The sequence below is a fragment of the Lactuca sativa genome, chromosome 2 (assembly GCF_002870075.4).
Source record: "Lactuca sativa cultivar Salinas chromosome 2, Lsat_Salinas_v11, whole genome shotgun sequence".
NCBI classification, from domain to species: domain Eukaryota; kingdom Viridiplantae; phylum Streptophyta; class Magnoliopsida; order Asterales; family Asteraceae; genus Lactuca; species Lactuca sativa.
In genome coordinates, this window is record NC_056624.2 from 76,244,912 (window position 1) to 76,317,000 (window position 72,089).

At 35.8% G+C, this 72,089-nt stretch overlaps 1 long non-coding RNA gene and 1 pseudogene across 6 annotated transcripts in view; one reads left to right on the plus strand and one right to left on the minus strand.

Annotated features, from left to right (window-relative positions):
* LOC111880104 (uncharacterized) overlaps window positions 1-11,578 on the plus strand; it is a 15,332-nt gene extending 3,754 nt beyond the window's left edge. For 3 of the 6 annotated variants that reach the window (XR_002846355.3, XR_002846357.3, XR_002846354.3), the window contains one exon: window positions 1-36. This exon is cut by the window's left edge and continues 141 nt beyond it. This is a non-coding gene — a long non-coding RNA (uncharacterized LOC111880104). Of the gene's footprint in view, window positions 37-428; window positions 11,328-11,416 lie in introns of those variants that run through there. The other 3 variants (XR_008230195.1, XR_008230196.1, XR_008230197.1) reach the window with 3 other exon arrangements.
* Window positions 11,579-28,687: 17,109 nt separating this feature from the next.
* Window positions 28,688-30,623, minus strand: LOC111880106 (CASP-like protein 2D1; annotated as a pseudogene).
* Window positions 30,624-72,089: the final 41,466 nt, after the last annotated feature.

Sequence of the window (72,089 nt, forward strand, 5' to 3'; positions counted from 1 at the left end):
ATTTAATCTATACAATTGCTTAGTATTTGAATGACATTATAGCATCCTACTTTCGTGACCTGCCAAACATCAACAACAAAAACCGACTCGTGCAACGCACGAGCCTCATTTCTAGTTATTATTGATAAAGTCTAAACCCCCAACCTCTTATGGGTGGTATCAATAACATCTTTGCTTTAACTTTAATTATTATTTTAACTAATTTAATTATTCTTTAGAAGATAATAGGTACATACTATATACGTTTAAAACAAACTGTACCATTTTTTTCTTTTTTAATATTGGAGCGACCTATAATATATATGAATCCCGTACAATAATTTTAGAGGAAAACTTTATCCAATAGTTTAATTTTTTTTTATTCATAAGATAATTATTATGTTTATTTTAAAGGGAAATTTATTTAATACAAAAACTAAAATTTTCAGGTATAGACATGGATTTTGTGGAGGTGAGGATTTTGCAGAGGTGAGCTCTGATGACTCTATGGAATCAACTTAATCTCTGAGGAATCAATATGACTAAAAAAAATAAAATTCTCAAGATCCATTCTGTGGAGATACCCCGAGGAATAAAGTGATTCTATGGAGATACCACCGAGGAATGGATCTTCAGATTTTTCTTTTTTGTCACATTGATTCTTTGGGGTTCATACTCAAATTAAAAGACAATTTTATTTTCCATCTCATATTCATTCCACAAATTGTCAAAAAAAAATGTCATATCATCATAATCTTTTCTTGAGAATAATTAGTTTGGAAATAAGTATAAGCCTCGAAGAATCAATGTGGGAAAAAAAATTGAAGATCAATTCGTCAAAGGTACCACTGCAGAATGACTTCATTCCTTAGAGGTAGCTCCGCGGAATGGATCTTGAGAATTTTTTTTATTCACATCGATTCCTCGGAGATTAAGTTGATTTCACGAAGCCCTAGAAACTCACTTCCGTGGAATCCATGTTTATGCCTGAAAATTTGATTTTTTGTGTATATTTTTTTGAATTCCCCCAAAAGAAAATGACTATTTTTTTAGAACCATCTAATAAATTATTATATAAAAAAGAGAAGTAACTGGGGAAGGACAATCAAGTCACATAAATTAGTGGCAAAACACAGGACCACAAACAACAACGAAAATAAAACAACAAAAAGCTGAAACTGAAATTACAAATTATGAAAATGGCATTGAGACCAGTTTGTCCAAGCTAACTCCTTCATTTTCCCCCTGTTTTTTCACCCAAAGAAAGGTCATAGATTTAACAATATCTATGACTTTATCAGGTGGCAGCCGGATTTTCTTGAAAACTCTATCATTTCTTGCTTTCCAAGTAGACCATAGCATACAGTAACAAATGGCCATAAAAATCATCCTTCTTTTTGGGCACGACCCCCACCTGACAACAAACTCAAGAATGTCATTCACCATATGAAAACTTCCAGCTTGCACCCTACACCATCTCCATATCCCCTCTATGACCATCATTACTAAGAGCACGCCATAAGAGTATGTTCCAGACACTCTTCTATCTCCTCACACATGCGACATGTCATTGTTTCCAAAATTACCCCTCTTTTTGATAGTTCATTTGCGGTTGGAATTCTACCAACTTGCGCCCTCCAAATGAAACAAGAGACCTTCAGTGGTATTTCTTTAAGCCAATGAAAATTAGAATTGATGGTTGGAAGCCTATAATCCCATTTTTTTTTCTCAAAGCACACACTGTCTATGAGCCATCCGGTGTTAAACCACAATTCCAAATTTCACTTGTAGGACTTGTTTGCTTGGAGATCACTTAAGTAACAGGGATGTGGTTTTCATGAGATCATTCTTTATTCTTGCGATATTGTTCCAAACCCCGAGTAAAGTCTTCATCGAGTAACAATCATAGGTTTGGAATGGATGTTGTGCAAAATATATATAACCGTTACCCATAATTGTCCAGGGTTAGTTCTAAGCTTCCACCACCACTTCATAATGAGGGATATGTTAAGAGGCTTTATTGTACCAACACCAAGGCCACCCGAGTCTTTAGAAGTTGTCACCTTCTCCCACAGAATCCAATGAATAACCTTCCGTTCCACTGATCCACCCCAAAGGAATTTGTTTCTCAACCTTTTGAGTGTCTCAATAACGCCCTCTGGAGCCACAAACAAAGATAAATAATAAGTTGGGAGGTTTCCTAAGACTGATTGGATGAGGGTCAGTCTGCCGCCAAAGGATAGATTTTTGGATTTCCACTTTGAAAGTTTTTATGTGAATCTATCAATGATCGGTTTCCAATGTTTCTTCAACTTCATATTGGCACCTACCACAACGCTAAGACAGGTAAAAGGGGAGGGAGGAGGTTTCACATCCAAGAGGTCTCACCCAGTTTGTCACCTCCTGTATGTCAACACCGATTCCAAATACTCTTGATTTACTGAAGTTGACTCTAAGCCCCGATGCAACATGAAAGCAGTGTAAAATACATGATAGATTATTTATATTTTGTTTCGACCACTCCCCCAAGAATAAGGCATCATTTGCGTATAGAAAATGATAGATTATTGGTCCCCCATTTGGCAAATTAATCCCATGAAAGATGCCTAGCTCACATGCTGACTTCATCGCTACACAAAGCCCCTCCTTGGCTATAATGAGCACGAACGGTGAGAGTGGATCCCCTTGTTTGGTGCCTTTGGATATCGAGAATTATTTGGTTGGGCAACCGTTTACAAGTACTGAGGACTTGGAGGAAACAAGACATCCTTTCAACCACCTTCTCATTTTGTTACTGAATCCCATGTTCACTAGATTTGAATCAAGGAAATCCCAGTTTAATGAATCAAAGGCTTTATCGAAATCAACTGTGAAGCGAAGGATCTTCTTTTTATTCTTTTCTGCCCAAGAACATATTTAATTTACATCCAGGGGCCCTTCCAATATATTTCGACCTTCAATATAAGCTAATTGCACCTGGTCAATGCACTTCCCCATGAGATTCTTCAGTCTTAACGAAAGTATTTTCAAGATTATTTTGGACACAACGAATAAGACTGATCGATCTATAATCACTAATCAGAAGGGGATCCTTGACTTTAGGAACTAACGAGATGAAGGAAGAGTTACATGACGAGTCAGTATTCCCACATCTCTTAAAATATTTAACAACCGCTGCAATGTCTCCCAAGAGAACGTCCCAATATTTTTTGATGAATTTAAACATGAAACCGCTAGGTGCCCAGATGCCTTTTCATTACCACACGCCCACACTGCATTCTAAATTTCACACAGGGAAATAGGAGATTCCAGATGTTGCCTTTCATCGCATGAAAATTTCTTGAAGTGATGGATGTTTAGTTTCGGCTTGACACGGTACTTTTCTTTGTATTTTTTAGAAAAAAAAATGAATAAACCTCCTGTTTTATGGCTATTGTATCTGTATACCATTCCCCATTGATCAACAGACCGACTATCATACTCTTACGGTTATTGTTGTATATGTGCCCGTGAAAAAACCTCATGTTTTCGTCCCCATCAATTGCCCACTTGATCCTTGACTTTTGTCTAAGATCAAGAGCTTTGAGTTTTTCTAGCTCAACTATTGATTTATACCCCGAATTCCTAGCCTTCATTAGTAGCAATTTTCCTATTTTAAAAGCCATTTCTTAAATAAATATATTCAAAAGTAACGAATATCAACTTTATAAAAAGAATGTCTGTGAATTCACATGATAACTTCCTCTTATAATTAAACTCTCGAGTTTTGATCTTTTTCACGAGTTAGAATATATTTTTCGCCAAGTTGGATAAATATAAAAATAAATTCTCGATCCCAAAGAAATTCAAAAATTGATAGGAACAATGATAACAAATTTTCACCGATCACCGCCCACTTCACACAAAACATAAAGCTCAACCCAAAGATATACTCCTTCCATCCCAAAATTATTGTCCACATACAAAAAACACACACATATTAAGAAAACATAAATTACAATTAACTTTATACAATAAAATGACAGTTTTGTCATAAGTTTGCATTTAATGTTCCATTAAATAATTAGTTGGTTAAGTAATAACGAGGGGGCATTTTGGTAAAAATGTTATTTATTTTTAGAAGTGGGCTAACATTTTGGGACAAACCAAAAACGAAAGATGGACTATAATTTTGGGACGGAATGAGTAATAGTGTGTGGCGTACGTACATTTCGACTTTTTTTCAATATATAAATATATATATATATATATATATATATATATATATATATATATATATATATATATATATATATATATATAGAGAGAGAGAGAGAGAGAGAGAGAGAGAGAAAGTTAGATTCAAATGTTTCTAGCAACTATTGTGTTCCTAAATACACTAATCACAATTTAGCAAATAATTAAATAATTATTTAAATCAAAAATGGTATTTCTGGTTTTTTGCAATTGCAATTAACGAAACAAAATAAATATATGTGTAACGTGCCAAAATTCAAGGCCAAAAATTTCATTTTTAATTAGGTTATTACATAAAACCAAAGTGTGAATAATCAAAATATAATATTATGAAACCATATTAGAGTATAATCCCAAGGATCTCGTGTGCGGAAAACATAGTGTGATGCGCTGCGACCAAGCCGGCTCCTTTCCTTTGAAACAAAGTACCTGAAACCAAAACTGTAAACCGTAAGCACGATGCTAAGTGAGTTCACCCATCATACCACATACCACATAATACCATCGGTATCTTTCAACCGGTAACTGCCATCGGTATCTTTCAACCGGTATCTGGGGATTATTTCACCCCTACCACTATCACATAATAACATGTCATAAACATAATGGTCATGTACTAACATCATAAACATGTTGATCACATACTAACATAGCATAAACATGCTAATCATATCATAAATAGACATATAAGTATTACATGGGTTTTGTATACCCCTTCGGTATCTTTCAACCGGTAACTGCCATCGGTATCTTTCAACCGGTATCTGCCATCGGTATCTTTCAACAGATATTCATCATCGGTATCTTTCAACCGGTAACCAGAGACTATTTCACCCCTACCACTATCATATAATGGCATGATATAATCATACAGTCAGGCATTACAGGGGTACTGACCTACCCTTCGATCCTAATAACCGAGTCAGGGAAGAACTATTCCCTGCTACTACCATTAACACATATCATGTCACATAAGCATATTACATGAGCATATCTTATAAGCATATCACATAAGCATATCTCATGAGCATATCACATAAGCATATCTCATAAGCATATCACATAAGCATATCAAGATAATTATCACAAAGACAATTATCTACCAACTACCCCTGTTGGTGGGCCGATATTGTGGCCTTAGACTCACCTCTACTGGAAGGTAACTCACCTCGCACTGCTGAAGTCCCGCATACATATCCCCACATTGATGAAGTCCTGCAGACTTCACCCCAGCTGCTGGATGACAGATTCCCGAACTGTCAACATCAAAATAACACCCAATTAATAATTGGGTCCCAACACATAATCATAGATGCTCACTTGGATAATTACTACATTACCCCAAGGTTGGCTTTATACAAGCCCAAGGCCCAATCTAAGGCCCAAAAGTCCAACTATGGCTCAAAGCCCAACATATGGCCCAATTTTCCAATTTGGGCCCAGGCCTATACATGGCCTTACTCTAAGGTCCAACATCATATAATCATTAAGGTCCAAACTATGGCCCATCTATGGCCCAATTTTCCAAATTGGGCCTAACTCCTCAAAGCGCATTAATTATTCTAGTCTAATTGCTTGACTTTAGATGGCCCAATAATAATCCAATCATCAAGGCCCAATAATAAACCCAAGTGAAATTAGGGTTTTCACATAAAATGATGATTAGGGTTAAGTCTTCTTACTTAACCCATTAAGAACTTAATCCATTAAGTCCAATCTTACTTAGATTAATTCCTTGCAAATGATTCTTATTTAATATCTCTAGTTATTAAATAATTCCCATGTGTCCTGATTAATTTCCTAAATTAGGGTTTTGATGGCATTAGGGTTTCCTGATTAGGGTTTCCAACCCAAATACTAGCCGAATAGGCCCATAAATTAAGTCCTTGGATCCATTAGGGTTCATTAAGCCCATTAGACACATGTTTGGGCTTTTACGCCCATTAAGCCTCATTGGGCCCATTAGGGTTTTAGTCCCTTGGCCAAACGTACCCAAACTAGCAATCCCAACACAACTAAGCACACTGCCACCCGACACAGCGGCCGATGGCGGCAGCCACCACCCTAAGGTGGTGGTTCTCAATTTCTTTTATTATACCAAGCTGTAATTTACATTTTACAAAGCCAAATATCCAAATAACACACTGAAAAAATAAACACATACCCACACAACCACCTTTTGGTGGCCGTTGGCGGCAGAAGCGACGGCAGCCACCATGGCTGGCGGCCATGGTGGGTATCCTTTCCATTTTCTGGCTATCAACACCACCCTCAACATACACACATGAGTTGGACACATGAAACACACCCCATATGATCACAAAAGCAACTCTAGCTACCCCCCGGTGGCGGTTAACGATGACAGCACCAAGGAGAGACGGCAACGGCGGAATGGCCATTGAAATGGATGCAGCGGCGGCACGACGACGATGGCTATAAGCTTAGAATGAATCACCGGCAAGGGACGAGAGGTATGGTGGAACCGTGAGCGACAGAAGCGGCGGCAGGAGGTGCTTCGCCCTCGTCTTCATCAGCGGCGGCTATCGGTAGCTTCGTCTCTTCGTCGGAATGAAGGCTGTTCGACGGTTTTAGATGGTCGGAGAACGGACGTAATGAACGATGGTGTCGTCCATTCAACTCCCACATCCCCGTCATCGAACGTCCTTAACCAGTTGGACTCATCCTCGTCGGCCGCAAGCATGATGGAAGTCTGATGGTCACGGTGGTTGCTTGGCTGATCGGAGATAGGATGGTAGTGGCGCCTGTAGGGAGGTATAAGGTTGGGAGGCGGCTGTAACATGTTCTTTAGGGCTAGGGTTCACATTGAATAAATACCCGTCACCCATTCAAACTTCATTCCATAATGTCACAAATAGTCCCTCCCCACAGGATTCTTTTCACAGAAAGTACAGAATTTACTCTTTCCACCCCTGCTCACATAATTCCTTACATATTTAGTCCCATAGTTACCATTCAGCCCCTCCTTTACAAATTATTCTCAAATAAAGTCCATATGTTACCCTTTTAACCCCAACCTTCAAAACTCTTTACAAATTGAGTCCAAAATTTACCATTTAGCTCTTGCTTCTCATAATCTATCCATCTTAAGCCCCAATAATTAGCAAGTGGTCCCTACCTTCATAAATATTTACAAAACCAATCCGGAACTTACACTTTTAACCCTCAATTACTAAATTATGCCAATTTACTCCTTGAAACCAACACCTTTCTATATAATTATTGATTTGGGGTTACTATTCGTTCATCAATTATTTATTTATTTATTAAAAAATAAACGGGTGTTACAATATGTTTGACCTAATATCTCTTCTTTATAACCATCACGACTACTCAATTCTATTCCATGCATGCAACTGTTGACGATGTATCTCGGTCACGATCTGTACTCAAAACCCTAGGCGAGTGCTCTGATCATGAAATTTTGATATCGCTAAGTCGCGGCTGGTGGAGATCGAAGAAAACTTGGTGAATCAACTTGAAGAGGTTGATCTATCCGATAAATCTTCCTGGAGCCTTTGGGAAGCTTCGTATGTTGGTTTCTCTTAAGATATCCTCGAATCAACTTCAGGTTAGTCTAAATAATCTCATCACCATATCATATTATTATCATTTAATTGATTTATGTATTTCAATCATCTACAAAAAGAATTTCAATCCCGAAAACAAGCATCGTAGAAGAGAAACGGAAATTAGGGCTTGATTTTGGATATTCATCTTGTTGTTTATGTTGTTGTTCCAATGATATAAAACTATTACTATCTAATTCTATCACGAAAGACTTCATCTTTACTGGTGTTTTATATTTAATTTGTTCATTTTTCCTTGGAAAACACATCCAGACGCTATGATTAGGTTAGCTTGTCAACTGTGCTCTCATTCTTCTTTACTTTTAAATATCCATCATTTAAGTTGATTTTTTAATTTAGCATCTGACTTAAATAAGATTGATTGTTCTTGATTTTCCATTTGTTCTTTATTTTTCATTTGTTCTTTATACTTCATTGTTCTAAATTTGGCTTGTTTGATGATAATGCCTAACAAATGTTTGTTGAAATGCCTGAAAGAAAATTTAAAGAATTTAACCTGAATTTATTTCATACACTCTCAAATCATGTCCATTGATTAATTCCATCCGTTGCTTTCATTGCTATAATTGGGAATCTTTTATAGGGTTGGGATAATGCTACAATTGCAGGTACTCAATTTGTTTCTCTTGGTTTTAAATCCAAATGAATTTCACTTGTCTTGTCAAACTTATTGGGGTTCAAAAGCATGGAATCCAAGATTTAAAATTTCTATAACATGTTTCCTAATGAATATAGGAGTTGTAGTTTACATAAAGAAGGAGCTAACTCGGGGAATTACCATGATGTATTCAATGAAAACATGAACCTACAAAGTTTGTCTCCAAAGTCAAGCGTATTAATAACAATCACTCCACATCGATTTTCTTTAGATTTGGTTGTTGTGACAACCGTCAAAAATTCCAGTCAAGTCAAAGTCAAATGAAATCAACAAGTCAAATGAAGTCAACAAGTCAAACCGGTCAAATCAATTAACCCTTGTATGCTAGGGTTTACGTTATGTAACTACTTTATAAATCACTATTTTAATGAGAAATCATCATTTGGAAAGTTCGCGTATTTGAATTTCCTTAACCCTAAATTGTGGTAAATAACGTGCCAAAGCGATAAAATAATAGTGCACACTCATCGAGAGTGTGTAGGATCCTTAAACATGGCTTAACGAGGTTTACGGACCTTGCGTTGCGAATCCAAACACTCAAAAAGGTCACAAGTGAAGCCTCTCCCAATCTCTTTCACTCTATCTCTCTCTACTAAAAATTTCTCCCAAATCGCTCTCATAAGTTCCCTTGACTTTTTGTAATAATTCGGGTCATACCGACCCTTAACATGGTCAACAACCGCTTGAAACGGGGTAAAAACGAGTAAAATAGCCGTAAGGACCCGAACCCCACTTTATAGGAGCGAACCCTCTTGGACTGAAAGTACTTAGAACCAAAGGTCCCTATACGGACCGAACTGCTTATGAACCGAAACCATGAGAGCCGAACCCGAAGCTGCTGCAAACCGAACCGAACCTCCCTTTCGAACCGAACCCTCCTCTCTCCTTCGCCCCATTTCGCTCCTGACCACCTTCGCTCCATTTCGCCTAGTTTGCCTTCAGGCCCAGAAGTCTCGCAAGTTGGCCCAAATCACCCGGTTTTCGACCACGACTTCATTTTGGGCCCGTTTTCCATTATTTTTGCGCGACATTTTCACCCAAAATCATATTTTAACATATAAAGCCCCATAATTCATAATTAATCATGTTTTTGGGGTATTATCCTTATCCAAGAAGAGTGGGTGGGATATGATTGGTGGAGTGTCGACCTTGCTTTAGTGTATGACACAAGCAACCACCCCATGCCCACTCCATAACCCACCATTGTCCTTCCACCATACCTAGTCATTCATTTTACTTTTCCCACTTATTTCCTAGCCACACACATGGTCAAGGGCTGGGAAAACTCTCCTCTCTCCTCACACTTCTCTCATTTGTCTCATTTTCCACTAAAGAGCACACTTCAATTTCTCTCACTAAATTTCGAGATTCAAGGCTGATTATCAAGAGGTTCTTCTACTTTTGGTAAGTGTTGTCATTCCTTCATATGATTATTTCACTTCATTCTACTAAAATCATAGATATCTTACACAAACTCTATCATATCCATGTTAGATATTCGAATCTTCAAGGCATCTTCTAAGTGTTCTTGAGTTGAACACTTCTCTTCTTCAACATCCATCTACTAAGAACACACAAGGTGAGTTCATAGCCCTATATTTTCATGTTTTCTTAAGTTTTAAGTGGGGGAATACAAGTACAAACACCAAGAACACAACTAAACTTTTCCAACAGCTTTAATCAAAAAAGTTGAACTCCATTCACGGACTGTTTTGGATAACTTAAACATTTTAGTTTTCAAAACTGTACTAGGTGCAAGTAGTTCAGGTTCATACCTTTAAACTGACTACTTGCACATCTCTATACGATTTCTCTACAATTTATTGTGATTTTTTCAAAACTACCTATCATTTCAAGAACACATCCAGACCAGTCTGAGATTATGGACTTTTTCACACTAGTTGGAGGTCATTAAAAATCATGAGAAAATTTATGAACAAACTAGACTCATTTTCCAACCTCTTAGAATTTACAGATTCTTATTTGGACATTTTATGATTTTTATATAAATTTTCTAAGAACAGAATAGAAATGTTATTACTTGAAAAATGCTATCATTTCATTTACACCTTGTAACTTGTTGAGCAAGCTGTGTATCATTATGTGATTATATGTTATTACCATATATGTCATTTTTTCTTTATACATAGACATACATCAGATAACAAATGGATATTTGCTATATTAAGCATGGTAAATGATAAATTGTTATAAACAAAATTTACATCCATTACATACAAACATTTGGTAAACTATGACAAATATAGTTTATGTACACTACCACTACCCTTTTTTTGATAAACTATAATAGGTATAGTTTATGATTAATTTACATAACAAACTCATTAACAAAGTGTACACTTATACAAAAGGGTTTTTATCACACCACACGTAAATTCATTAATGACTAACTGTGAGACATTTCGCTTCACGTTACTTTTCAATTAATACACTTAAGTCCTGTATTGTAACCAGAATCTCTTGTAGGGAGAGCGTGATAGTTGTGTGTAGATCTATATTGGGTCTGAAAAACCCACACCTTAGCTGCATGCAACAGCTAGACCGGCAGGTCTAGGGTGACAAATGTCATAACATTTCCGACGCCTGAAGAACGTCGTTTGATGCCAACTAGGTCATAGCATGGTTATAATAACTCACATTAAGTATTAACAAGCATAGAATTTAAGGGGATTTCATTGAAATCAAACGACTTTATGTCGATTTAAACTTGCATTGTTTAACTATAAGTATGGCAAATTACTTTTACATTTCGGTCTTTGGATTTAAGACTAGATTTCACACTTTAAGGAAAATATGAGATTTTTCTTGAACAAACACTACTTTTACAAGAAAAGGCTTTTCATCAGTACAATCAAAAGCTTATGAGCTCACCAACCTTTGTGTTGACACTTTTTCAAACAACTTGTATTCTCAGGAAATCAATAAACAGGTAATCAAGTGCTTTTGAGGATGGGACGTTAAGGCGTCAAACATTTCATTTTTGTCAACATTATGTAATTGATTTGGAAACATGTGAACTGATACAATGATGTAACTTTTTCAATTATATTTATGTTGGTTGTGTTTACTTTGATCACTATTGCAATTGTTGTTATGATACTGTAACGACCAAAATTTTCAACAAAATTTAACTTTTCAAAAACAACCCATTTTAATCACGTTATTACAAAAAGGTTTTTCAATACATTTATTATCAGAGTATTCCCAGAACCATAACATAAAACATAAACACGAGGAGCAGTACGATCACGCCTTCGCCTTGCCACGGTCTCCTGAAGAACCTGAAAAACATTAAACCACAACTGTAAGCCTGAAAGCTTAGTGAGATACCCCCAAAATACCAACCACATATACCATACACATATAACATGTCATATAATAACCGATCACAGAACAACCATGCATATCGGGTCTACTGTGTGACTGGTCCGCAGTATCAGGCCTTCAGTCCACCGGGTCCACCCTCCGAGTCTAGTCATGTCCCTCGAGTCTGCAGTGTGGTTAGTCCGCCAGCACTGGGCCTTCAACCCACCTGGTCCTCTCTCTGAGTCTACAATATGACTGGTCCGCCCGCATCGGGCCTTCAGTCGGCCTGGTCCACTCTCCGAGCCTTGACACGTCTGGTCCGCCCTCGTGGGGCCTACAGCCTATCCGGACCGCTCGTTGGGCCTTCGGAACAACCGGTCCACCCTGGGTATCTTGGCCTACAGCACAAAGCAGGACCCGCCTCAACCCAACTCCAGTCGAAACAACCATGTGCACATAAACATATAATCATATATCAGTTCACAGTCAACAAGCCGATCAAACATATCACATAACATATCATCATCCTAACCAGGATACCGACCTAACCGGTCACTAGCATATACCATCCTAGCTACCAGGATGCAAACATATCAAAGCAATAACATAACAACAAATACCCGGATCTCAATCCGATAAAGGGCTGGCCTTGGTGCCTTAGACCCTGTTGATATAGTGAGGATAACTCACCTCGCACTGCCGAAACTCTGAACTGAAGAAGCAGATTCCCGAATCACCGACTCACCGAAAATCTCGAACTAGTCATCATAACAAAATAAACATTAGGCCAAGTACAATACTCTTCCCAGGGTAAATTAACCATTTTTCCCTTAACTCAATCCGGCCCAACACTAGGTAAGCTCCCAAGCCCACCAATGGCCCAAAGTCCAAATCTTATACAAAGCCCAATATTGGCCCAACTTACTAAATTGGTTCCTCCTCACCAAATGGGCCTAGATCCAAGCTCCATAACAATAATTGGGCCCAAAAACTCTATCCATAAATTTCCAGTCATGGCCCATAAACCAACAACCTAAAAACAACCCAAACTCTAAGGCCCAACATGGAAGTCCAATCAGGGGGAGTACGCTGGGCGTACCCTCTCTGGTACGTTGGGCGTACAACATTGATTCGAAAAGGGATCGGGACACTTTCTCTCTACGCGGGGCGTAACCTTGTTGCTCAACAATTTCACATAATGACTTCATGGCTTAAGCTCTTAAGCCCAAACTTTAGATCCCTAGGCCAAATCTGCCTAAGATTCATTAAGTCTCAAACTTTATCACTTGAGACGTCCATAAAGCTCTTAATCCAAGGTCTTAATCCATTAAGACCTATATATCTCGCACATGGAACAACCACAGCCCTTGGGACCTCATTTTTCTCACTCAAGACCTCTCCAAAGGTCTGAAAGGACAGATAATCTCGACCAACACAAAACATGAATCAAGATGAGGACTTTTGGGACAAGAATGATGCCAAAACTTCACAACACATAGATCTATGCAAAATAATTGACAAGCAAGAAGCTTTATACCTCAAATAAGCTCCAAAGGATGATATCTCTCCAGATCTACAAGCTCCAATCGTTCCTCTCCTTCTTTGACAACTTCTCCTTTCTTCTTCTAGCTTTTCTTTTTCCAAAATGAGCTTTCCAAGGCCAAACACACCCAACAATGGAGGGAATACGGATTTCTAGGGTTTCTGGGGGTAAAAGAGTGTCTATGGAGGCTAGGGTATGAACCAACATGTTCCTTATATAGTGGCTGACCCTAATTTTAGGGTTTGGGGTTTCTGAGAGTACGCTGGGCATACCTCTAGTATGCTGGGCATACTCACCTTGCCCCTCCCCCCTCCCGCATTTCTCCCCTCACTACAATGGGCGTACCCAGCCAACTTCAATCATGCATGCCATGCATGGGACCTTTTTCTCTAATTACCCCTAAGGAGTTATGATTGATATTACCTTCGAAACGCCGCAACTCCTCAACTCTAAACCCGCTCTCAATAAACTTTACATTCACACGAGGGTGGCAAGAAGCCCTATGCTTCTATCAACATACACCGGTGCGAAACCTTCTCGGATAACACCCATTTCCCATAAAAGGACCAACATTACCCTTTCTCTTAAATCTCAAGGACTCATCCATAAATACTTTAAGAACGGGGCGTTACAGATACTATACATGAAGTCCTCCACCACCAGACATTTCCGCCATCCTTGGTTTGGGGGTGTGACAGATTGGTATCAGAGCATGGTTTATAGTGAATTAAGTATATCAAACCACATAAGATATACAAACTATAAACACATTTGGGACTAAAAGTCTCTGATTTGAACATTTTTCAAATGGCTATACATTTAAAGAATAAATAGTTTTTCTTGTTTAAAGTATACATACATGCTTACATGCTCGCTTAGTGTCATAACTAGGGAGAACATAAAGTAAAGGAAGAGGAGTTGTACACGATGAGTATGCCTTGGTATGTGTGATCAAGTCTGGGAGAGATATAGCCTTATCAACTATATCTATCTGAGAAGTGACTTGCATATACTGGGGGATGGTCATAGTATGCAACAAATCTAACAACCTAACACCACTCTACAATGAATGCTCTAAAAACCACATCTAAACACCTAAAATACTATATGTGTATTTTATGATGTTATAGCGCAATATTATTGTTGGATCCATTATATGTTTCTTACACCCCTATTCTCGCACAGACGACATTGCAGGATTTCACCTACCAGGAGACTCGTACTTCCCCAATTAGGGAAACGCCGGTTGGATTGAAGAAGAACACGAAGCAATGATCGAAGAAGATCCCGAAGAAGAACCCGAAGAGGACCCTGAGGAGGACCCATAGGAAGAAGAGGAAGAAGAGGAAGAAGAGGAAGGAGATGAAGATGTTGAAGTAGACATGGATGAAGACGAAAGCAAAGAGGAAACAGAGGTCATCAACCCTCCCTACCTAGCCAGAGTTCCCGCAAATCGGTTCAACTATTTCGGACCCATACCCCGCTGCGTAACCACAATTGAGGGGTGGAGTCGCCGTCAGCGACAATGATTACCCTATGGAGACCAACGAGGTTTCTATGACCTCAACCATGGGGGACCAGCTGACAGAGCTCTTCCCATCATGACTCAACAGATAGCAATAATTAAAGATTGCGGTAGGATGACGACAGATCGAATTCGAGAGATAAGTGCCACCATAAGGTCTACCACTGCTCGCACCAGAGACCTAGAGCGGGACTCGTACTATAGAGATCAACTCATTCAGGACCTTCTCGTTGCTTGAGCAGAATCAAGGGAATATCAGGAAAGATACTTGGCTCTTGAAGAGAGAGTGGTTGCAGCCTAACATAGATTGGCAGATCTACAAGGCGCATCGACATCATCCCAAGCTCCACCAGGGAAGGATCGTCATGAGTAGGACTCACTACTACACCTTGTTATAGTGTAGGTTTATGAGTATGCATTGGTGCTACTCTTTTGCATGTAGGTTGACCATGCAATTAAGTGATTACACTACTCAAAGGGCTTTTGTGCTGCCAAAATTTTTTGTCACATTAATGTAATGTAGACCCTCTATGAGGTCAAATTTTCTTGGAACAGTATGTACTAAAACTTTATCAATGAAATTGGCATGCATTTTATTTCATTGGGTGTTTGACATTAGATATCATGACGTGATATTACAAACAATTTGCAACTAATAACTCTAGGATTCTTAAAGTGTACCTCGAAGTTATTTGTAATTGAGAAATGATCGGCCTAGAAATGGTGAGTCTGCCTTAGGACATGTTCCTTGTTTGGTTGTGGACCTGGGGCAGATTCATTAGTATCAACAGTTTATTAACAATTTTAATTACACACAACTGGGGTACATTAAGGGAATCTTAGGAGTGGGTCAGACATGGAACAAAACACGAGATTTCAATAGAATCACCACTATTAAACTCATAAGTTTATTTGTATAGACTCTTATTATGAATTACTTGCAAATGTAATAAGGTTGAGACATAATACAAATGAGTTAGATCAAATAACACTCGACTCATTATTACTATTGAAGTCTTACCGACTTGTCATCTTTAAAACTTATGTTAGAACTATGTTGCCAAAGAAGAAGACCAGACCTTCTGGCAGCACAACACCACCTCATCCACCACCACCTCCTTCGCCGCCGCCACCATAGTGTGATCCAGCGATGTTTCAAGCTGCAGTAATAGCGGCCGTGGCGGCTGCAATGTCGGAAAGTGGTACTAATGGCATTGGTGGTTCCGGATCTGGTGCTACACACTCTAACCATGGCGACAGCACGGGGCGTACTAGGGAATGCTCCTACAAAGATTTCACCAATGGAAAACCTGATTCCTTCAATGGGAGTGGGGGCTTCATCACACTGATGCAATGGTTCGAGAGAACCGAAGCAGTCTTCAAAGTGTGTGCTTGCCCCGAATCAAGCAAGGTTAAGTATGTTGCTTTCACTTTCACCGGAAGGTTGCTCACTTGGTGGAACGGCCGAGCTAAGTCACTCACTCTCGCAGTGGCTAACTCTATAAGCTGGGAAGAGTTGAAAGATTTGTTGATGAAGGAGTACTACCCGAGAGGCGAGGTTCAAAAGCTGGAACAAGAACTCTGGAACCTCAAGATGTCGGGCTCCGACCTTGAAGCCTATACCACCATATTCAATGACCTAGCTCTTCTTTGTCCGGCAATGGTCACCCCAGAAGAGAAAAAAGTGGAGCGATAGCTTTGGGGACTGTCTCCCCAAATCCAAAGTAATGTTCTGGCCTCAAGGCCAACTACTTTTGACAGTGCCAAGGAAGTGGCACAACAACTCATCGACCACCGAGCCAGCCATAAAACTATGACCACCACCCATGATCAGGCAAGAGGGGGGAACAACAAAAGGAAATTTTGGAACAACAAGAAGAAGCAACCGACACAGGACCCCGCCAAGAAGTAACAGACTGTTGCTGTCCATGCTGCCACTACTGCTACCACTCCAGCACCACTGAAGCAATATACTAGAAATCTCCCCAAATGCAACAAGTCTAACTTTCACCACACAGGTGCTTGTCGGGAAATGCACTACAGAAACTGCGACAAGAAACGGCATACTGCTCGTTTTTGTAAGGCGCTAGCTCGACCAATCAACCAAGTTGCCAATACGGGGGCAAGTCGAACCTGCTACGGCTGTGGTAAGGAAGGACACTTCAAGAGAAACTGCCCAAAGGCACGAGCCCCTAATGCTGGTGGTGTGGGGAAAGTCCTAGCTATAGGAGATGGAGAAGCAGTCAGGGATCCCACGGTGGTTACTGGTACGTTTCTCCTCAATAACTCATATGCATGCATACTTTTTGATAGTGGAGCGGAGAGGAGCTTCGTGAGTCACCAATACAAACAATTACTTGAAAAAAACCACCAATCACTAAAAGATACATACATAGTAGAAATGGCAAATGGAAAAGTAGAGCGCACTAGTGATATATACTCAGGGTGTACCCTCACTCTAGACAATCATTCGTTCGAAATCGACCTAATGCCGACCACAATAAAAAGTTTCGACGTAATCATCAGTATGGATTGGTTAAGTTCTAATCGTGCCGACATTCTATGTTACGAAAGGGTTGTTCGCCTTAATCTTCCAAATGGTGAAACCCTTCTCATCTATGGTGATAAACCTAATGCAACCTTACAAATCATCTCTTATGTCAAGGCTCAAAAGTGTCTCTGAAAGGAATACCACGCCTTCTTAGCCCATGTAGTAGATAAGAAACAAGAGGTGAAGGATATCAAGGACATCCCAGAAGTGTGCAACTTTCCCGATGTATTCCCAAAAGATCTGCCTGGTGTACCACTCGCATGACAAGTCGAATTTCGAATCGATTTGGTTCCCGGAGCTACCCCCGTAGCCAAAACTCCGTACCGCCTAGCATCGGCAGAAATGCAAGAGTTGTCCAGTCAACTGAACAAACTGCTAAGCAAAGGGTTCATCAGACCAAGCTTCTCACCTTGGGGAGCACCAGTTTTGTTCGTGAAGAAGAAGGACAGATATTTTCACATGTGTATCGACTATCGGGAGCTAAACAAACTTACTGTCAAGAACCAATATCCCCTACCCCGACTCGACGACCTCTTCGACCAACTCCAGAGAGCAAGCTACTTTTCACAGATCGACCTGAGGTCGAGTTACCATCAATTACGGGTTCAAGAAGAAGATATCCCCAAAACAGCATTCAAAACTCGCTATGGGCACTATGAGTTTGTAGTGATGCCCTTCGAGTTAACAAACGCACCGGAGGTATTTATGGACCTGATGAATCGAGTGTGTCGACCCTACTTAGACAAGTTTGTGATCATGTTAATCGACGACATTTTGGTCTACTCATGAAGCGAGGAAGAACACCGCCAACACCTACACCTAGTTTTGAAAACACTAAGAGCTGAGAAGCTATATGCTAAATTCTCTAAGTGTTAATTCTGGATTAGAGAAGTGGATTTCCTTGGTCATGTGGTCAGCGAGAAAGGCTTACATGTGGATCCCTCCAAAATCAAGGCAATCAAAAACTGGTCAGCACCTACAACGCCATCAGAAATCCGAAAATTCTTAGGGCTTGCTGGCTACTACCGAAGATTTATACAAAACTTCTCCAAGATCGCTAAACCACTCACCACCATGACTCAGAAAGGTGTGATGCTTAAGTAGGATGATAAACAAGAAGTTGCCTTCCAAGCGTTAAAACGAGCCCTATGCAACGCACCGATCTTGTCCCTTCCAGAAGGAACTGAAGATTTCATAGTGTATTGCGACGCTTCAAATCAAGGTCTCGGGTGTGTGCTCATGCAGAGAGGGAAGGTCATCGCTTATGCGTCAAGACAACTTAAGACGCACGAAGTTAATTATACTACACACGACCTTGAATTGGGAGCTGTAGTGTTCGCTCTAAAGATCTGGAGGCACTATCTTTACGGCACAAAATGCACTATCTTCACCGATCACAAAAGTCTTCAGCACATCCTCAATCAGAAAGAGCTCAACATGCGGCAGAGAAGATGGGTAGAGTTGTTGAACAACTACGAGTGCGAAATTCGCTATCACCCTGGAAAGGCCAATGTAGTGGCCAATGCTCTAAGCAGGAAGGAATACTCGAGTCGCCGAGTAAAGTCCTTAACGATGACAATCCATTCACACCTGACCACACAAATCAAGGAAGCACAAATAGAAGCCTTGAAACCAGAAAATGTGGCAGGTGAGGCATTGAGAGGAATGGATAAGAACCTGGAAATCAAGGATGATGGAGTTCGTTATATCGTAAATCGGATCAGGACACCAAAGTTCGGTGGGTTCCGGGATGTCGTCATGAACGAAGCACACAAGACTCAATATTCCATCCATCCCGGTTCGGATAAGATGTATCTAGACCTCAAGAAGTTATATTGGTGGGCGAACATGAAAGCTGAGATTGCTACCTATGTGGGCAAGTGTCTGACTTGCGCCAAGGTCAAAGTACAATACTAGAAACCATCAGGGCTATTATAGCAGTCGTATATACCTGAGTGGAAGTGGAAATGGATAACCATGGACTTCATAACCAAGCTACCTAAGACAACGGGTGGGCTTGATACCATATGGGTAATCGTAGACAGATTGACCAAATCAGCACACTTCCTGCCGATAAAGGAAACCGACAAGACGGAGAAAATGACTAGAATGTACATCAAAGAGATTGTACGACTGCAAGGCGTGCCGGTATCCATTATCTCTTATAGAGATAGTAGATTTACATCACGGTTTTGGCAGTCTTTACAGAAATCTCTGGGGGCTAGGCTAGACATGAGTACGCCAAATCACCCGCAGACCGACGGACAGAGCGAGCGAACCATACAAACACTAGAAGACATGCTAAGAGCCTATGTGATGGACTTTGGTAAAGCATGGGATACCCATTTACCGCTTATCGAATTCTCCTACAATAACAGTTATCACACTAGCATTAAAGTCGCTCCATTCGAAGCTCTTTACGGTCACAAGTGCAGATCACCCCTGTGTTGGGCAAAGTGGGGGATACACAGATAGCTCGGGGGCAAGTCCCTAATAGCACCCTCACTGGTCCTGAAATCAAAAGGGAGACCATCGAAAAGATCGTTCAAATTTGAGAAAGACTAAAAAAATCTCGAGATCGCCAAAGAGTTACGCAGATAAGTGATGCAAACCTTTCGAATTCTAGGTCGGTGATCGGGTACTACTAAAACTTTCCCTTTGGAAAGAAATGATACGTTTCGGTAAGCGTGGGAAACTGAACCCAAGATACATTGGACTATTCTAAATCCTTGCCAGGATTGGCACGGTGGCATACAAACTCCAATTACCACAAGAACTTAAGAAAGTACATCCTACCTTTCACGTATCAAACTTAAAGAGGTGTCTGTCTGACGAGACCCTCGTAAAACCCCTCGACGAAATTGAAGTCAATGAGAGTCTCCACTTTGTGGAAGAACCGGTAGAAATCATGGATCAAGAGATCAAAAGAATGAAACAAAGTCGTATTCCTATCGTGAAGGTCCGTTGGAACGCTAAACGAGGACCCGAGTTCACCTGGGAATGCGAAGATCAGATGAAACAAAAATACCCGCATCTTTTCCCAAACTCTTGAAGTCCCAGTCAAAATTCAAATTTCGGGACGAAATTCCCTCTAACGGGGGGATGATGTGACAACCGTCAAAATTCCAGTCAAGTCAAAGTCAAATGAAGTCAACAATTAAAACCCGGTCAACTCAATTAACCCTTGTATGCTAGGGTTTACGTTATGTAATTACAGTATAAATCACTATTTTAATGAGAAATCATCATTTGGAAAGTTCGCGTATTTGAATTTCCTTAACCCTAAATTGTGGTAAATAACGTGCCAAAGCGATAAAACACTATTGCACACTCATCGGGAGTGTGTAGGATCCTTAAACATGGCTTAACGGGGTTTACAGACCTTGCATTGCGAAGCCGAACACTCAAAAAGGTCACAAGTGAAGCCTCTCCCAATCTATTTCACTCTATCTCTCTCTACTAAAAATCTCTCCCAAATCTCTCTCAAAAGTTCCCTTGACTTTTTGTCATCATTCGGGTCATCCTGAACCTTAACCGCGTCAAAAACCACTTGAAACGGGGTAAAAACAAGTAAAATAGCCTTAAGGACCCGAAACCCACTCTATAGGAGCGAACCCCCTTGGACCGAAAGTACTTAGAACCGAAGGTCCCTATAGGGACCGAATTGCTTATGAACCGAAACCCTGAGAGCCAAGCCCGAAGCTCCTGCGAACCGAACCGAAACTCCCTTTCGGACCGAACCCTCCTCTCGCCTTCGTCCCATTTCGCTCCTGACCACCTTCTCTATCCATTTTGCCTAGTTCGCCTTCGGGCCCAGCAACATCAAGGACCGAACCTCGGCCCAGTACCGAGAAGTCTCGCAAGTTGGCCCAAATCAACCGATTTTCGACTACGACTTCATTTTGGGCCGTTTTCCATTATTTTTTCACAGGATTTTCACCCAAAATCATATTTTAACATATAAAGCCCCATAATTCATAATTAATCACGTTTTGGGGCTATTATCCTTACCCAAGAAGAGTGGGTGGGATATGATTGGTGGAGTGTTGACCTTGCTTTATTGTATGACACAAGCAACCACCCCATGCCCACTCCATAACCCACCCTTGTCCTTCCAACATACCTAGTCATTCATTGTGCTTTTCCACTCATTTCATAGCCACACATATGGTTAAGGGCTGGGAAAACTCTCCTTTCTCTTCACACTTCTCTCATTTCTCTCATTTTCCACCAAAGAACACACTTCAATTTCTCTCTCACTTTCTCTCACTAAATTTCGAGATTCAAGGCTGATTATCAAGAGGTTCTTCTACAGTTGGTAAGGGTTGTCATTCCTTCATATGATTATTTCACTTCATTCTACTAAAATCATAGATATCTTACACAAACTCTATCATATCCATGTTAGATATTCGAATCTTCAAGGCATCTTCTAAGTGTTCTTGAGTCGAACACTTCTCTTCTTCAACATCCATCTACTAACAACACACAAGGTGAGTTCATAGCCCTATCTTTTCATGTTTTCTTAAGTTTTAAGTGGGGGAATACAAGTACAAACACCAAGAACACAACTAAACTTTTCCAACAGCTTTCATCAAAAAAAGTTGAACTCCATTCACAGACTGTTTTGGATAACTTAAACATTTTAGTTTTCAAAACTGTACTAGGTGCAAGTAGTTCAGGTTCATACCTTTAAACTGACTACTTGCACATCTCTATACGATTTCTCTACAATTTATTGTGATTTTTTCAAAACTACCTATCATTTCAAGAACACATCCAGACCAGTCTGAGATTATGGACTTTTTCACACTAGTTGGAGGTCATTAAAAATCATGAGAAAATTTATGAACAAACTAGACTCATTTTCCAACCTCTTAGAATTTACAGATTCTTATTTGGACATTTTATGATTTTTATATAAATTTTCTAAGAACAGAATAGAAATGTTATTACTTGAAAAATGCTATCATTTCATTTACACCTTGTAACTTGTTGAGCAAGCTGTGTATCATTATGTGATTATATGTTATTACCATATATGTCATTTTTTCTTTATACATAGACATACATCAGATAACAAATGGATATTTGCTATATTAAGCATGGTAAATGATAAATTGTTATAAACAAAATTTACATCCATTACATACAAACATTTGGTAAACTATGACAAATATAGTTTATGTACACTACCACTACCCTTTTTTTGATAAACTATAATAGGTATAGTTTATGATTAATTTACATAACAAACTCATTAACAAAGTGTACACTTATACAAAAGGGTTTTTATCACACCACACGTAAATTCATTAATGACTAACTGTGAGACATTTCGCTTCACGTTACTTTTCAATTAATACACTTAAGTCCTGTATTGTAACCAGAATCTCTTGTAGGGAGAGCGTGATAGTTGTGTGTAGATCTATATTGGGTCTGAAAAACCCACACCTTAGCTGCATGCAACAGCTAGACCGGCAGGTCTAGGGTGACAAATGTCATAACATTTCCGACGCCTGAAGAACGTCGTTTGATGCCAACTAGGTCATAGCATGGTTATAATAACTCACATTAAGTATTAACAAGCATAGAATTTAAGGGGATTTCATTGAAATCAAACGACTTTATGTCGATTTAAACTTGCATTGTTTAACTATAAGTATGGCAAATTACTTTTACATTTCGGTCTTTGGATTTAAGACTAGATTTCACACTTTAAGGAAAATATGGGATTTTTCTTGAACAAACACTACTTTTACAAGAAAAGGCTTTTCATCAGTACAATCAAAAGCTTATGAGCTCACCAACCTTTGTGTTGACACTTTTTCAAACAACTTGTATTCTCAGGAAATCAATAAACAGGTAATCAAGTGCTTTTGAGGATGGGACGTTAAGGCGTCAAACATTTCATTTTTGTCAACATTATGTAATTGATTTGGAAACATGTGAACACATATAATGATGTATCTTTTTTAGTTATATTTATGTTGGTTGTGTTTACTTTGATCACTATTGTAATTGTTTTTATGATACTATACATGAAGTCCTCCACCCCCGGACGTTTCCGCCATCCTTGGTTTGGGGGTGTGGCAGTTGTTTTCATTTTATATGTATATTATTGCACTCTATTATTTAGGAATCTTAATATTCCATAACATACAACTGAAAGTGTTGTTCATACAATTTAGGAACCAGAAGGTGTTTTCTAGGTTCAAGAATATACAAATTCTATATGATATACACATTATGTTAGAATTTTACATTGTAATTGTGCTTTTAATTTAATGATTCTTTAAGCATGTTTTATGTTGGATGGTTTTGGTTGTTATTTGTGAATTTTTTTTGTTAAAGATTAAACTCAATGATATGACACATAATTGTTCTTTTTTTAGTATCTTGATTACAACTTCAGTTATATTTGTTGACATATCATCAAAATTTTATAATCTTTCCAATAGAAGTATTGAACAATTTCCTAACCATTATTTATGTTTTATTACAGAATTTTGATAATCGTAGCTACAAGATATATCCAGTTTGTAGATTATGGGATACAAAAGTCCATATTCTCTCTACTGCGATGAAATTCGAGGCATGAAACTTTGATAATTGGCATCGAAAGACAAATGATTCATTCCTTAAGAATATTATGCAACAAGTATATTATTCTGTTAGAATATTCAACAAAGAATGTTATATTCTGGTAGAATAATCTACAAAAGCATGTATTCTATGTATTATGTCCTATTCTATGTATTTTACCAGAATATATAAAGTGATAGTTAAACATGTTTTTAACCATTATTAGTTTTTGTTGTATTTGTGATAGGAATGGATGGAGGAATGCATTGAAGACCTAATAGAAATAACTTGAAGAATGAATAAAGCTTGATCATACTCAAAACTTGTTGAAAACTCTTTTAAAGCTTATATAAACTTCTTTTATATCAAATCATATTCGTCTATCTATTTACGTATAAGTATCCTTTAACAGACTTAGGACTATTGCTAGATACCTTGACACTTGTTCCTTGTTTAGTTGTGGGATTGGGGTAGGATCATTAGTCCGAATGTCGGTTAAATCATAGTTATATTTAATAAATATATATACGAGTTATCTTTATTATATAAATAAAATACACATATTCCAACTTCAAGAAATAAACTTTTGAAGGTAAATAATGTAGTTTATTTGACATATATGAATCTTATTCATATATAAAAGGTTCCTAATAATATTTTCACTAAGCAATAGAGAAAATAATTATTAAGGAATTATACACTGTTGATGTATGACTTCCTTTTTAAAACGTTTAAAATTTAACACAATATACCAAGTCAACTTTATTAACAACTATAATAGTTATAAATTATTTTACATGTTAAAACATAATTGTGAAATATTTGTTGAAGTTTTCAAATATAAAATCGAGATACAAACCAGTAATATCATGTAAAACCTTAGTGATAATAAATGATGAACTAAACCTTACTAGATATGGTTTACTTACTAATCAATAAAAATTATCTTCCTTTATCATTTTCGGTTGGATTATAACTTGAAAATTATCACTTTTACTTTGAATACAAACACCAATTAATAATTAGATAAAAACATCTTGTAAAATTTAGTATGAAAATGTTCCATCCTTATCTTACTTAATGTTTTGTGAACTTGTAACCTATGTTGGAGTAAAGCTTCTAAACCCAAAATCTACTAATTAAACATGTGTGAAATACTCTAAATGTTGCTTATATTATTTATACAAACCTATTAAACATAAGTTCTCTTATTCCTATAAAAATTGAGTTAACAGAAAGCAATATAACCATAATTTATATAACACTAATAAATTAACTTTAAAGTTATGAAAGATACAAACTGTTAAATCAAAATTTCTCCGGTTGAAAAAAATGTAAATATGAAAAATCTGGAAAAAAAAAACAAAATCACGATTTTCAAAGATATGTTTATTTTGTATGTCATTATATTCTATAAAAGTTATAACGTGATGAATTTAGTCTTTTTTATATGAAAATAAGAAAAATCAAAATAAAATGAGCGAACTCAACATTTATATAATGCTTAAAATCTATAATAAAATTATATTTTCATAGTATAACTTTTATAAATGTACAGTAACACGATGAAAAAAATTATTCAAAAACATTTGAGTGTCTCCGAGCGTCTCATGCTTAGGATTTTCCTACCAACTATTCCCGTTGATGGTCTCAGCCAACATATGCCTTTTGTGGAATATCGTATTATTCTTTGATACTGTCTGATGATTCATCTATTCCCGATTGACGATATATGCTCAGTTTACCACAAGACATGTTTGGACACCTTTGGAGAACATGCGGTTCGTTGTAGAGAGTTCATTGGCTTCAAATACCTACATGATGTGGTTAGGGATGTTCTTTTTGATGTTTGTCGGTGTGCTGATATTTTTGTGAAGAAAGAAGCTCCCATGAACTTTTTGACGAACCCCTTGGATGAAACATCAACATTCAGACCAACTGACATTTTGGTCTATAGATGGGTATAAGAGAAGCACACTTGTGTAGAGCTTACTGGGGTCTCTCCTCTCGTTGGTTTAGGGAGTGAGGATTTCACAGCGGGATATGTTGCTTTGAATGCCGTTGAGTGCAAAGTAACAAAACACGAGAATACATGCATTGAAAATTAGCATGTGTTTATACTTTATACCTTTCGTATTTGATACCTTTGGTTATCTCGTGCCAGAGGCAATGGAGCTCCTCAATAGAGTCCAACGGGTCATGCATACTAATTTTATATCTCCTAGATCCACAGATGTTGTTTTCAAAAGAATTAGTTTTGCCATCCAGAAATGGCTAGCAGCTAGAGCTGTTAATGAAACAAGTTTTGACCCTGGTTCGCTCCAAACCCATAAAATTTTTATTGGTTTTGATTTTAATTTTCGATTCGATTACTCGTTTACGACCCATACCTATTTATCCTTTTATTAAATGGGTTAGGTATGGATCATTATCGATTCACTCCATTTATAACCCGCCCCATTATATATATATATATATATATATATATATATATATATATATATATATATATATATATATATATATAGGGTTAGGTTCATGTGAGACGGCCTAATTTTGTGAGACCGTGAGACGCATTTTTTTTTTATTTTTTCTATCTTTTAAAATTTTTTATAAAATTTTTTTTAGTTAATTCAAGTTCCGAAAATAATATTTAAAAAAAGAATTTTTTGATTTTTCCATTTATTTTGCATTTTAAAATTATTTTTAGAATATGTACAGTGTAATATTCTATTTAGAATATTTCACGTATTTTAAAAAAAAAATAGAATTTTTTTTAATTTTTTTTTAGTTAATTCAAGTTCCGAAAATAATATTTAAAAAAAGAATTTTTAGATTTTTCCATTTATTTTTCATTTTAAAATTATTTTTTAGAATATGTCAGTGTAATATTCTATTTAGAATATTTCACGTATTTTTCAAAAAAAAAAAAAACGGGATTTTTTTTATTATTTATTTATTTTATTTTAGTTAATTCAAGTTCCAAAAATAATATTTAAAAAAAGAATTTTTGGATTTTTCCATTTATTTTGCATTTTAAAATTATTTTTAGATTTGATCTCACGGTCTCACAAAATTAGAATGGTCTCAAATGAACCTGAACATATATATATATATATATATATATATATATATATATATATATATATCATGGTTGTAGAAATTGGGATTAATCGGCGATTAATCGTGGATTAATCGCTTGACGTTCTCCAACCGTCGAGTATTAAGGCATTAATCGAAAATTTAGGATTAATCGGGTTTGGCGGGATTAATCGGCATTGGCGGGATTAATCGGTCAACAAAAATAAAAAAAGTCGAAAAAAAAAACTTAAAAAAATGTCAAAAAAAAATTCAAAAAACCAACTTTCTTTTTTTACTCAAAAATTTTCAAACTTTCAAAATTTCAAATATTATACCAAAATGTTTATATTTTCGTATTTCCAAATTTCCAAATTACAATTTTTCTTATTTTTTAATTTTGAAGTACTTGTTTTTCTTAAGATATATTAATATTTAAATAACTTTAATATTTTATTAATAATCTATGGTCCCAGATTAATCTTTGATTAATCTCCGCTTAATCTCCGCTTAATCTCCGCCAAGACCGATATATTAATATTTAAATAACCTTAACATCAGTCAACCGTCGAGCTACCGTCAAGCTAGTTTTACAACCTTCATATATATATATATATATATATATATATATATATATATATATATATATATATATATATATATATATATATATATATATATATATATAACACCAAAGTATGCCATTCTATATCTAAATAAAATTCTTAATATATTGGATTTTGAATTTTAAGTAATGTAAATATTGTTTAAGTAGACATTTATCTTTTTTGATAAATATTATCTTATGGCAGACTCAAAATTATGAAATTGCAATATTATAAAAGGATCGGGTTAATGAGTCGGGTATTCGTTGATTTGATGAATACGGGTATTGATTTGATTAATCAAAACCATGAGGGTTATTGGAGTGGGGCGGGTCAGGTTTTTAAACGTTTTAAAGGGTTTGGATTGAAGGTGATTCGCTCCGAACCCACCGAAATTATAGGACTACTAGCAGCTCAGCTTGTTATCTGTTTGTCTTCCGTTGATATGTATTGACTTTTTATTTTAAAATGAAAAATAAAATTACATTTAAAATATGTTTATGATTTTAGGTAAGGATGAAAATTCGGACCGGGAACCGGTTGAAACGGGAACCAGATAGTACCGTTCAGTTCGGGACCGAGACAATATATTCTTGTGGATTTTTGGAACTAGGAAGTAGTAGAAACTGGAACCGATAGAACCAGCAAAAACCGCAACTGTTGGTTACTGTTTCTCGAGGACGAGTTCCAATATTGAAGACATAGCAAGAACCAGTTGGAACCGGAACTGGCGGTTCGGTTTGGTTCTTAATTTCGGTCAACTTCGGTTTCCAGACCGGGTCCGGCTCAGGCGGGTTCTAGTCGGGTCGGTTACTTTGCTCATCCCTATTTTTAGTGTTTATTTTGGTTATTGAGGATTTTGAAAAACTGGAGCAAACAAATGAATAATTTGTTCGTTTGTTCCCTTAAAAAAAGAAACATAAGTTTAAAATTTCATAAATCTAAATCAAACAAGTATAGAAGCACAAAATATAGAAACATAAAACAAAAAATGGACCAGTTCAAACTCTTCAAAATTAAAATTAAATGTCCATCAACTACTTCAAACAAAGTAGTAAACATATTAGCACTTGCATTCAAAACAAAATTGACTATTTTGTAAAGGCTTTAAAATTTTATATTGTCAATCATAACATCATGAACATGTGAGACACACCACCATACAAATCTAAACTTTTTAATCTTCGGATTATCTTTATAATAATAAGACCAAAATAAGGAAAACCCGGTTGGTCAAAAGTCAAACACCATAGTCCATAGTGACCAGAATAAGGACAACTTTACGGTTGTACTGTACAACCCATTAATGCACAAATCTAGGTCCTTTCATCTTCAACTTCTTTGGAAGAGAGTGGAGGTTCAAATCTTGTAAAAACCCTAAAAGCCGAAATCAAAGAAAGCAGAAAGAAACAAAGCAAAGCAATAAGATGAAGAGCCAAAATGAGATTTAATCTCCCACAAAACCTCCCATACGAAGAACATGCTTCACTCCATGTCACCTTTGGATTGCCATTGTAGGCCAAATACACTATCTCCCCAAAGCTACCACCGCTTGCAACCATCAAATATGCCACCACCTATATCATCATCGTGTCAGAAAAATCTATAAAATATTTAAAATTTTTGCCTATTATTTTACGAAGAATATGAATGTTTCTATTAGGGGTCAAAATGGGTAAAACTTTAAATCAATTAAAACTTGGTTGGTAGACTGTTATCTTCTTCTTCTTTTTCCTTTCTTTTTTCTTTTTTTCTTTTTTCATACCAAAGATTACTTTACCACGTTTTTAATAAAACAGTAAACTAGAATGTTGTAGACACCTAAACGTAAAGTCATAAACAATTAACATGTTTTAAATTAGATAACTTTTTTTTTTTAATTTGGCTGAATATACCTTTTATGAATAAAATATATTGTTCTAGAACTTCTCTTATCCTTCTATTGGTGATATTTTTTTAAGGATTTACTATTAAATGAAATCGTAACCACTTGGACAAAGTCAATTGAATAACTTAAAGTATGAATAAAAGACTAAAACTAGATATAACCTGATCGCAAACAAAAATATCCAAGCTTTGTTCATCAAGTTCTTAACCCATGAAGAAATAACAGCAACCAGAGCATACCCAGCAGAAATTGCACTAATACTAACCAAGAATCTGTCAAAAAACACAAAATCTCATAAAATAAACACAACATTTCAAGAATTATTGATGGGTGTCATTTGAAACATGTCAAAGAGATGGATAATTACTTCAGACCCTTGAGATTACTGAACTCTATATTGCCATACATTTCGTTATTTTGATGATTGGTCAAAGTCAACCACGTAGAACCAAGACTTAGAGGAACCACAATCAACCTTAACGAGGAATCAATAACTTTAAGGGTATTCACATTTTCACCGAGAATCATCATTTTCAAACCAAGAAAACCTCACTCCAAATTTGCAACAAGAAACTGAGAATATAATCAATATTCTGACTTTTCACTTCCAGAAAATGAAATTTAACCAGTACAAAAAACCGCTTTCTTTTGGGATGAAATTGTTTGCAAGAACAACTTGCGAATGAATATAAAAAATGGGAAATTTAGGGTTTTCTTTAGACTAAAGAATCATGATTTGAGTTGGTTAAAAGTGCAAGAAAAAGATTAAGCTTTCTTGTTGTGACCTTTGCGAATACGAACCAAAACGGTTGCAAGAAAGAAGGTCTGTTATATGAATCTGGTTAGAAGAACAATGGATGAATAAGTCTATAGAATTGGGGAATTTGTAAGGTTTCTTTAGTGCCAAAGAATCATGATCTGAAGTCGGTAAAAAGTGCATGAAATCGATAATGGATTCCAAATGGTCGAAAGGCCCTTTCACCGAGCAATCACATCCACTCAACTCCATTTTGGGTGCTCTACTAGCACGAATATGTGTATAAACAATCATTAGATTATAGTGCACACAATCAATCGCATCATATTTGTGATTCCTTAATTTCAATTGTTTTTATATTGTTTTCATTGTATTCCCTTTAAACTAGATATAAGTTACAAAACAAACCCTTATAATTTTTATTCTTTTTAATTTCAACAAGAAATACACATATAAAAATAAATACTAAAAATCTTTAAAAATATATGTTAATAATTTTTTATTTTTGTTGTCACTATAAATACAAATTCATTTTCACTAAAGTTTATCTTTCACTAAAAGTTAATGATACATTTTATTATTTTAACTTACAATTTTAATAACCAGCCAATTTATAATTTTTCCAACTCGCTAAACTGTACATGTTTTTTCGAACTAAATATTAACACAGGGATAGTTCGAATTATAAATTATCACATGGATAGTCTCAATAAAAAATAATAACACTAGAGAGTTCGAACTAAAAATTAACACAATGATAGTTTGAGCGAAAAAAACTAACACATGGATAGTCAGAATAAAAAAACATAATGAAAGTCCAAACAAAAAAATAACACGTAGATAGCAGCAACAAAAAAAAAAGATAAAGTTACTCGGAACGAAAAATATCACACAAAGATAGTTCGAATGGAAAAAGTAACATGAAGATAATTTGACCGGAAAAAAAAACAAGGCAAGAATAGTCAGAACAAAAAAAAATAACACAATTATAGTCGTAACGAAAAAAGAACACAAATATAATCTGAATGATATAACAACATATCAATAGTTCGAACGGAAAAATAACAACAAGGATAGTCGGAACCACAAAAATAGTTTGTACGAAAAAAAACATATGGATAGTCCGCACGAAAAACTAACATGAGATAATCCGACCAAAAAACAACACAAAGATAATCATAACGAAAAAATAACATGAAGATAATTCGACCAAAAGAATAATAAATAAATAGTCCGAATGAAAGAATAATATATATAAGGAGAAATATATCATCTTGTTTTTTTCTGACATTTTCTTATATACTTAAGATATTTATCAAATTAATAAAATTAATAAATTTTTATTATACTTGTAATTATTTAAAGTTGGTAGAATGATGGATATGAAAAAAAAATATAAGAATATTTAATTTCTCATACATAATAATCCGAACGAAAAAATAACATAGTGATAGTTTCGATGAAAAAAATAATACAAAAATAGTTCGAACGAACAAAAAATATATTTTTAATGTTAATATAATAATATATTTATTAAAATTATTAAGACTAAAGAAAATAAAAAAAATAAAAGCTAAAAAGGGATAAAACATTAATAAGGAAAAATAAATTAGAAAAATCAAAATAAATGATGTATAACTTACGTGCATATTTAAAGGGATATAAATCGAAATGTGATATGTTAGTGTAAAACGTTTACACTCCACTTTCATTTAAATAATAAAAAACAATAAAATTTTAGGTAAAAAAATATTAGAGCTCACAGTAAAAAGTTAAATACATCAATTCATTCGGTTCATCCATGCAGATAAATATTTTTTATGCGCATAAAATCACCTTTTTTTTTTTATTGCCACTAAACTCCACCAAAGGTATGAAAAAAAAAAAAAAATTATGGAACTAACACTTAAACGAACATATTATTTTTAGATCATAGGTAATTGGCCCTACTTTAAGCAAGATATCAAACCTATTATTCCTTGGCAAACATGCAATAGTCGATCTTTACCATATGAGAGGGTTTTCCGACACCAAAAGACTTAAAAAGGGACGAGAGAGCTTGAAGAAAAAATTTAGGTTAGTTCTCTTACATTTTTTTAAGGGTTTCTAAGCCTATTATAGTTGCATAAACCCTATGATTTTACTTCTTCTCAAACGGCAACTCTGTCCTACTTTACTTCTCAACCAAACCAGATTAAGCAAAGCAGACGTCCACTATCTATCCATGTTTTTCTTTTTATCCTAGAGCGGTGGTGGGGCCTATTGATTCCGGGGCACCTTATTTATGACAATAATTTCAAAGTTTTAAATAACGTTAAGTGTGACTTGGTGACATCAATTATAAGGCATGAGTTAAAACAACAATTTTTGTATATAATTAGTAATTTGTTAGTTCAAAACAAGTGATCCCTTGGCAATCCGAAATTCTCTAATCCGATCTAACTATTGTTTTGTCCGATGAGATGTAGTTTGAAGGAATCCGAGATTAAGGAACGCCTCAAGTTGTTTTTCGTAACACCCATGTCCCGATGGTATATTTATTTGATTTAATTTTGATTAAGGTTGGCTTTGGATAACCTATGTTGGGCATAGATATCCTCTTACGCTTAGTATAGGTGATTGAACGCATTTAGGGACTTAGTGCTCTATGCGAGGTGCTCTTTTTGTTCCATACTCTTGGTCTTTTTGGGTAAGAACTACTCCACGACTTGTGAGTAGCATTTCTAGATGTTTTGGAATGTATTATGTCATAAAAATGCAATCAAGGCCCATTCCTTCCATCCAGGCATGAGATACGGAACATAAGAATGATTAAATAGTTAGGGATTTGGATTTGGGCTCTCTTTGCAAAGGATTAAACTTGGAGACTTTATAATTTAGAATGTTTATTATGGTCAGATTTGAGCTTTGGGGGAAAGGTCCTAATGTATTAAGAGCTTAATTTGATGATTGACAAAAGATGTTGTACACACGAGTCGTAATATGGGCTACACCCAACATAGCCTTGTTTCACCCAATTTTCAGGTTAAGGCTATATGCCCTGCATAGAGCCAGGCGTACGTCACATGTAGGTCAAAAGAAGGTTGATAATTGACTTTTTGAGCCGTTTCACTTTTGGTCAACTGTTAGGGGTTGAGGACTTCGAAGGGCAAAATGATCTTTTGCCCAAATGAGGATTAGTCTTGGTATTTGGACTTGCTGAGTTGGGATATTTACCTTAATTGTTAATTAGGATAATTTTTCGTCATGATTAGTAGGAGGAGTCTAATACCGATAGTTCGGGTGCGAGGTTTATCGGTCTTTATGAGAGGTGAGTCTTGTCATTGTATTGCATATGTCATATTATGTGTGCAAGTTGTGTGTTACTTGATATTTGTTTTTATGTGCTATGTGGAGTTGCCGATAACTCCCGAGCATGTTGTTGTCCCACCGAGGTTGTTGATAATTTCCATGGTTGCTGATAACCCATTAGGCGTGTTGTTAACCTATTGAGGTTGCTGATAGTCTCCAGGGTTGCTGGTAACCCACCGAGCATCCTATTAGCCCAATGAGCTTAATGATAATCCCTAGGGTTGTTGAAAACCCATAGTTGTTTATTTTATGTTCTATTGTACGTGATATTTTGGGGAAATCACTAAGCCTCATGCTTATAATTTTTTATTAAATGTGTATCAGGTAGTTCAGATGATCATGGGAAAGTGAAGTCTTGATTGTACACATTCGCCTGCAGTTTTCTTGATGACTGTATATTTTGACACTTATGGTTTCTTGATGACTGTATGATCATGGGAAAGTGAAGGTGTTTCAATATATTTTTATACTCTGATATTTTGGGATGATTGTATTTGAAACTTATGTTTTCTTGATGTGGGTTTTATGAACAATATTATTAAAAATGAAAAAAAAATATATTGTTTGAAAAAAGGACATTACAGTCTGGTATCTGAGCCCTGGTTTGAGGGATTTAGATGAACACTCGTAGGGTTCCAGACTCAGAATAAGTATCTGAGAGTTTCAAAAAATACATTTCAAAAGAAACAAAGTTCAAAAGAGAAGGACAGGGTAGCATTGTGTACAATTGGTCGGAGCTTGAGCTATGATTTCGCAAAATATCTCTACTTGTTTTATATGTTGTGTTGAGCTATTATTTTATGGGCTGATAGAACTGCATGCTAGTTGATAGGCTAAGGATCCCTCAAGAAATACGCGATAGGGTTTCCTGATTTGTGATGCCTTTAGCTTAGGAGGCTGATTTTATGGGATTTAACCTATTCTTGTTAATTGCTTCGTGTATGTTTCATAATTGTACATAGTTAGGATTTTATAGCCTTAGATGCCTTCCTTAGCCTTACTTCTCCTTTTTTTGGCTGTGGACTTGAGGTAGAATCATTTAGTCAACTGTTTATCAAGTTTTGAATTTTGTACAATTGGTGTATGCGAAGCAATTAGCGAGAATAGTGGAGATTTTTACGATGCAAAATTGTGGTCGAGGGGTAGCCTAGGATGAGTACCTAAGTGTTTAGTTGTGGTTCGAGAGAACCTATAAGTGTATTCTTGTAAATATACCATAGGAATAATGTTCTTGTAACTTAGGGTCTTGGGAGGACAACCTGAGTCAAATACGGACAGGTGTGGAAGGTATTATTGGGCTCATACTACTAAAAGTACAATATCCATAAACAATTTATGAAGTAGTCTTTGGGCGCTAAGGTACTTCCAAAAGTGTATATAGTGTTTGTGTGCGCTTTAGCCTAGTTTTTATCATTTTCTTGTATATTTCATCATGGAACTTACCCGAGGTTCAGGCTCCAATGACCCAGAGAAGTTGGGTACCAGTAATGATGGAATCCATAGGATCATTACCGTTGAGGTGGCCACGACAATCAGGGAGACTATTCCAGAGATGTTTGGGTCTATCGAGGTTGTTATGATTGATTTGTTTTACGAGCGTTATATTGTCATCACTGAGGCTACTGTTGCCACAATGACAACCATACTTCTTGCTGCCAAACTACATGAGGTTATTCGATTTTGTATTGGGAGTTTAACAACACGAAGCATCCTGAGCTGTATAGGATCAAGGACCCAATTTCCTTCTAAGAGACGGGTCTCTGATGCTGAGGGATGCTTCTAAACTTGTTCATGTACGAAGAAATTCAATGTTCGTTTCGCGTTGAATCTCCTTCGACTGGGAGGTATGGCTTGGTGCAAATTTGTGATGGTAAATTATTCTCCAGTGGAGCAGTCCGCTATGACATGGGATCAATTTACTGAGATGTTTCGCGCTGAGTTTATGCCTTCGGTGGAGATGGATCGGTTGGCCTAGGAGTTCCCATCACTCAGAAAAACGATCGAGATGTTGACCGAGATCACCAACATGTTTCATGAGAGGGCTCTGTTTTTCCGTGAGTACGAATCCTTGGAATAGGCACACATGATCCAGTATTTGATCATCCTGATGAAGGATATTCATGAGTTCATGGTGAACACCCTGTATTGGACATTGGCTGAGTTGCTGACCAATGCAAGGAGCAGGGAGATTGAGCTGGAGACCCAGGTGAGAGAGGTTGAGGTGGAGACATAGAGGAGAGATAGGACGACAATACACCCGCAGCCAGTAACTAAGTGGTTCGAACCTATAGATTTTAGGGATGGAAGTCAGAGGGGCCTCACTTGGATCATGTGCGCAAGGGTAATGAGGGTCCCTGTTAGTCAAGAACGGATTGCTACTTGTTTGGAAAAGTGGGGAACATAACGCGGGATTATCCGAAGGGATTTTGGGTTTTCTTTAACTATAATCAGACGGGCCATATGAAGGTCCAGTGTCCATCACTTGCATTGAGGACGATACAGGCTCTTCCTCATGCGATGCTACGTATTAGCGATGGTTGCCAGGGGAAGGCCGAGGCCCTGGAGGCCCATAGGAGAGCTTTTCACTTGACTGTAGAGGAGGCCAGGGTGGCTCCGAACTTCATGGCTAATATGTGTTTCTTTATATTTCTATTAATTTGTTTTATATATTCATATGATGTTCCTCCTGTAGAATGGTGGAGAATTAGGGATTTCAAGAATTTGGGCAAACAGCTTCTTTGATAGTCGGAAGTTCTTGTCATTTACTAAATCGAATGTAACATTTTGCATTGTCTAGCTGTATGTGGCAGTGGAACCAGCAAGTGAGAGCCAAGACATCGGAACTTCAAAAGAACTGAACATAGCAGTGGACTGAACGTAATGTTCCAGAGCTACAACCAACATTTCGAGTTCCTCCAGATAGACAGAAACATCTCCACAAACTTGATAATTGGTCGACTGTATCTTCATAATCGGTTGTGATGAAACTTCTTCAGTAGTGATAGATTGATTAGCAGCCATGGTTAGGGTTTTTTTTAAGAGCTTGAAGAACAGAAGAAAAATAGGGCACATATCATCTAAGAGTATTTATGAAAGCGTAAAAATTGGAATGAACCCCAAATTTCCCTTATATATGTGTCCCCAATTTCAATCTCAAACGGTTGTATTAATGAACATGCCACGTTAGCCCCTGAAAATCACGCCACTAGTAGTAAAGGAATCCATTTCAGATAAGGTGATGAGTACTTTATCCTAGAAACTCGTACAGGTACCAAACATCACATCAAAAGTCTCTTCATGAGTACCCAGTGGGTAAGGACCAAAACCTTCGGAATGGAGGTTGGGCTCTATCGCTTTTGGGATTGAAAGCGAAGTCATGTGCCAGACTTCCGAAATCTTCAGCCTGAGTTGGTATTACTCAGAACCTCAAGGATTTTATGAGTGCAATGTGTTCCAAAGAAAAAGATAAGAAGCAAGCTAAGAAAATTTTGGTTATGTGATGGCGAAAATATAATTTCGACATTAAAGCAGATAAATCCCTGGCAAAGATTACTTCGTTATTCATCAAGAGAGATGACTAACAGCTTATGTGGTTTCCACATGAAGTACAATCGAATACTTGTAAATAAGTATCGAAGGGCATCTTTTTGTAAGGCTACTAAGGAGGTTATAAAATTTCGTTACATATCAGCACTAAACATAAGTGTGATTAATTGTAACTGAAATTACTTGTTTCACCAGTGTAGTTAGTAACAAGTAGGCTTTGGAAAAATTTATAAAATAACTAAGGTAAAGAAAAAATACTCACACGGAAATCATATTCTTTAAAATAAAATGAACATTGGATCTTGTTGGGAAACCAATGTCGTGGGCTTCGAACATTTGATAAGTGAAAGCAGCAAGAGCCACATATTCAGCTTCAACAGTCGAAATTGCTACACATGTTTGCTTTTTCGATTGCTAGCTTACAAGTTTCCTATCTAAGAGTTGACATCTGCCACTTGTGCTTTTTCTATCAAGACTACAACCTCCCAAATCAACACCAGAAAATGCTTGTATGAAAAAGCCAGTTTTCGAAGGATACCACAATCCTAATGAAATTGTTCCTTTGAGATATCAAAAAATATTTTTCACTGCTGTTAAGTGTGGTTCTCTAGGATTTGATTGATATCTGGCACAATTACAAACAAAAAACATAATATCTGGTCGAATTGTTGTAAGGTAAAGTAACGGACCTATCATGCTTTTGTACAAAGTAAGATCAACAGGAGGTTTATCTAACGAAGAAGTGAGCCTTGTTCCAAACGCCATTGGTACTCGTAACTTTGTGCTATTCGTCATCCCAAAATTTCCAAGCAGATTCTTTGTGTATTTTTCTTGATTAATAAAAATACCTTCTCTGTTTTGACGAATATTCAATCCCAGAAAGTTTTTTATCTTTTCCATCATACTCATCTCAAATTGGCTTTTCATCAGATTTTCAAATTCTCTTGACAAAACAGAGTCAGTGGAGCCAAAAATAATGTCATCGACATAAATTTGAACAACCATAATATGATTCCCTACCTTCTTTTGAAAAAGTGTGGGATCAACCGATCATTGTTTAAATTTCGATTGCTTTAAGAATTGGTAAGAGTTGCATACCAGGCTCTTGGTGCTTGTTTTAACCTATAAACAACTTTATCTAAGACAAACAATGATTACGATATTGAGTATTGATAAAACTTGGTGGTTGTTCAACATATACTGTTTCTTCCAAAACACCATTGAGAAAAGCACACTTCACATCCATTTGATAAACATCAAAATCCTTGTGTGCTGCATAGGCTAAAAATATTCGAATAACCTCGAGTCTTCTGACAGGGGCAATGGTTTCTTCATAGTCAATACCTTCTTGTTGTGAATAACCTTTAACTACAAGCCTAGCCTTATTTTGAATAATATTGCTTTCTTTATCAATTTTATTTTTGAAAATCCATTTTAATCTAATTATAGATACATCATCAGGTTTTGGAACTAAACGCCAAGCTTTATTTCTTTCAAATTCAGCCAACTCAGATTGCATAGAGCAATCCAATCAGGATCTTCCATAGCAATCTTGATTGTTTTTGGTTCAATGTTCAAAATAAAGACATTGAACATGCATAATTCTTGATGAGTATTGAGTACCTCATTTTTAGCACGAAGTTGAGCTCTTGTAAGAATTCCATCTTGAGGATCACCAAGAACTTGTTCCTTTGGATGATTTCTTGTCCATTTTTCCAATGGTGGATATCATAGATCAAAATCCAATGGTGCATCTTCGAACATTTCATAATTCTCTGAACCTGCAACAGAAATGTTACCATTTAAATCATGAAAAGTTTCATTTTGATTATAATTCGACATATGTGGTTCATTATGCTCCCCCTCAACAACAAATTCATTTTCAAGATGCTCCCCCTCAACATTATCATCCATTCTCCTATTCCCCCCCTCGAAAAGATGCTCCCCCTTAACATGAGAATTCAAATCCAAGTGCTCCCCTTCCACTTGTGCATTTGGCATACTTTCACTATTTCCAGGAGAATGGGATTTCGAGTTTAAATAAGCATCATCCTAAGTTAGTGTCGAAAAGTCAGAATGCTTTAATGATTTAGGAAGTCGATTATCCTCAGCATCAACAGCCCTATCTGGAACATGAACTATTAAATCATAATCAAAATCAAATGAATTAAAACTTTTAGATTCATCTTTTGATTCATTAATTATTGTTTTTTTTTCAAAACAATTTTCAATTTTTTTAATGTAAAAATCATCGAAAGTAAGATTAAATGTTTCTTCAATTTTCCGATTTCATTTATTCAACACCCGCTATGCCATCAAATTTTCAGAATACCCAAGAAAATTCCTACATCAGCTTTTGACTGAAATTTCAAAAGATTATCTTTGACATTCATGATATAGCACCTACAACCAAAAAATGGAAGAATTTGACATTAAGTTTTCGGTTATATATTATTTTATAAGGGGTAATGTTGAATCGACAATGAATGAAAGATCGATTTTGCATAAAACATGCAGTTGAAACTACTTCAGGCCAAAGATATTGAGGAAGATTCGCATATGTGAGCATCGTTCTTGATGCTTCGCAAAGTGAACGTTTTATCCTTTCAACTACACCATTCTATTGAGGTGTATATGGTGAAGAAAAATTATTGGAATTCCCTTTATCTGTTAAGAAAGAATCAAGAACATTGTTCTTAAATTCAGAGTCGTTATCACTTTTAATCTTTCGAACCTTCTTCTTCAAACTTGTCTCTATATGTTTGATGAAATCGATCATTTTTTGAGCTACTTCAGATTCTAACATGAGAAAATAAAGCCGAGTAAATCGAGAAAAATCATCAACAATAACCAAAATGTATCGTTTCTTGTTGAGAGTTTCAACAATCGATGGTTCACAAAGGTCAATATGAAGAAGTTCCAACAGTTCAACAATTTCCGAATTGATGAAAAGTGGATGTCCTTGACGATGTTGTTTCCTTTGTTCGCAAGTTGCACACAAAGTATCATTATCAAATTTTAAGACCGGTAAGCCTTGAACAATATCATTTGCCACTAATTTGTTAAGATTTTGAAAGTTCAAATGAGAAAGTCTTCTATGGCAAAGCCAGCTAACATCTGATGAAGCTTTTGACAGTAAGCATACAGAGGGAACACCAATAATTGGTTTTATGTCAAGAGTGAACATATCTCCTTTTCGTTTGGATTTGAGCAAAACTTCGTTTGTATTGACATTTGAAATAATGCTTCCTTCTTCGCTAAGCACGACTTGATTACTAGTGCCCAGAACAAGTTGTGAAACACTAATCAAGTTATGTTGAAGACCTTCTACATAAGCAACGCGATTAATAGTGAATTTCCCATTTGTCACTTTACCACATCCTTTGACTTGACACTTATGATTGTTACCAAAATTCATGACTCCAACATTTTCCAAACTTCGATAGTCACGTAAATTCTCCTTCCTACTAGTCATGTGACGAGAACAATCACTATCGATATACCATTTCTCATCATATTGCTCGTCACACAAAACCTGCAATCAGTGGAAAAATGTAGGTACCCAAGGTTGTTTGGGTCCTTGGTGATTATTTTAAAAAACATAATGAAACGAAGAACCTAAAACCCAATTACAAACTTTATATTTAAGACTATCAATTAACTCAACTTCATTGGGTAAAGTCATACAAACATAATCTTTCGAAGGTTTAGAATTTTCACTAACTTTTGTATTTTTCTTCTCAGTTTGTTTTTCTGTTGCTTTTACTTTCGAAAATGGACACCATGCCTCTACTGAAAATGTCGAGTCTTTCGATGATGAACTGGCATTCGACATTTCGTTCAAATATTTTTCATAGGCATCTTTGATTTGTTATTAAGAAATTTTTTCTAATTGATAAGATTTCCCTTTTCTTCAAGCCAATGATCTATGTTTTTCACATTTGATTTGCCCTTGGTATACGAAACTTTCAAAGCTTGTTTCGCAGGATGATTGGGAAAATTTGGTTTTTGAGGTTTGAGTTTGACATTTCCTTTATTTTCAATCTTTGACTCAAAACGTTTATTTTCAACCTTTGACTCAAAATGTTTATTTTCAACATTTGACTTAAAACGTTTATTTTCAACCTTTGACTCAAAAGATTTCTTTTCAACCTTTGACTCAAAACGTTTTTGTGTATGATTTCGATATTGAAAAAATGGTGAGTTATTCTGAAATCGATTTGATTTCGAAAAATCATCATTGAAATACTTTGTTTTATTTTGTGAAAAAGACTTTGTTTCTTGAATTGTGGTTTTTGAAAAAACTTTTTGTGAAGTAGATTGAGACAAATGATTTTTAGGTAGAGTGAGATTTTTCTTATTAACTGAACTTGATGGAGACATTGTCTTAACGTTTCTACATATTTTCTTTTCAGTCTTTTTCTTTTTCAAATCATTTTGTTTCTTTCGAGACTCAACAATTTGCCAAAAGACTTTCTTTCGTGCGTGTCTCTTTGAAATTCCATTATCTTTCGAAAATTTGTCAATTTGATCTTTAAATTCTTTTGAATTTATTTTAACATTTTGTGACACAACTTCATCTTGAACTTGAACTTCTTTCGAAATTGTTGATTTTTCAACCCATGTTCGTTGTCGTTTTTGTCTTTGAAAAAGTATATGAAATCTTTGTTAGATTATTTTTTACTGTACTTTGATTTGAGAAAAAACCTTCATTTGATGTTTTCTTGTTATCTTCTTCTACCAGTTTATTAAATTCAGGTTTGATGTTATCAACGTTCCCAGCAGTAACAAACACTTGATTTGGCAAAATGACATTATCTGTGCACTTGAAATTTGGATACAAAACCGAATTTGTTTCGAGATAATGAGCACCTTTTTCTTTCATCACTTTGTTGATTTTTTCTGTTTCACCATACACTTGATGAATGGCAACTCTTGGAAATTCTTTTTCCTTCGAAACATCATCAGTATTGGTTGACATTTTCGAAGCGTCATCTTCATCACTTTCCTCATCATCACTACTATTTGTTTGAATATCTCTGACACTCACATGATCGAAATCACAAACTTTTGAAGTTGAGGGATTGTTAGTGTCAATCTTAACCTTTGAATCATTATTGTTTTCTTTGCCTTTATTCAAATATGTGACATTAATGACAGACAACTGAGAACAATCGATTCTTTCCTCTTCCTCTATTTCACTAATTTCGCTAGTATTATCAGAATTATCTTTGATATCAGCAAATTTCGAATTCTCAGTTCTTTTCAAAATATTTATTTGTTCATTCTTGGTTAAGGTGGCATTCACAATGTCAACTAATTCAACATTCAAATTTTCATCTATTTTGACAATTCCATAAGCAAATCTATTGTCAAGGACTATATCAAATTATGTTATTGTCATTTCACAATCATAGGATATGCAATAAATCTTTTCTCTTTCGAAAGTTAAGAATGGTAGTAACTTCCTATGTTTTTCTTTGCTTATGTCAGAGGAATGATGTAAAATAGTTAACTTCACATACAATTTCTTAGCAGGGTTACAATAAATGTTTCTCTGAGCAAGTAACACCCTAACATCATTATTAAAATTATCTCTATCACACAAGAGATTTGTTATTTGTAATTCTAGATATTTTGTCCTCATCTTCTTTGAATCCAACTGCTTTTGTGTCTCTAGTAACCGAGTACTAGATTCTTAGCCTCATTGCTAGCAGATATAACCACATTATAAAAATAAGCAATAGTATCATCAAAGGCAGTTAACTCAAAATCATAAGCATTCACAGGAATATTGAAAGATTGAAGTAAAGAACGTTCCTTTGTGGTTATTGGTGATTTGTCTACACTTTTCGAAACAAAACAACGACCAGACACATTTTCTTCATCTTCCTCTTCAGACTTTGCATACATGGCTCCATGCGTAGAATTACATATTTCTTCATTTTCTGAGCTTGAGGACCAAATTTGATACGTGCATGCATCTTCATATTCTCCTCTTGCGACTAACGAAATTCCCTTCGCTTTTGCTTGCACCTCTTCCAATCGTTCGACATAATATGCTTCATCTTTTATCTTATTCTTTTTCTCATCTTTCTTACAAAGCATACAATCACTTGCCATGTGATTTACCCCATGAAAATAGTGACAATCGATGCCTGAGTCACCTTTGAGTTTCTTCTCAACTTTCGAATCTTCTGGCTTTGATTCTTTCTTCTCAACCTTCTTTTCCTCATTCACTTATCCAAAAAAACTTACTTTTGATTCACCAGTCCTCACTTTCAAACCAAAAGTCTTTTTGTAAAATTTCTTTACTCTATTGTTAGAGTAAAAAACAATGGCTTCGTCATCTAAATTAACAATCATACCTTCATCATCAGAACTCTCTTTTTCAGTTGCTTCTTTCTCAGATACTTTTGAGACTAAAGCAAGTGGTCCTCCCAAGCTTATATTTGATTCTTCTTCCATCTCAATAACTTCTGACTCATGAGTTTTCAGCAAATTGCAAAGATCATTCAGAGTTGAAGTATTGAAGCTCTATTGAGTCTTCACCATTAGACTAACATTCCGCCATTATTTTTGTAGTTCTATAACAAAAGTGAGATTAAACTCCATGGTTGACCTGATTATTCCACTGCGATTGCATTTGTAGATGAGTTCATTCAATCGATCATAGTAGAGTTCGATAGATTCACCTTCCTTTTGTTTAAACTCTTTTAATTCCACCAAACAATGCTTCACATAATTGATTTTCGTCTTTTCACTTGCTTGAAACTTCTCCTTAAGAGTATTCCAGGTCTTTTTTGCAGATTTACAACTACGAACGTAGTTATAAACAATAGGAGGAAGAACGCCACGAAGCTCTCTCATACATCTCTTCTCATTCTTCTTTAGCCTTGTGATTGATCCGTGAAACTTCGAGTAGAAGTAGATAAACCAATATTTCCAACATTCAATGGAGGCAGAAAATTTCTAGTAATACAATCCCAAAGCTCTTCATCTAGCCCATTCAAGTAGTCTTTCATGCGATCAGCCCACTAATCATAATACTCTGGAATAAGCATATGAATCTTTGTTGAAGATCCTAGCAAATGAGAAAAAGACGTCATCGTGTTCATATTGAAATTCGCCATTGATGTACGGATGAAATTTCAGAAAAACTTCAAAAATTTGTGAATTAATGATTGAATTGGTCAGAAAAAGCAAACAGAACACTTGATTAAACAAACTTGTTGCAGAAACAAGTCACAATTGCGAATCAAAGATGACTTTCATTATCAAAAGAGCATAAACTTTTGGATCCTAAATGAGACTAAAAATATGTTTGATATGAGATGAAAATCAAATCATTGCAGTATGATTCCTGCTCTGATACCAGTTGTAGAAGTTATTTAATCAAGTAATGAAACGAGATCAGAGTAAAACAGAATTAAGAACACTGAGAGTAAATATAATCTTGCTTTAACTCATATTATGCTCTCAATACAAAGAGTGTTATAGACATAAGAGAGGCGAAAGTTCTATCTAACTCTAAGTATCGTTCCCTATTTATAGGAAAACAGAAAGCACACAAAAAATACAAAGGATTCAACATACAAATTCGAAACATAAATGCCTTTGTAAATTGGTTACATGCTATCGAAGTCTACACTATGACCTTCAACACCTTACAACTAAATTTGAATCTTACAATAAGTACCCAACGCGAGCAATATATAGTAGGTGTCGTATATGAGACTTCTATATTGAAAAAGCATATTGTGATCTATCACCAACTTTAATATAAAACCCTGCTAATGTTTCCAATTTGGAAGTACCCTCGGAGAAAAAACCAGGGTTATACACAAAAAAATGCAGAGTTCTAAACGACTCGAACTTACTTAGTTCTACAAGTCTAAGTTCATAATTATCTCCAGCATAGTTCAAAATGTACAACTCTTCCAAATAAGCGAGCCTTGATATGACACCAAGTGTTATACATGATAGATCCTCACAACACTCTAGGCTCAACATCCTTAAACTTGTGAATTGACCAATCTCTTCAGGAATCCGTTCAATTCCAGTAAATCCAAGCATTGAAATCTCAATGTCTTTTAGCTCCCCAAGTATAGAAATTTCATTGAGGTCATAGTTTGTAGTAACATCACGAACAACGTCATGCATTTCAACAAGTTCTATGTACTTTGTTGGCAACAACAAGAAAGATGATTTAAGAGTGTCACACCCTTGAACCAGACGGCAGAAACGTCCGAGGGCTCGTGTGACTATCAATTGAATATCATTACAATGATTATAAATGAAGCACAACATAAACATTTGTTGGGTTTTGAGCATTCCAACACTCCTATGGTGTACATACAACCCTAAATACCTTGGATCTACGTTTTCTCTATTATACATGTAAATATCAATTTCCAAGGTATTGTCCTAACTAGCATACAATCATATGTACTAGGATAACAAAAACTAGATAAAATACATACCTTTTGATGTGGCTTGACTCCATGAAGCTTGAGAGCCTAGTGCCCCAAGTGTGACACCTCAAATGCTTCACACAATATCATGAACACTTGGAATAACCATGAGAAGAAGATACACATGCTCAAATCGGCTAGCCCTCATATGTCTCACTAGTGCCTATTTCTTGAGCTAAAGGGATCCTTATATAGTGTGCACATTAGGGTTACACCATGTAACCCATGACTTTACCCATTCCTTATGCTCCATGGGTTTTAACCTCCATGGAGTATCCATGGGTCACCACATAGGTTAAACCCATCATAAGGAATCATGCGTTAGAGGCCCACATATATAAGAATGAATGATTTACACAATCAATCCCTATATATTTAATTAGTCTCTTTTGATCACTAAATTTAGTCCAAATTAATTCTTGATCAATACTAATTAAATAACATGTTTTCATATTAATATATTAGAACTTATAATATATTAATATGTCACAAAGTATCTTCTTCTCACAAAAGGTCTACCCAAATGTTCTGATGCCATGCAACCCAAATGGACCATACCGGGTCGGGTCAAGTATATACCAATTATAGTTATGGACTTAGACACTAATCTAACAGTCTCCCACTTGGATAAGTCTAAAACTATTATTGCAAGTATTACTTCATAACCCGACTAGCAATAGTAGCTCTCAAAAGCCGCTGTTGAACTCTAAACAAATCACTGACGCGTCCATTAGATAAGTGATCATATATTCCTCCATTCTAGATATCATATGGACTGAGACATGGATTATAATCATTCTCTCTGTCCATCTGTTGTTTCCCGATTTCCGATTTATGACGACTGACTAATTGAACAAATCAAATCAGTTCAGGCCCGGCCGAGCACTTACGTTTTGTCATCACTAAATCACCGAGGGCCCCACAGATATTGCTTTTATCCTTTAAGGGTAAAAGAAATGGATAAACTTAGAATAATATGCTTGTATTAACTATTTGTTGAATTATACACAAAAGCCGTTTTATAACATCGAGTTACCAATGCGTTTTCGTACAATCAATGTATAACCAACTCATAGTCAACAACTCATATCTCTAGGTTTGAAGAATATAAGATATTACCGTCTCATGATTCACTCATGATAAAATCCATGAAGTGATTCAAATGAGCGTGGGTTGAATCCAGTACTCAGAAATTATGAGCACTCATGAATGTTGTAGCAAACTTTTGCTATGTCTAAACTCTTTAGACATCTACAAGCCTAATTTATGACAGTCTTGCCTTAATACCTACTTCCAACGTATTATCGACTGTTGATGGTTTGAATAACTTAGTTTTTCTGGAAGAATGACCTAGTTATTCTGGAAGTCAAAACATGAAAAGTGAAACACAAGAATAATACTAATCCTATATGGCCCCAACACTTTGAGTGTAGATAAAAAAAACAACTTTTATCTAAGCACCATATTGATTACTCATTATTTATGTTTCGACTAATCAACTTTATACTTGAATTAAAACCCTAGTTGTCCCATGCTCCAAGGATGTACACTATGTTTTCTAAACAATAGCTATGCCATACTCAAAGTATGCACACTATGTTTGTCTTTACTTTGTGAAATAGACCAATTTGAACATAATTTCAATGACTCTCATTTCACAATCCCAAATCCTTATTGTAAATGTAAGAATACCAAACTCTTGCCATTTACTATAATCTGATAGATTCTAAACTTATATGGAATGATCCTCTTGTAATGAATATGCACACAAGTCACCAAGACTTGGCAACAGACATTACAAAGCATTCCAATGGAGAAGAATTCCAATGAAATGAAGTCTCAAATTCAAAGTACATTCCTTTGAACATCCTTCTATGCATTAGGTTTTTCTAATCTTCAAAGAATAACTTCCACCTATGGAAACAATTGCATATTACCATTTTGACCATCACTTCTGAATAAGAGTTGCCTCTTTTCAAAATATGTCAATATGGTCCTTAATCTATACTTCCAATTGTCCATGAGTAACCAATCTTTGGTAAACCTCAAATTTGTCCTTGACAATTGCTTAATCATTTTAGTCATATCCAGTTCTAATCCCTTTTCCTTCTTAATGCCCCAGGCATTAGAGAAATTTAGAATGGATAAATATTATAGCACATGTAATCAATCCTATACGCGAAGCATATGGGATACGATTCATGTTGTAAATTTTTTTTGTTTGCCATGTTCTCATAATTCGAACTATGAAGAGAGATGTCGTAATCAAAAACGAATTTTGAGAATGCAACATATATAGAATTTCTTATGTTGAACCATTCCAACATAACATTCATATATATTCTTGACCAAAGTTGATTAAAATCTTAATCTAAGCTAGTAGAATTGTTCAGAAGTATAAAATCCTCTCCCTTAATTATAGAAAAACAACCTTTTCAAAGCAAACTGAAACTTTTGTTTTCTATAATTAGCATTGCTAACTTGCAAAACTTAGCATAATGATCATGCTCCCACTAGCACAATGATTATTATCTTACTGGCATAACACTTATGCTCCCACTAGCTTTGACATGTACTCAGAAATCAACTGAACTTCTAGAAATCAATACTTTATTGACTTTCTTTCCAAAGTTCAGATTTCTGTTACGAGATTGCTTTGATAAGACTTTATCAAAATAATACACCTTTTTGTAGATAGCTCAAATGTGTGTCTAAAAAATTATGAAGAGGGATGCCGTAATCATAATGTTTAGACCTTTTGTCATTCTCACAATTGCTATCTACTTAAATCTACTTAGTGAAAGCGTTTCCTCACCATCATTTTCATGAATCAGAGAGAAACCTTATGACACTTAGATTTTATGGTGTAAGTATTCCTATCCATGTGAATTTATCATAACCATAATCACAATACAAGGTTAGTGACAAATCCAAACTCATATGGACTGAACTTGTTCAATCTTAATTTCTTGCCACCTGGTAGCACAATGCCCACCATTGCTTCTGGGTTGTTATGAAAACAATTGAGAACTCATAGAACTCACAATCATAGTCAACCTTTACTAGAATAGACACAGAAATAAGAATATGTTAACACGATAGGTTACAGACCTCATGTCATGGGCTAGTGATTAACAAAACTCTTGAATAGTTCTTGAAACTTTTCCAACATCTCTAAGACTCCCACTGTCCTCTTGATATATAAGATTCTATTGTCAAGAACGATTCCTTGACAACACCAATATTCAAGAGTTAGTGTGGATTCTTATCAAGTTAAACACTTCATACAATTGGTCTCAGTTGGTCTTTGTTTTATCCAAAACATCGCTACTTACCAATTTCAAATGTACAAGAGTAGAAAACATTTTACTCTACATTTGACAAGTGTTTTAAACTTTCTAAAGATTATGTCACTCAAGGATCAATCTTGAAGTATGAATTTAAGACTTGATTTTGGAACGAAGTATGATTTTCTTTTGATTTAACCATTTCAACAATCACTAAGATAATCATAAAACAAGATACTCAAGTACTCTCCCATCTCTTCAGATCGGAGAAATTTTTATCTTTCTGCCTAATTTGATTCTTCTTATCCGTCCTGCCATACATTGAAACTTTTCCAATGTTTCAGAATTACACTTAAACTTGTAAGCATAACCATATTTACTAAACTTTAGTAAATCATGACGAATAGTCTTATCGATCTTTTGTGGTGGAATTTGAATGGTACACAAGAATGTGTACTTGATCCCTTAGTCCTTCACTTGAGTCACATATAAATGTGAACAAGGACTTAGTCTTAATTTCCCAAAGATGAAAATTCTCATTCATCACACAATACAACTTGCATGATTCCAAGTTTCTATCCAACTGAAACTCGGATGATGAGAATTTTTCCTTATTTGGTAAATTATAACACTAACACAAATGAAATAATCAAATCCATTTTTCCAATATTGCTATCAATGGAAACATATAAACAACAATTTTTCATAAAAGCCATTGTAAGGATACTTAAAATAAATAAATCAAAACCTTTTCTTTTATTTTAAAACTTGCGGAAAAATCTTATCCTTACAATGCAAATACAAATGAAAACCATTTGTTGTTATCTATTCCTAAGCAATATCTATCATAACTCTCAAGCAACACAAAATTCTGATGCGATCGAAATCCATCTTCACGATCAGAATTAGCACAATTATTACTTAAGCTTCCTTTGATTCTTCCAAAATATCAAAATGTAATTACATTACATCATGTATTAAGAATCTCCAAATAGGAACTTAATAGAGTTAGATAATGGACTTTTACCTGATGCAAAGTCAAACTTTTTGACTTTACTAGATCTTTTAGGTAAATCTGGCAGCTTCGCAACCAATGCCCCTTATTTTGGCAAAAGAAACATATGGACTCTTTCGAAATGGAACACAAGACTATCTCAGACTTAGCCTTTCTCTTTACCATTGGTAAAATGACTTGACCATGGCGATCCCTTTCAATTGGGAAGAAATAGATTTTATGGACTTCTAATGTTACCATTGTTAATGTACATGGAAGTTTGGGATGTAGATCTTCCAATCAAATTTGCTTTACCAATGCCCCAAATCATTGCTTCTTTAGCATCATCAAGCAAATAAATAAGATCACTAAGGGTCATGTCGTGATTTGTCATCAGGGAGTGACTGAAGAACCAAGTCAACAGCCAGCTACCTCGAGACTTCAACACCCGACTCTCCTAACTTGCTAATATGTGACTTAATCTCCAAGATGCAAGCACATGCAGACTTAGCTTGCCAATAGGGATTGAGTGACTTAGAACTTATCAAGTCTTTGAACTTGTAGGATAGGGAGAATAATAGGAGGAGGTGGAGGAAGTGAAGTATGATTTTAGTCCCATTAATGCTAAATAAAGGGATTGATCTTTTACCTTGATTGTCATGTGGGATATCATCTTCATTTAGGAAAGCTTTTCCTAAAGATTTAGGAAGACCATAGTTGTCTAAAATAGACATTTATTATGGGAGAAATTCAAGTTTAGTTGATTTAAAGTCATTACTATATTACCCAATATGAAATATTAAGGCTAGGACCGAAAAACCTACTTATAACTGGAAGAGGAATGCTGTAATCTAGGTTATAAAATAGTTGAAGGTAGGTAAATGACGATTTACCAATTTCCACCATAAAAATGAAATATAATTAAGTTTTAATTGGATTTGAAACTCCCAGATCTTTTGAGATACATTGAACTTTCAACGACATGTTTGAATCTCAATTGTGCCCTCTCAAGTTTGTGACTGGGATGCCGAGGATCACAAACAAGGTGTGAATAACCATGACTTGGTACCCTTTAACTTTATCACCTAATCGATGTGACGGTTAACCACACACACTCCACCGATCTATAATAAATCCAAGTTACCCTTTGCCACTCTTACTAGTCCTTGTTAGTGTGCCACACATGCTCCACTAACGACTTGGTAAGGTATAAAGTGTAATTTCATGGGTTAGCACCTATTTCACATTTTCCTAAGTAACTAAGATTGGGAATTTATAAGTGTTTAGTTACTTAGTATTAATCATTATACTTTTAATGAAGGGAGAATTATAGTCCTTGTCCTACCCATTCGGCTAACGACCCTCCACCAGTCAAGGAAGTGGTGGGAGAGAGTGGACACCCAGTAAACTGCCATTTTATAGGCAGTAACCTTATACCCCCTAGTAGATCGGCTTTGTGAATGAGGCCTACTAATGGTAAGACGACTTGCTCTTATATATATATATATATATATATATATATATATATATATGTATATATATATATATATATATATATATACACACACACATGTATATATATATTATTAACTTATAATATTATAATAGTATAAGGGTTGAATTTTAACTTTTAAAATTCTAAGGGTTTGATTTTCGAATTAAAGTATTAGTGTGTAAGACTTTACAAATTCCAAAAACTTGAGGGCAAGTTTTGAAACTATTCAAGACTTTACAACTCCATAACTTATGAGTTTTATGGTTCATTAAAATGAAGACTCTTCATTTTATGTAACCTCTTATTCTTTAATAACACTTTTAAAGAAGTTAATTTTGGAAAGCCATAACATATGAGTTTTAATATAGGTTTTAAATGATAAGACTCTTAAAATTTCATAACTTGAGGACAAGTTATGGAGGTCATAAAACAATTTATGTAGAAAAGACTTTTCAAGTTCATAACCTATGTTTTTAATAAAGTTCATAAATGAGACTTTTCATCTAACTTGAGGACAGGCTACAAAAACACATATTATGAATAACTTTTAGATCAATCTGGATCAAAACAACTATCCTAAACATTTCTAGCAATATTCATAATCTTGATTAAAACTCATATGAACAAGACAATTCAAATCAAACAATTTTCATGTGATTAGCCAAACCATTAAACTAATAAAAAACATGAAACTTTTGACAATTATCTTTTGAATTGGATTAGAATAATCATTACCACATCAAAAACATGTTTATCAGTTCAAAAACAGCTTATGGTAGTGATTTTAGTCCAATTCCAGCCTTAAAACTCGAAAATATGTTGTCTGGGGTCCAACTCGTCGACTACATGAACCAACTCGGCGAGTTGGATTGTTTTGAACACTTTTTAGGCATGGACTCGTCGAGTCACCTGATGAACTCACCGAGTCCGTTGCCCAGACAGCAAAAAACTTCGATTTTAAGCAGTTTGCATAAAGTATAAGTGAAAACAAGCGTAGTCTCTGATACCAATGTTGCGTTTTGAGCATTCTAGCACTCCTATGGTGTACATTCAACCCTAAATACCTTGGATCTATGTTTTCTCTATTATACAAGAAAATATCAATTTCCAAGGTATTGTCCTAACTAGCATACAATCATATGTACTAGGATAACAGAAACTAGATAAAATACATACCTTTTGATGTGGCTTGACTCCATGAAGCTTGAGAGCCTAGTGCCCCATGTGTGACACCTCAATTGGTTCACACAACATCATGAACACTTGGAATAACCATTAGAAGAAGATACACATGCTCAAATCGACTAGCCCTAATATGTCTCACTAGTGCCCATTACTTAAGCTAAAGGGATCCTTATATAGTGTGGACATTAGGGTTACACCATGTAACCCATAAATTTACCCATTCCTTATGCTCCATGGGTTTTAACCTCCATGGAGTATCCATGGATCACCATATGGGTTAAACCCATCATAAGGAATCATGGGTTATAGGCCTACATATATAAGAATGAATGATTTACACAATCAATTCTCATATATTTAATTAGTCTCTTTTGATCACTAAATTAAGTCCAAATTAATTCTTGATCAATACTAATTAAATAACAAGATTTCATATTAATATATTAGAACTTATAATATATTAATATGTCACAAAGTATCTTCTTCTCACAAAAGGTCTACCCAAATGTTTCGATGACATGCAACCCAAATGGACCATGCCGGGTCGGGTCAAGTATATACCAATTATAGTTTTAGATTTTGACACTAATCCAACAACATTTCCATGCATTACATATTACAACCAGTATTGTTCACATCAAGTACATTGTATAATATTACATTACTAAAACATAAATCATTCGAAAGCTATCATTTCACAAAAATACGATTCCCAAATAACACTTGATGATTTTTCAACTTATCGATTACCTGAGAATACAAGTTATTTTGAAAACGGTCCATATATATATAATGTTGGTGAGTTCATAAGAAAGTTTGATTAAAAGGATTTGTATCGTTTGTATATCCCAGAAAATACGATATTTTCTGTAAAAAATATGTTCACAACATGATGTGATGATCCTATATATATATATATATATATATATATATATATATATATATATATATATATATATATATATATGTATGTATGTATGTATGTGTGATTTCAATACATGTATAAATGAATGAATCCCCAAAAGTGTTCCTTGTTTTCTATTTGATGTATGTAAACGAAAGTGAATGATGTTATTCCTGTTGGAAAAGGTGTCTAAGTCCGTAACTATATTTCGTATCAACTTAACCCGACCCGGCATGCTCCATTTGGGTTGCACTTCGCCTAACAATTTGTACGGATATACTTTTGAGAATAAGATGTTTATGATATATTAATATATTATTTGTTATAAAATATTAATATGAAATCATATTATTATTTAATTATTATTGATCAAGAATTAATTTAGTGATCAAAATGAAGCTAATTAAATATGGACTCTAATATATATATATATATACATACATATATATATATATATATATATATATATATATATATATATATATATATATATATATATATATATATGGATTGGGTTAATATTTATTTAGGATGGGCTAAGAGTATATGAAGTCCATGAATAGTCCATGGAGATTTTAACCCATGGATCCTATGCAAATGAAGAGTCATGGGTATTAGGGTTTGGTTACATGTAACCCTAATCCTCGATACTATATAAAGGAGTTTTTGGTTCATGAATTGGCACTAGTGTGTGTGAGCATAAGTGTGGCCGATTTCTAGACTGTGAGTATTCCTAAAAGCATTTCCAAGTTGTTTTGGTGATTTGTGACACCACTTGAGGCATCCACATTGTTGGTGCTAGGCTCAAAAACTCCAAGTTATTCACTAGAAGAAAAGGTATGTAATTCTATCTAGAATTTTTGTTATTCATGTACCTAGGATTGCATGCTAGATATGATAAAGATTCTGAAAAACATTTTGCATGTATAATAGAGAAAAGATAGTTCCAAAGCGTCTATGGTTGTATGTGCACCTTAAGGTTGTTTAGGATGCTCAAAACCCATCAGTGGTATCAAAGCCTAGGCTTGTTTTCTGTTATATTGCTGCTTATTTGTTTTTCGCAAAAAATGTTGCTGTCAGACGACTCAACTCGGCGAGGTCATGAACAGACTCGACGAGTTGATGAGTTTAGGCATGGACTCGACGAGTCTGTTGCCCAGACAACATGTTGTTCGAGTTTTTGGCCATTAATTGGGTTAGGATCATTACCTTTAACTGTTTTTAATCATTCAACTATTTTCTATGATGAGTTAATGAATATCCTAATCTAATTACAAGATGATTATCATAATTTCAATATTAGTGTTAATATGATTATGCTAAATATCTTGAAATTTGATGATATGAATTATCTTGCACTATGAGTATGTATATGACCATGTATGTATGTATGTTTGATTATCATGATTAGTTAAAGTCCATGATTACATGTTTTAATGGAGTCCATAACTTGTCCTCAAGTTATGGATTACTAAAGGTCTTTTTCATTAAAACCATTTATTTAACTCATAGGTTACATAAAATGAAGAGTCTTCATTTTATTGTCCATTAACTCATAGTATATGAATTTGAAGAGTCATGAATAGTTTCAAAACTTTCCCTCAAGTTTTGGAATTTGTAAAGTCTCACACATTAATACTTTAATTCCAAAATAGATCCTTGGAATTTTAAAAGTTTAAAATTCAACCCTTATACTTCTATAATATTAAAAGTTTAATTATTATATATATATGTATAAGAATAATGTCAGTCTTACTGTTAGTAGGCCTCATTCATGAAGGCGGTTTATAAAGGGGGTATAAGGTTACTGCCTATAAAATGGTAGTTTAATGGGTGTCCACTTTCACCCACCGCTTCCTTGACTGGTGGAGGGTTGTTAGCCGAACGGGTAGGATAGGACCTTAATCCTCATTAAATGTATGATGAAATTATAAAGTAACTAAACCTTTATTAATTCTAAATCTTAGTTACTTTAGGAAAATGTGAAATAGGTGCTAACCCATGAAATTACACTTTGTACCCTACCAAGTCGTTAGTGGAGCTTGTGTGGTTAACCGACACACTAACAAGGACTAGTAAGAGTGGCAAAGGGTGACTTAAGTTTTATCATAGATCGGTGGAGCGCATGTGGTTAACCGGCACATTGATTAGGTGATAAAATTTAGTGTACCAAGTCAATTTGTATGGTTATTCACACATTGTTTGTGATCCTCGGCATCCCAGTCACAAACTTGAGAGGGCACAATCGAGATTCAAACATTCCATTAAAAGTTCAATGTATCTCAAAAGATCTAGGAGTTTCAAATCCAACTAAAACTTAATAATTCATTTTATTTTTCATGGTGGAAATTGGTAAATCGTCATTTACCTACCTTCAAATATTTTATAGCTTGCATTACGGCATCCCTCTTCCAACTTATGAAATAGTTTATTGGGTCCTAGCCTTAATATTTCATTTGGGTGACTTATTAAGGATTCTTCATCTGATTAAACTTGTCCTTCTTTCTTTTCAGATGTGAAACAACACTACTGTTGGCTCAAACTCTACAAGCTCTTTTTCCCTCATGAACTTGTATGGGAAGGTCGCCTTTGATGGGACTAACTTCAATGAATGGATTAGAAACATCAGGATGATTACCCGCTATGAGGAAAAGGAATATGTCCTTGATAAGGAGCTTAAGGTCATCAATGAGGCCACTGCTACTCCTGATGAGGTTGCGGAGTATACTACACATGACAGGGATGCTACTAAAGTGTCCTGCATCATGATGGATACCATGACTCCCGAACTCTAGAAATCCTATGAAGATTTCTATCCCTATGAGATGCACATGGATCTGATGGATAGGTACCATCAGAGCGCACATCAAGAGAGGTATGAAATCATCTCCTCTATGATAACAGCCAAGATAAAGGATGGTGAACCTATCACCGGTCACTTACAGAAAATGCAAAGGTTCGTGGACCGGTTGCTAAAGCTCAATGTGGACTTTCCTAAGGACATGGCGATTGATATCATTCTCCATTCTCTACCTCCAAGTTATGATAAGTTTCATATGACTTATCATATGAACAAGGAGGAAGTCACACTTAGCAAACTTCAAGGGCTTTTAAGGACTGCTGAAAATGACCTTAAAAACAAGCCGATTGTTAACTCTACTACTACTCCTACAACTGCCCCTGTTCTGGAAAATGGGCAGGGAAAGGGGAAGAAGAGGAAGACCCCTTCGAAGGGTACCAAGGGTAAGCCCCTTGATGGATCGTTTTCAAGTGGGACCAAGAAAGGTCTCATTCCTCCTTCTTCAAACCCAAAGGAAGCACAATGCTTCTACTGCAATGAAAAGGGGCACTGGAAGCGAACCTGCCCCAAGTACTTGTAGGATGTAAGGGATGAGAGAGTTAAACCCACCTATGCAGGTATTTATACTATATTGTCTTGTAACTCATTGAATACTAACTCTTAGGTGCTTGATACAGGTTGTGGTATTCACATTTGTACTGATTTGCAGGGCCTATGAAGTCGTGAAGAAGTGGAGCACGGGAAGATAAACCTAATCATGGGCAATAAGAAAGCATCACCTGTGACCAAGATTGGAGTTTATTCTTTATTGCTTAATAATGGGTTAACTTTAGAGTTGAATATATGTTGTTACTCATCAGAAATGGCGAGAATTATTATTTCTCTTCATATTTTGTACAAACAAGGTTTCACTTTTATATTTGATAATAAAATTGATGCTATTGATGCTTTTTATAATGATGTGTTTTATTTTAAAGCATTACCTTGTGATGGTGTATATGAAACTGTGTCTATTGTAGATAAATTAGGAAATAATTTATATCATATTGATTCTTCGATGAGTTTAGACAAAGCATCCTTGTGGCATTATCGTTTTGAACATATTAACAAGAAGCACATTGGCCAACTCCAGAAGGCTGGAGTTTTGGAATCATTTGACCTAAAGTCGGATGATAGTTCTGAGTCTTGTTTACTTGGGAAGATGACAAAGCCACCCTTCACTGGTACTTGTGAGAGGGGTGAGGGTTTGTTAGACCTCATACACACAAATGTGTGTAGACCCTTCAAAACAGCCACAAGCGATGCTAATCGGTACTATGTAACTTTTACTGATGATTACAGCAGATATGGATATATCTACTTAATCAATCATAAGTCGGAAACCTTTGAAAATTTTAAGATTTTAAGCAGGAAGTCGAGAATCAGTTGGGCAGGAATATTAAGATGCTCCGATCCAATCAGGGAGGAGAGTATCTTAGTATTAAATTCCTTGACTATCTTAAGGAATGTGGGATAGTCTCATAATTGACACCTCCTAGAACACCACAGCTGAATGGTGTTGTTAAGAGGCGCACTCGGACCTTGTTGGACATGGTTCGTTCCATGATGAGTCGAGCTTCGTTACCAATCTCATTCTGGGGGTATGCCTTAGAGACTGCCGCCATATCCTTAATCTAGTCCCTACTAAGAAGGTTGCCAAAACACCTCATGAGATGTGGATTGGGAAAGTTCCCAATCTGAACCACATCAAGATTTGGGATTGTGAGGCTTTCGTGAGGCGCGAGACTCACGATAAGCTTGAACCTCGAATTGAGAGGTGTATTTTCATCGGCTACCCTCAGAGATCCTGTGGTTACCTTTTCTACAGACCCAGTGACAATGTGGTATTTGTAGCTAGAAGAGGAGTCTTTCGTGAGAGAGAATTTATAAGCCAAGGAAACAGTGGGAGGAAAATTGACCTTGAAGAGCTTCAAGAGTCAAGTGGTGAAGGAACCTCAAACACTATTGACCAACCTGAGGAGGAAACTCCTGTTGAAGAAGGACTCCTCGTGGCAAAGAGGGCATCATTAGAAGAGAACCCTGTAGATCCCCTCACGAAGGGACTGACTAGGGTTAGGCATTTGCAGCATGCAAGGAGCATCGGGCTGAGGGACGATATTAGTTTTAATAATTAGATTTCTAAAACATGTAAAATGTGATTGACATTTGATGATTATATAAAAGTTGTTATTTATTTAGGAGTAAAGTGTTACTATTCTATGTTGATCGTTTACTATTGTTTCAATTTTGCATGTTTTGACTTCCAGAATAATTATTTTATTCAAACTCTCCACAGTTGATCATGTGTAAGAAGTAGATATGAATCAAAACTGTCATGAATTTGGCTTGTACGATTTTTCTATGGTGCATCAGACATTGCAATTGTTGCTGCAGCATTCATGAGTGCTTATAAGGTCTGAGTATTGGATTAAACCCACACTCACTTATATCACTTCATGGAATTTATCTCGAGTGATTGCGAGACGGTAATATCATACATATCTTCAAACCTAAAGATATGAGTTGGTTATCCGTTGATTGTATGAAAATGCATCAGTAACATGATGTTATAAAACGTGGTTTTGTGCATAATTCAACAAGTAGTCAGTACAAGCATATGAATTAAAGTTTATCTGTTCCTTCTAGCAATAAAAGCGATATCTGGGTGTCACACCCCACTAAAGCGGAAACGCAAGATATGACAGCGATAACGGGAAACGAGTTTGTATGCTCTTTGATGATGAATCTTTATATCGACTTACTAATTATTTCCTGAAATAGCATGTAAAACGAGCGTCAACTATGTAAATAGTTGGTGAGTTCACAAGTTTATAAAATCAAGATTTGGAATAAGGCTTTTTATAAATACAAGTACATTGCTTTAATGAGAAACATGTTTATTGCTATTATTGATAACAAGTTTATTGCTATAACGAGAAACGAGTTTGTATGTGTATGAGCAAACAATGAGTCTCAACCAAACCTATGACTAAAGCCCTATCAAGATCTATGCTTATCGTTCCATAGATGAATATGGTATCATGCACTCCAGCAATAGGGCGAGTGAGGAGTTGTCAATTCCTAATAGCGCTATCCATAATGACCATTGACTCAAAGAGTTAATGGTTAGAGATAAGGGAAGGGCCTTAGTACGATAAGTTCTCATGTTTCGTGTTGCATAGACATACATAGAGAGACATAGCAATACAATAGCAATCATGTTTGATACAAATCAATTTAAATACAACATGCAAATAATAGGTTTTCTGGACATGCTTTTCCACCCCGAAACATAAAAACTGAAAATAGGGAATGCGTGAATACTCACAATGTTTCGAGTAGGTACAAGTGGTGCCTCAGAATACACCAACGTCTTACTACCAGGATCCTACGACATCAAACACACACTAGTGAGTTTCCATGTCAAAATCTAATGCTAATATACTAAACTCTACATATAGAGAAATGCCAAATTTATGTTCTAATATCGGTTTTATATTAATTGGTTACAATTTTTCTAAAATCATGAAATTCTATAAATCATGTGATTAAGACAATTTTGGATATTAATTTTCCAGATTTAGTAATATAAATTGAGGGTATTTCGACACATTTAAAGGTGTTTTAAATTCCTAAAAATTTAAAATATTATCAAACAGTTTCCAAAAATTGTCAAACCTTGTATTTTCATTCTTAATACAGTATAGGTCTTCTAGAAAATTTCCCTTACATTTTTGATATGGTTAACTATTTTTCCAAATTTCTAAGCCTTCATAACGACATAAATTCATGAAAAATAGCATCCAAAGGATAAAAATTCTCAAAATTATTATATTACTGTTATTCAACATTATTATGTTAGAAAAAATATAAAAATGGATTTCAAAGCTGTTTAACCCAATTTTATGATTTTTGAGAATTTATTCCAATAAAAACTGAAATAAATAGAAACCAGTTTCCAAAATTACCCAAACTTTTTATTTTACTGTTTTTGTACATATAAAAGCTGTGAAAAATATAAACGATATTTTTCATATGGTCGTTCTATTTTTCTTTGTTTTTATCACCTTAAATAATCATTAATTAAAGAATAAATAATAAACTGTTAAAGTAAATACCAAAAATTTTTGTAACATCATTTACAATGTAAGTGATCTGGGCAAAATACCAAAAGTGATTTTCATATTGTATAATCTGGTTTTGTGTATTTATGTGTATTTAAGTATATTTAAGTAAATTTAACCTTAGAAAATAGAAGAAAAATAGTATACAGTAGAGAAAACTCATCAACATTTTTATGTAGCCTCCTAATGTACAGCAAGATGTACTAGTAAATTTTCATGAATTTTGGATGATAAGAACTATTTGTTTCTATATTTAGGCCATTATAATTACAAAAATTGGGGAAAAATAGAAAGGCATGATGAAAAATTCTGAAATTATTTTTTTGAGTCTCCCACCTCAGCTAAGAGCTGCGAAAATTGTTAGATATAATTTTTATACCCTCTAAAGTGGTTTTGAGATTTATTGGACCCAAACAAAAAGAAAATCAAAAGTCATACTAAACAGAAACATAAATTGATGAAACTTAATGAGACGCTATTATTTACCATAGGGGTCAGGATTTATAGACCTCTGAAAGTATTTTATGTGATTTATGCCCTTGTCTTCTTGTAACAATTTTAATAAATCAAAGAAATGATAAAAACTCTTGGGATTTTCCAGATATTCATATTATCTTAATGGGAATCTGGAAAATTTTTATTTCAAACAGAAAAGAATTTTAGATATTTTTATAAATAAAATCATTTATATGCACTATTAACAATGTACTTTGATCATCAAGCTCTTTAGCTTGCTGTTCATCACATGCATCATGGTTTGAAGACCATGCATGGACATATGTTTGTCATAGTGATGTTTTTAAAGGAAATACTTGAATGTATAAGGTGTATGGACCTTTAAAACTTGTAAAAATCCGAACTTTAGTGTTTGACATAGGTTTTGGTCCTTGGATTTCACCATTAAACAACATGCATGTTGTTCTTGTGTGAAACCCTACCACCATCATCATCAAACTCGACATTCATGAACATGTTCATGAATGTTCATAAATAATGGTGTAGAAGGAAGAGAAGTACAAGAAAACCTTTTAAAACAAGAAGGAAATGTAAGGAAGGGTGAAAGATTTTCGTGGATACCTTGAAGAATACCCTTAGAAGATTAAGATTTGAGTGTGGAGAGGTGTTCTTGACTGAATATTTTTGTGAGTTTAGAGAGAGAGAGGAGGAGAGTTTGAGAGTTGAAGGGTGGAGTGTGAGAGAGAGTGAAGAGAGAAGTGGAAGTGTAGGAAATGAGTTTAATGATTGAAATTTTGGGATGAGAGAGCATGGGGGAGAAGGGGTGCCAGATTTTTGAGTGTATTAAAGGCCCTCTCTCTCCTAATTTAAATTAAATACATTTCCCTCTTTAATTTTTATAAAACCCTAATTTTTATAAAAGTGCTTCTTTAAGTAATTCTTGATTTACTTAAAAATCTTTGTTTTTAACTAATAAATTATGATTAATGTTTGATAAGTTAAATTTTTATGTCTTTGATTATATCCCATAATTTGATTATTAAAATTTGATATTAGGAAGTTTATAGCCAATTTTATAAAGTTTTTAAGCTTTAAGGTTTATAAATTAGGATTTTGGCTCTTTAGGGTTTTTGGAACATTGTTTGATATTCACTATCATATTTGAATGAAATTAGAATATTTTAATTTATTTTTAGGGTTTTATACCTGATATGTGTATTTTTATATATATTTTTATACACTTTATCTTAATATTTTGGCCTTATTTATTCTATTTTAGAACTAAAAAGTACTCATAATACTTTGAATTATGTTTTGCAGCTATTTGTTGTCGATAAAGCACAAAAGAAAAGACTGAAGCGGAAACCGGACTTAGAAGCTAAAAGAAAGAAAAGAATGCTGAGGTAGCGAGTACGCCCCGCGTAATGAAATGGTACGCGCCGCGTACAGACTTGCCTCGGATAGACTTGATCGCGTGATTATCTTGAGTACGCGCTGCGTAATCCTAAGTACGCCCAGCGTACTTAGGTCGGCCACAAAGACTATAAATGTCGATTTTTAGCTAACCAGGAAGGGGGATTCGACTTCTAACCTAATTTAGTCGACAATTAACTTATGTTAAGCCGTTTTGAGGGTCTAGAAGGCGGCCGGAAGGCCGTTAAGCTAACAGGAGCAGAGATCGGAAGGATTGGAGAGCGGATACGTGTCGGTAATCATATGGATTGCTGACGTGACCATGTTTAGCATTCCATTGTGGTACTTTTCTGTATTAAGTTTCTGATTTAGGTGTAAAATCCTTTTACTTTGTGTTTATGATTGAATGAAGCTTTGATTATTAGACTAATTGCTATATTGAATTGTTTATTTGTGTTTAATTTATCTTGCCAAGCTTGTTGAAAGATCCTCATGTGTTAATGATGATTATTTTTTGTTAATTGTTAAGTGAATTGAGTTGCTTGAACATCTGCTCGATTGCTTGTCTCTTATGATTTTTGATGACCATCGAGATTATAAGACTAGAAATAACGAATGTGAAACTAGGATTAATTTGAGAATAAGTAAGTTAATGTGTGAGCCTTGTTTGATGACCATCAACAAGAGGTTAATTAAATGTCTAAATTGATTAACTATATTTACAAGTCTTGCTTGATACGAACTGAACACTAGGAAGCATGTTAGTTTAATCAACTGATCACTGTTTGAATTGACTTGTTTGCTAAAGGATTAGTTATAGTGAACATGAAGCTAATCATTTTAGGAATCGGTGAACATGAATAAATGAATTTGTGTATGCACTTGTCTATGTTTTTAAGGTGTAATTTGTTTAAACCAAAGTACCTGAAGAGATGTGCTTTCCTGTTAGTTTATCGAAAGTTGTTAATTGTTAGTTTGAGATTTATTAAACCATTTTCTTTATTATTTTCGTGTGACATATAACCTATAACCAAATATATTAAATTAATCCACCGTTCCCTGTGATCGACACCCGACTTACCTAAGCTATACTGTAATCTGACTAGGTACACTGCCTATAAGTGCATAGATAGTCTAAGTTTGTTAGGTTATAAATATTAAAATTAGTGGGTACTTTTGTGCACATCAAGTTTTTGGCGCCGTTGCCGGGGAACGGCTTTTCATTAATTTATTTTATTTGATTATTCGTTATTTGTTTTTAGTTAGTTTTTATTTTTAGCTTTTATTTTTAGTTGATTTCCGATGATATCATTTCACTTATCGGGAAGGTTCTTGTTTTTATTTTGCAGGAATTTGGGATTGTACACATTGCTTGACTTTACTTTTTGCATGGGTTTCGAGAATTAAAGCGATTAGGGAATTCTTGACCTGCTTAGCCTACTACTTTGTCGAATTTGTCCAACTCAATCCATGAGGCGTAGTATAGCAAGGCGTATTGTGGTGGTTAAGTGGAAGACCGAGCTCTTGCTGTTCTTGACTAGTTAGATCACTTCTTGTTCCGCTTCTAGTTAAAGGTGCAAGGAAAACAAAGGAAATATTCTAACGGGTCCCGAAAGTGGGTGTTTTCGCAAACCAATTCTTGCATGCAAAGGTTTTTGATCAACCATTGTTGTTTGATCTTGACAAAGATAAGTGATTATGACATCTCAACTTTTTATCACTCATCGTGAAGTCATCATTAGCTAAGGAAATTAAAAATAATAATAATAATAAATAAATAAATAGTTATGTTTTAAGCCCTTAATTAAATATTTAGAAAGAAAAGGAAGTTAAATCAGAGGGTAGTAAAAATTTGAAAAATACAAATTACGCCCCGCGTAAGTTTAATTACGCCATGCGTAATGTGCCCCGGATCGCGAATGAACATTTCAGGGGGTTGAGGTACGCCCCGCGTACCCTTGAGTTACGCCCCGCGTAACACGGCGACCAGGTATATCTTTTGACCCTTTGACTTCTTCTTTATTCTTTTCCCATTTCTTCTCTCAAACTTGCACTGTGACGGCCGAGCTCTCCTCAACATTTTCGATTGTGCTTCTTTTCTTGTAAAATTCGACACACGGGTAAGTATTTCGGATACTCAATAGCTCGGATTTATGTTTAATTTGATGAAATAAGCTGCATTATGCCTTTGTTTGAAATCTAGGGTTCGTGTATTTTTCGAATTAGGGGTCGATTTCACACATTCGTGTTTGATTATGGCTTAAATGGACCGATTTCGATCCATAGACTAAACCCTAGGACCTTATTTGGTATTAATTCCGTCCCATGACCGCCGATTTGAACTTGGGGACGGACGCCTAGCGTACGCCCTATTCTCCGTTTGTTTTTAAATACCCACATAGTGTTGCTAATCTTGAATAGACAAAGAACGAACAGGGGATTGATTCCTATTATTGGACATATTTTAAGGGTGGTCCCGTTTTTTTTTTACTGCTTATGGACCACTCGATTTGAACTTGTGTTGATGCCCCTGCTGTGTTTGTTTGGATATGGGTTATGACCTTAGCACAAGAAAAGGGACTGGGACCAGGATACAGAATCGCAAGCCTGGACTTACGCCCAGCGTATGCTGGATGTACGCCCAGCGTACTGCCCCTATCCAACTCCATTTTTTTGGTTTAAAAATCTATTAATGCTGCCATATTTTGTTGGTTTTGTGTTTTTGTGTTAATATGTGCAGATTATGGCTCGAAGGACACAAAGAACCAACCCACCCGAGGATGTGACCGATCATCGCTTTTTACAATTTCCGCAAACACTGAACGATGCTACCCGGGCGCGTTATGTCACCAACTTAAGCTTGCTTCTCACCAAGGAGATTGATATTGCACCCTCATTTGATTGGGAATTGGCTACCAGGACTGGACTTGCTGCATTGATCCAGGAATTTTTGCAATACACACACTCGGACGCGAGTGGTGTGGAATTGTTTGTGTGTTAGGGATGGGCGCGTTTGTTCAGGATCCAGGAGCTTGTGTATCGGGAGTTTTTGCTGGAGTTCTACGCTACAGTTTCCTATGATCCTAGGAAGGCACTCGATGACAGGACAGCCTTTGCTTTCAGATTGGGAGGAGTAAGCCGGGAATGCAGCGTGATAGAGCTTGCGGCTCGGGTGGGTATTTACACAGTCGATGAGATGAGGAGTGTTCACTTCCCGACATTCCTTGCTGATTATCTCATGGACCGGCCGGAGGACTATAATGAGAACACATTTTGGGCCGAGATTACGGGAGGAGTTTATACACCATCTACCGCTCGAGGGGGGATGATTCGGTCCACTAAATACCGAATGTTGCACCGGTTGATTTCTATGTCTCTCACGCATCACAAGAATAGTGAGAGAGTGCCTTCGACGGACCTGTATTTCCTATGGGCACTAGTTACTCCAGGGAGGCACCTGAACCTTCCAGTTGCTTTAGCTGCATACTTGGGACGGAGGGCCAGGGGACTTAGGGGAGATAGCCCGATATGCGGATGGCATTTTATCACACGGTTAGCTCGATCATACCAGTTGATGACACGTGAGATCACGAGATCGATGGTGTTTCGCGACATGAGGCCGATGAGTCTTCAGCTATTGGAGTCGATGCGTGTATTAGAGTGGGGTGGAGATGGTGTTTTGAGGGTTCGAGCAGATGATGTGGCAGATTTGGAGGGTGCTGCCGAGCCACAACCGAGACGGGTCCAGTGGCGTCGACCTGCTCCTCGGGGAGCGCAGCAGGGACCTGAGCGGGAGATTGATATGCGCTACCTGGCTCAGGGCATTGACCGTCTTAGCGAGTATGTTGCACATGTGGACATGCAACAGCAGTGGTATGGGAATGCGTTGAACGCATTCTTTGCCCACCAGGGGTTTTAGTATTCGGTTCCCTTTCCACCACCATTCCAGTCACGATTTGATGGGGCCGGTACTTCTGGGACATAGCCACATGATGATGGAGATGACGAGTGATCCTTTTTTTATTTTGTTTTATTTGTTTTGTGTTATTTTTAGTTTAGTTTAGTTTTTAGTATTTGGTATGTAATTAAACTTTGATTTAGTTTGTTTTACTTTTGTTTTCCATGTTGATGTTCTTTGGTTGTTTAGATTTCTACAGAATTTTCGTCCTTAGGAAGCTGGCAGTAAGTTCAGCAGCTAGGTCCGACTGTTGCTAGAGAGAGCGGTATGAGAGTTGAAGATTATAATCGAGACCCACGATTTGTCATAAGTGTGGGGTGCATATTTATTTCGTGAGCGATCGTTTTGAAGATTGGCATTGTTACGATGTTTTGACTCTTATGATATGGATGAGCAGTTCCCATACCATAGAGTTTTATTTCGACGCGAGGAAGAAGTATCGTCCCGGCTGCCACGACATGGTTGACACTTTCCTATGTTATGGGGGATTTTTCATCGCAAGTAGAGGATGTCATTCTCGACGAGATGACGTGGTCGACACTTTCCCACGTCATGGTTACTATGCTTTGCATTTAATTGCAATATTTTGCACCACATTTTCGAAGATGGCGGTCTTGATTTTATTTTCGGCAAATTCAGAAGCAGCAGTTCCAGTTTTCAGTCTTTCGGCGATATTCAGAGCAACTTGTAGCAGCCCCATTCGATCTCGCCACAACTACCCAGGGGAGTCTGTTCCTTTTTCTCCCTTTTTATGTTCTTAATTTGTTTTAGCATACAATGAGGGCATTGTATGAAATAAGTGTCGGGTAGGGGGTCGGTAAAAGTAAATTAAAATTAAGAGAAAAATGAAATTGCTAGAATTTGGAAAATTAAAAAAAAAAAAAAACTTGAAATAATAGTTTAATTTAGAAAATCTAGTTATAATTTAAATTTTGCTAATATTGTATGAAATGATCCGATGAGAACTCAAATGTTTAGTTGAGCCAATACACGTTATAGTGCATTTGTGGTCTCCCTTATTTTAGTGAAATAATGGAACAAAAACATAACCCCGCTTGGTTTGAGGGATGCAATATGTTTAGCAGCCTAAACCTGAAATATATCCAGGAAAATTATTATCATTAACCAATAAAGGTTGAGGTTGAGCGCCTCTGCTTAAGCATGTAGGTTTTGAGTGAAAAAAAAAGTGAGGTACATGTAAAAAAAAAATAAGAGAGAATTACGAGTAAAGTTTGAAGAATTTTGGAGCAAATAAAGTGAAGATCAAAAGATCAAAATTCTGAAGAAATCCAAAAAGTTGAAGATACCAGAAATCAAATCAAATAAGGTGTTGAATTCAAAGAAATCAAAGATCAAATTGTTAAAGAAATGAAGAATTCAAATAAAGCTCCATAGTGGTATCGGAAAATTGTAATTCTAGATTATGTATGCTTAGGTTGCTCAACTAAAAATACCTTGAGGTTAGGAGGTTTTCTGCGGATGGATTCGGAGGGTTGCATAAAATGAGCATTGTTCGGAAAAAGTGGGCGAGTGTTTATGAAGATTGTGAGTATTTAAAATATGGGGGGGTACTTTAGGAAAATTTTAGACACAAATGTATGCGTTGAGGTCTTGGCATAATGGCTGAGTTTTAAATGGATTGTTTAGTGCGATATTGGTAAAATAAAAATAAAAGCAAATTTCCTTGGGGGCAAGCAAAGGCTAAGTGTGGGGTATTTTGATATGTGTATTTATATATATATATATTTATACACTTTATCTTAATATTTTGGCCTTATTTATTCTATTTTAGAACTAAAAAGTACTCATAATACTTTGAATTATGTTTTGCAGCTATTTGTTGTCGATAAAGCACAAAAGAAAAGACTGAAGCGGAAACCGGGCTTAGAAGCTAAAAGAAAGAAAAGAATGCTGAGGTAGCAAGTACGCCCCGCGTAATGAAATGGTACGCGCCGCGTACAGACTTGCCTCGGATAGACTTGATTGCGTGATTATCTTGAGTACGCGCTGCGTAATCCTAAGTACGCCCAGCGTACTTAGGTCGGCCACACAGACTATAAATGTCGATTTTTAGCTAACCAGGAAGGGGGATTCGACTTCTAACCTAATTTAGTCGACAATTAACTTATGTTAAGCCGTTTTGAGGGTCTAGAAGGCGGCCGGAAGGCCGTTAAGCTAACGGGAGCAGAGATCGGAAGGATTGGAGAGCGGATACGTGTCGGTAATCATATGGATTGCTGACGTGACCATGTTTAGCATTCCATTGTGGTACTTTTCTGTATTAAGTTTCTGATTTAGGTGTAAAAACCTTTTACTTTGTGTTTATGATTGAATGAAGCTTTGATTATTAGAGTAATTGCTATATTGAATTGTTTATTTGTGTTTAATTTATCTTGCCAAGCTTGTTGAAAGATCCTCATGTGTTAATGATGATTATTTTCTGTTAATTGTTAAGTGAATTGAGTTGCTTGAACATCTGCTCGATTGCTTGTCTCTTATGATTTTTGATGACCATCGAGATTATAAGACTAGAAATAACAAATGTGAAACTAGGATTAATTTGAGAATAAGTAAGTTAATGTGTGAGCCTTGTTTGATGACCATCAACAAGAGGTTAATTAAATGTCTAAATTGATTAACTATATTTACAAGTCTTGCTTGATACGAACTGAACACTAGGAAGCATGTTAGTTTAATCAACTGATCACTGTTTGAATTGACTTGTTTGCTAAAGGATTAGTTATAGTGAACATGAAGCTAATCATTTTAGGAATCGGTGAACATGAATAAATGAATTTGTGTATGCAATTGTCTATGTTTTTAAGGTGTAATTTGTTTAAACCAAAGTACCTGAAGAGATGTGCTTTCCTGTTAGTTTATCGAAAGTTGTTAATTGTTAGTTTGAGATTTATTAAACCATTTTCTTTATTATTTTCGTGTGACATATAACCTATAACCAAATATATTAAATTAATCCACCGTTCCCTGTGATCGACACCCGACTTACCTAAGCTATACTGTAATCTGACTAGGTACACTGCCTATAAGTGCATAGATAGTCTAAGTTTGTTAGGTTATAAATATTAAAATTAGTGGGTACTTTTGTGCACATCAATACCCTTTTTCAATTGTAACAAATGTTTGGAGTTTTATTCTAATTATGGTATTGGCATTTCCAATTGTAGCTAAACAACTTACTAAAATCGTAAGAGTCAAGTATATTAGTCCTAGATTTTAGTTGGATCCTAGTTTATGCAAGATTTTGACCTAATTTATACTACTAGGCCATGGCATGTTGTGCATGAATGGTTTTTGTAAAGATGCATGAGTCCGAGAATGACCTGAATTGACAGTTGTCATAGTATCTCACACTTAAAAAGAATTTCGTCCCAAAATTCATTCTATGTCATCGGATGGGAAAAGTTGTGGATACTTTTCCTTCATGAAGTCCTCATGCTCCCAAGTGTACTCCGGACCGCGTTTTGAGTTCCATCGAACTTTCACAATCGGAATCTTACTCCGCTTAAGTTGTTTCACCTCCCTGTCAAGGATTTCTATCGGTTCCTCAACAAAGTTTAGCTTATCATTGATCTTAATTTCCTCCATATGTACTATCAATGCTTCATCGGCTAAACATTTCTTAAGATTGGAGACATGGAAGGTGTCGTGAATGGCGCTTAACTCTTGGGGTAATCGGAGTTTATATGCCACCAGACCAATCCTTTCAATGATCTCAAAGGGTCCAACATATCTTGGGCTTAGTTTTCCTTTCTTACCAAAACGTACAAGCCCTTTCCAAGGTGACACCTTTAGAAGTACCTTGTCTCCAAATTGGAATTCTAATGGTTTTCGACGATTATCCGCATAACTTTTCTGACGATCTATGGCGGCTTGAAGCCTATCTTTGATGATAGCAATCTTGTCAGTTGTTTCCTGGATAAGGTCGAGTCTAGTCAATTGTCTGTCTCCGATTTCTGTCCAACATAATGGAGAACGACAGTTGCATCCATACAATGCTTCATATGGAACACATTAGATACTCGTGTGATAACTGTTATGGTAGGAAAACTCAATTAGAGGCAAATGAGTATCCCAATTTCCTTTGAACTCAATAACCTTATCTTTTTGCTTTAACACACATCCTAATCCTTGATGAGATGCATCACAATACACTACAAAGTTCTCTGATCCTTCTGGTAAGGCCAGAATTGGTGCATTGCACAGCTTGTTTTTCAGGATTTGGAACGCCTCTTCGTGTTTCTCTTCCTAGAGAAATTTTCTGTCATTTTGAGTCAAAGATGTTAATGGTTGAGCAATCCTAGAGAAATTTTCAATGAAGCGTCTGTAGTACCCAGCTAATCCTAGGAACTGTCGTATTTCTGTCGGGGTTTTGGGGGCTTCCCATTTCTTGATTGCCTCAATCTTACATGGATCTACATGAATTCCTCTTTCGCCAATCACATGACCAAGGAAATGTACTTCCCGAATCCAAAATTTGCACTTAGTGAACTTGGCATACAATTTCTGCTCCTTCAACAACTCCAACACTAGCTTCAGATGTCTATTGTGATCTTCTTTGGTTTGCGAGTAAACAAGTATGTCATCGATAAATACAATTACAAACTTGTCTAGGTATGGTCTACAGACCCTATTCATCAAATCCATGAAAACAACGGGTGCGTTCGTTAGTCCAAAAGGCATAACTAAGAACTCATAATGTCCATAACGGGTTCTAAAGGTTGTTTTGTGAATGTCCCCTTCGTGAATTCTTAGTTGATGATATCTAGACCGAAGGTCGATCTTTGAGAAGTATGAAGCGCCCTGCAACTGATCGAACAAGTCATCTATTCGAGGGAGGGAATATCGATTCTTGATTGTCAACTTGTTCAGTTCTCTGTAATCAATGCACATTCGGAACGACCCGTCTTTCTTTTTGACGAATAACATTGGGGCTCCCCAAGGTGAAGATCTTGGTCAAATAAAGCCTTTGTTTAGAAGTTCTTGAAGTTGTCCGGATAGTTCTTGCATCTCGGATGGCGCGAGGCGATATGGTGCTTTTGCTACCGGTGTCGCTCCGGGAATTAAGTCTATCCAAAATTCGACCTGCCTGTGAGGGGGTAGACCGGGTAATTCCTCCGGAAACACTTCGGGATAGTTTTGAACCACCGGAATCTCCTTGAGTTGCTTAGCTTCAGGTTCTCTTTCTAGCACGTGGGCCATGAATGCAATACAATTCTTCTTCAGGTACTTGTGAATCTTCATGCTTGATACAATGTTTAAACTTCTTCCTGGCTTCTCACCATGTATGATAAGGGTTTCTCCATTAGGGAGAGGTACCCTAATGACTCTCTCATAACAACCAATCTCCACTCTATTTTTGGATAACCAATCCATTCCTACTATTACATCAAAACGACCTAGCTCTGTAGGAATTAGGTCAATGCTAAAGAGTTTATCAGCTAAATTCAGAGTACAGTCAAGAATTATTTCATTAGCCCTAATTTCATATCCATCAGCAAGTTCAATAGCATAAGCATTCCTCATCTTTCTTGATCTCAAGTCAATTAACGGTCTAAATGCTAAAGAAACAAAACTCCTATCTGCTCCCGCATCGAATATTACTGATGCAAAATGATTGTTCAGGAGAAACGTACTTGTTATCACCTCAGGGTTCTGAAGAGCTTCTTTTGCACCAATCACAAAGGCTACACCTCTTGGCCGCC